At 54.9% G+C, this 70,438-nt stretch overlaps 1 protein-coding gene across 1 annotated transcript; it reads left to right on the top strand.

The window, feature by feature from the left end:
• The first annotated feature begins 24,389 nt into the window (after nucleotides 1–24,389).
• LOC144375204 (putative RNA-binding protein 19) lies at nucleotides 24,390–62,195 on the top strand. Its single transcript, XM_078039084.1, is given in 19 exon segments — nucleotides 24,390–24,539; nucleotides 34,883–35,065; nucleotides 36,501–36,620; nucleotides 36,740–36,775; nucleotides 37,005–37,192; nucleotides 38,292–38,296; nucleotides 39,003–39,244; nucleotides 40,256–40,336; nucleotides 43,298–43,376; nucleotides 45,137–45,208; nucleotides 46,639–46,769; nucleotides 47,361–47,482; nucleotides 47,862–47,938; nucleotides 47,941–47,957; nucleotides 48,901–49,011; nucleotides 49,605–49,805; nucleotides 51,715–51,835; nucleotides 60,230–60,392; nucleotides 60,774–62,195. Coding segments are annotated over 19 exon segments (2,160 nt in total). The 5' UTR covers nucleotides 24,390–24,503; the 3' UTR covers nucleotides 60,949–62,195.
• Nucleotides 62,196–70,438: the final 8,243 nt, after the last annotated feature.

Raw genomic sequence — 70,438 nt, 5'->3', positions numbered from 1 at the left:
CCCTTGACCCTTGGGGTCCAGCTGGGCTGACCTGCTCCACAAGTAGCAGGTGGGTCAGGCAGAACTTGGACCCAAATTGTGACCTTCCCTCACTGCAAGAAGAATCAGAATTTTCCCTTTTTAGAAATGTCATTGTGGGGAAAAGCCAGAGCCTTCAGTGACATTTCCAGAATGAAGCCTGCAGTCAGGACAAAGGCTGTGTTGTGTCCCTACTGCCTGGGGACCCCCACCCCCACCCCATGCCACTCTGGGGGGAACTTGAAATGCACACCCAAGCAGCTGTAGCAACTGTGTGGCACCTGGTGGGCCAATTGCCCAGTGAGTCTAGTCCTGTCACTCCTAGATCACCAAACCCATTAGTCAGTGGATGAGATGGGCTAGGTGGACGTACCCATCTGGTTCTTAGAGGCAATGTTTCCAAGACTTTTGCCCAGTTTCCCTCCACACATTCAGGGTCTGGAACTCAGGAGAGATGGGGGTGGGAGATGGTGTCTGACTTCATGTGGGGTCTTCACTTGGCCATTTGCCAAACTTTTTCAGCAAATTCCTGAAAGTTGCACCAATGACATCTTGGGTTATCTGGGCTCCCCACTGTCTTGCATTAGCCTATCTGGAGAATTTGCTAATCTTTACCAGGCTGACAATTCCCTTGAGAAGCCATTGCTTTTCCTGACTAGGATGCAGTTGGATACTGAACAGAATCCTGTGAGGGGGTGGCTTATGTTCTGTTGGGGCTGTCCCTGCATGCACTCCATGATGGGAGGCTAGGAACTTGCTCCATGCAGAAGGGTCTACTTTCTGTCTAATGTGCTGTTGTCCTTCTCCAGTGTGGCCACCACTTTATTGCTCATAGGGACATCAAGTATCCATCCTGAAAGTGTGGTCACCGAGGGTCTGACTGGCATTTCCTGACATAGTCTGGGGGTGGGTGACTAAGGGTCTGGATCTAAAGGGACCACAGCCTTCCCCCAGCCCTATCTGAACCCGAGTTAACTACTCCTGGCTGGGGGTTTTGCCCTCGTCCATGGGTGTGCATCTCACTGACCTTGACTCTGTTCTCCACAACACCCGTGGAATATCGCCCTACGATGGGTCAAGGCTCTGAGTCTCCACATAGGGGGTGAGCCTGCAAAGTGCCCCTCGCCAGCTCAGGATTACTAGTGTGAACAGGGGATACGTCCTTCTTCCCCACCTCCTGTCCTTAAAGCCTGCACCTGGGTGAACACATGTTCACGTCAGCGCCGTAAAGAACACCATCTCCAGGGAGACAGGCAAGTGCCCGTTAGCCAGAGTGCCATGTACAAGGCTCGAGAAATACTTCTGCCTTTCCTGTCACATCTGAACCTCTGTCAAGGACAACTACCCTGATGGGAGTGAACTTGAGTTCTTGTTATGGTTCAGAAATGTTTGTCATAGAAAACTTTGAACATGTCAAACCTGCCGAGAGTCTCCCACTTGCTCACGGCTGGCCTTGCTCATAGGGCTGATGACGGCCATTCTGAAATGCAAAACCTGGGCCTCAGACTAACCTGTCCCGGGAATGGGATGATCCTAGGATGGGAATGGGTACAAAAGAACTTCGGTGTGGACCCTCCACACACTTTATTTTCCAAATGGGGCCAAGTAGCATCTCTTCAAAGGACAATGTTTCATGACTTGAAAATCCAGGAGCATCAAGTCTATAGTTCTCAAAAGTAAGCCTTAAGGATGAGCTCAGGTTAGGATCATGGTCAACTTCTTATTCAGCATTGATACTGACTGTCTGCTTTCATCCTAGGGCCTTGGGCACTGGACCCCCTTAGAGCATAACTGAGCTTCTTCAAGCAAGTGGGCTGTAGGTTCAGAAACAATATCCTGGTCTGGCTGCATTGACCAGCTTGCCCAATAACTTCTTTCATCCTGAGTCCATATCCTCTGAAATTTCCTAGAACCTAAACTGGTTCAGGTGTAAGAGGACTGCTCTGATCAGTCTATTTTTCAGTATGACTCGGTTTCTCAAAGTCTTTCTGCGGTCACCTTGGGGGGCCTAGTGAACCCAATACCACTAGTTAGTAACTGCCTTGCAAAGCTTGAAGCTGACTTGGCACCCTATTGCCATGACCTTCAGCAAGAATAATGGCACAAAGACGAGCTGGGCTTCTCTGTGGACACATGGTACTAAAAATATGACCACTAATGGTGGCAGGGCTGGAGAGGGCATTGAGACCATGGAAATAGCCTCTTCCAGGAGCTTCCTGTCCTCTTAGCACTTACTGAGGATGGCGGTACAAGCCTCCAAGCCATCAGGATGGTTACAAACTTCTGAATTCTAGCACTCTTCTCAGTGCATACATCACCCACAATAAAATCATGGCAGAAACTGCTGGCACAACATAAAAGTGACCCACGGATCACTTCTAAGGCTCACAGCACTATCAAATACACAACACTAAATATTGAGCCCACCAGCTGATCACATTACGAATGCATCACTTTGACATGTCAATCATGCCATCAGTTTTTCTAAACAAACCCAAAGGAAAAGGAACAACCCACGTGGAAATTGACAACCTGCTCTCGCCCTAAATATACTCGATGAAAAACTGTACACACTTAAAAATCAAAGCATTGTGCCCACTTTCTTGAATTTTTAACTGTCAACGGACCTTTACATGTGGTGCTGGGAATCTATCCCAGTGCCTCACATGTGCTAGGCAAGGGCTCTACCCCCGAGCCATACCTCCAGCCCTGAATTACATACTTGTGACTGGGAAACCCTGGGAATGGCTACCACTGGATTATAATACTGGCAGAGCGCCCTGGGGTTTTAACCCATTGTGAAACCATAAAGGTCTCCTGTTAACACTTTGAAGAATGTTTTATATATTCCAAGTCCTATGTTTGGAGAAGGGCAAGAGAATAGCCCGTCCTGCTTTCAGATACTTAGTCTGAACATAGAAGCTTTTCATCTGATTAACTGGGATGAGTGGCGATACCCAGCACTCTGCCAGCAGGGTGTAGGTAGGACCAGGGATCCATTGCCCGTGGCCTGCTGGAGCTGACTGTACAGGGATGGTCAGGCTCTCCCTCCACTCCCTCTATTCCCCCTTGCCTAGGGCTCCTGGCTGTTAGCAGGTTTGCATTAAGACTTTGCTTCTGGGAACACGTCAGGGGCACATGCTGCTCTCTAGGAACAGGGGTGGAAATCTGCATCTGGAAGTAAGGAAGTGTCCTTGCTCCTGTATCTCTGGGAACCCAGGCCCATGCAGCCCAAGCTGACCCCAGCCTTCCATGTTGGCATAGAGCCTGACCCTCTGGGCCACAGGCCTCCGAGGACAACTGTTCTCCTCTTCCCCAAGCTGAGCTGGGATCCTGGCCCAGGAGGTCAGTGTGGGCTCCATCTTCAGGGCTCCAGCAGCTGCTCTAGGAGAGGGGCAGGTCACCCCTGCCCAGGTGGAGGAGCACAACACAATCCTGTTCTCAGAACTTCCAGGGACGTGGTGTAAGAATGCAATGCCTAACTTCTCGATTTCTTTGACTCGCTCAAACTGTAAGTTGTCAGGTTACGAATTTCTGAACTCTACCACCTCTGAGGGGGAAGGTCTTATTAAATCTTCATTGGTTGGGGAAACCCCTACTTGGGAAATCACAGTAGAAGCTACCAGAATGATATAGAAGCAAAGACCCTTTTCTAGACTCCTGGGAGTGTTAATTCTAATGATGTCCAGATCTGGCCTCCTGGGCCACGACGGGAATGTTCTTTGGACTTTCTTAGGAAGGTGACTTGCTGGCATCTGGTCACCTGGCATTTGGGCATGCAAAGTGCTGCCAATCAAAGCTGACCCTGGCACCTCAGTAAGGCAGGTCAGGGCTGTGGGGAGCTGGGTCGTCTTCCGATGTCTCTCCTTAAACTGGCATGTCTGCCCTCCAGCAGTTATTCTGGAATTGCCCATCACTCGTTCTCGTGAAAGGCAGATGGTCTTGATCGGCTGCCTGGTGTTCTCCAAACTTTCTGGCTTTGCTTTAAAGGTAGGATGGGGGGGTCCATGTGTTCTTCCCTGGGTTCCCCTGTGGAGGCCTGCAGCCTCCATTCTCAAAGTTTGAGGCTGATAGCAAGAAAATTCTTAAGGAGCTGTGACCTTGAAGTTGTCTGCTTTTTTTCCCCCCATAAAAATTCAAGATGTGAACGTGCACTGTTAAGAAGGAGGCATCCGGAAAGAAAGGCTCCATTGGCCTTTCTCAAGACCTGCCTTTTTCTTTTTCCTCTCAAGGTCCAGGTCTAGCTCTGTTGTGCCGAGAAGCTGGAGCCAGGTCGGACTGGGCCTGCTCTTCACCAGCTACAGGAACCGACTAGTTCTACTGCTTCACTAACCAGCTCTGATCCTTGGCTAACCACCTCCTCAATGCTCAGTCCTAGAACAAGGATGGTGTAACAAGATGCAGCACTAGCCAGGAAACTACCTTTTGGGGTTTTTGTTTTGGCTTTGGGGAGCAGAGGTACAGGGGATTGAACCCAGAGGCGCTTTACCCTCGGTGGGCGAGCTTTCCCTGATGCGTGGCTCACTGGAGAGTAGCAGGGGAAACTCTCTCCTTTATTTTTAATTGATCAGCCTCAAAATGCGATGCACTCGGCTGGCTGCACCTTGACCTGGGTGGTGCTAATGGGAGTCACTGGGGGTTGTGCCACTGGGAGCCTTCAGGATCCACAGCCCACGGTGCCACGTCACCCATGCACCAGTCACACCTGAACCTAAGGAGACCTAAAAATGACTTCCTGCAGAGGACTGAGCCTCAGGAACTCGCCGCCTCCCTCCCCAGTGCTCCCTGGGCTCACCTCCCAAGCAAACACTTCCCCTCCTCCATCGTCTCCAGACCTGGTTCTGAGGAGCCCAGTCCAAGGTGCCTGCCACCTCTGCAGAGAGGGCTGGGGCTTTTTCCTGGGTGATGCTTGGCTGGGTTTGTCCTGGTCACACTGCTGATGCCCGGAGAGGGCAGTCCCCGCTGCTTCCTGAGCTATCCTGCACTTTGCAGCCTTCCTGTGAAGCTGAAGAAGCCCCCTGCTCCTGTCCCTTCTCAAATAGGCAAAGAAAGAGCCAGTGGTTCTGGACATCCCAGGGCCTAGGTCAGAGCTGCTTGGGCCCGAGCCCTGTGCCAGCCTGGGCATGAGAGAGTGGATATGGCCAACTCCTCTTCCCCACATCCCACTGGAAAGGGAGTGGCATTTACAGAATCTTATGGGGACAAGAGGAGGGGGCTAAATGGATATTCCCAGGATCCAGAGATCACTAAGCGACACAGTTAAAAAATAATAATAGTCTTCCCTAGAAGTTGGGAACAGAAAATCAAGTTGCCATGAGTCTCTACAAGCATGAGAGAGAGAGAGAGAGAGAGAGGGAGAGAGATCACTCCGTGTCAGCTTGCCCATACCTGGGCAGTCCCCAACCAATATGCATTTCCTCTGGCTCTAAGATTTGTTTTATGGGCTGTTTTGGGGGGAAAGAAGTAGAATAAGGTTTTTGAAATATCATCACTGAATGCTTCTAAGAAGATTCAGAATCCTGAGCAGAAAGGGAGGTGGGGCTGCTTCCCTGGGTAGGAGCCACAGGGAGTCCAGGACAGTCTGGCCAGCTCTGGATGGGGCTGGCCAAGCCCAGGGCAGAGGAGGTCATCTTGCAGAGATGCCAGTGGACCACCCTGAGCAGGGCTGCTCCGCAGGGCTCACAAGTGGCTTGTTCTCTCCCAGACATCTGGGCACCGGGCTCGGAGGAAAGGTTGGAGACAGCGTGTGTCTTGGCTGAGCCGGCGAAGGGTCCAGGAGATAGTCCGTTTATAAGAAGGGTGTTTGCATCTCCTGTGCTTATGCAGAAGAAAGCCACCATGGACTCCGAGAGGGCTGCAGCCTGGGGGGATTGGAAACGTGGAGATAGAGATTATGGGGTAGGGAGATGGGAAAGTGGGAGGGCTGGGGGCCAGGTTTCTGCACCTCTTGAGCCGTCAGACACCAGAGGGAGGAGGGCAGCAGCTTCTGTGCTTGCCCCATGTGACCGAGGCACAGAAAGCCAACCCAGGCCTCCCCTTCTTCCAGGCTGAGCCTTAAGTCAACTGCCACCGACCGACATTTTCCAATACCCTTAGAAGGAACCTAGGCACATGCTCATTCAGCGGGCCCGATCACCACCACGGAAATACCAGGACGTGACCTGGCGAAGCATGCCACCCACCACCTGGGGGTGACACTTGGCATCAGGATGCTTGCATATCAGCTGGTGTGAACCGGATTCCTCTCAGAGGGGACCAACAGCCCCAGCTTGCCTGGAACTCTGCTGGCTTTCAGCCTCTGATGTCCTGCATCCTGGGAAAAAATGTCTGTCCTTGGAAAAACATTTTGGTTGGTAAATCATGCTGACTACACACAGAGCTCACCCTGGGTCTTTTCAAGCACATTGGTGACTCCTTTGCCAAAATAAGTCCCACTCCCACTGTTGCCTGCCTAGCACCATGCTGACCCCATCAACGTGGTCCACGTGTGTCGTCGATGCTGATGTCCTGCCCCGCCTCCCCGGTGCACATACCCCTTAGCTGCTGCCCGTCCCTCATATAGGAAACTGACATGGACCTTCCTGGAGAACTGACCTGGGCTGCATCAAGCTAACCAGCTGGAGACGGGGACCTGCAGGGTCCCAGGCCTTGGTTGAATGCAATGGTTCTCAGCCAGGTGACACGGGGCATGTCTAGAGACAATTTCGGTTGTCGTGACTGGGGACATACTACTGAACTCAGGTGGGCAGAGGTCAGGGATTCTGCTGAGTCTCCTACAGTGCCCAGGTTATCCCCCAAGTGTCACTAGTTCCAAGGTGGAGAAACCCTGGTGCATATGGCATCAGCTTCTCTGTTGCCTGATTGATTGACAGATGCCTTCCCTCTTGCTCCCCTCCCACAAATCTCGGTCCTCCCTCCTCAGACCACGCAAGTGCGGTTTGGACCCGAGAAGACAGCCCAGGATATTTGAGAAGAGACTTGGGCTGCTCCTGAGGGATTAAACCCCCTGCCTCCTGTCAGGTTCGCAGGAGCAGCAGCTGACAGGAGGAGTCGCCCAGAGTGATTGATTAAGGAAATGCACCAGGAGAAACCAATGGAGGATGAGGGAAGAAGACGCCCAGCCAGGGTGAGATCTCAGCAAAACCTCGGCTTAGCCTGATCCTGCGGGGGAGCCTTGCTGTGTAAATTATAGCTCAGAGCGGGGCCCAACATTCCAGGCAAAGTAGCGGGGGCTCGGGCGCTGACCCGCCATGGCTGAGCTTCCTACAAAAGCAGTGCTGGGCTCAGATGATCAATGCTGTGCCCCATCGAGGGCCATCAGCTCCTGGACTTGCAGGCAAAGCAAGTCCTCTGAGAAGACCTCCAAAGACAGTCACAGCTGCAGCCACAGGACCCACGAGGTCATAGAGCTGAGGATGTTATCCCAGGAGGGGTAAGAGACAGGGACTCTGGGTGGAGCTCCAACAGTGCAAATCTGCTGAAAACCCAGGTGACCCGGTTAAAACCAATCACCCACTTCTGATCTGCAAAGTGCCAGATTCTGCACATGTGTCCCTCCTCCCCAGGAGCCAGCAGACAGCCATAGTGAGTGGGTTGAGCACCCACGAGATGAGTGGGAAGCGTGGTGTGACACCCTCGTCACCGGTGTCTGCCATGCCTTCCCCTCGCCTCCTAAGAGGCTGCAGACGTCTCTCCCTGCTCGTGATTTATTTGTCTCTAAGGTTGTTCCTTAAAGGAAGCACATCTGCGCATCAAATCCACCCGGCTTCATCAGCTGAGCGCTCGCCACTCTCTGGCAGACAGCCCTGCCTCCAAAGAACCATCTTTAGAATGTTCTTGAAGCCACGCGTGAGCTGGAGGATGCTAGAGAGCGTCAGAATTTTCTTTCCAAAATTGGCTGCGGACCTTCATTCTGGGCAGGGCGAATTTCCCGTTCCGTGGGATTACCCAGGAGGACCCGGGCCCCAGGGAAGTGCCAAGACTGAGCGCCTCTCCTTGGTGCCATGGAATTGCCGTACCCTTAGGTCTCCTCCTTGGCAAGGGATGCTTCGATAGTGTACCACAGTGGACGGCTCATGCCACTGAAAGTATTGCCTCGCCATTCTGGAAGATGGACGTGTGGGATCACAGCATGGCAAGGCTGGCTCCTCCTGAGAGCCACGAGGCACGTCTGTTCCATGCCTTGCCCCTGCCGTTGGTTGGCAGACTTGGGCTACAGACCATGTGTCCCACCTCTGCCTTCACCTTGATGTGGGGGCCTCCTTGTGTGCACGTGTCTGTGCCCAAATTTCTCCTTTGATGAGACACCCGCCATATTGAATTCGGGACCCCCTCCACTAATGTGGTCCAACACCTTCAAGGACCCTGTTGGGAGGCCCTGGAGTTTAGGGCTTCAACAGGTGAGTATTTGGGAAATGCAACTCCGTCTCCTACAGGCGTCTCACGGCAGGATGGCCTGCCATCCCGTGTTGTTGGGATGATGTTGGAGTGAAGGGTGGAGGGGAGTGTCCACAGGACAGAGGAAGGGAAGATGGCCGGGTGACAGACAGGTCAACTATGGTGAGAATGAGCCAGCCTTGGCCCACAGCCTCTGCCAAGCCTCACGGTGGCACCAGTGTCTCCACACCCTCTGTGCACCTCTTCCTATCTGTCCACACCTGCCTTTCACCCCCACGTGTTCCCTCCCTCCACCTGGGACACACACACACACACACACACACACACACACACACAGATTGGCCCCAGTTCCAGGTCGGCTGCCCCCAGCTTGCTGCAGGTAACACCCTGACCGTGTCGTGGACATTCTCTCTGAAGACTCTGTCCCAAGGTTTGTGGATACCCTGGGCAAGGCGAGGCCCTTGACATCACTCCTCCTAGGCCACAGGCACCTTGACCAACAAAGGTGGGAGCCAACTGATAAGTGCTCCCGTCCTGGGCCCTGGCAGACACTTCTGAGATGCACTTCATAGGACTCCTTGGGTCCAGCAGAAGAGGCACTGGACGCCTATGGTGTGGCCAGGTCCTCCGGCTCCTGCCCTGATCTTTGTCCTTCTCCGTGGGGTCAGGTCCTACGTTGGCTCTCTGTGCATGAAGCTTGCCTCCGGCTCTGCTCTCAGACTCAGGCTAAGACCTTCTGGGCACTTCCACAAAAGGGAGTGGGCTTCTGCCTGGTGCCAACAGCACATCCCACCTCCTCCAACCCCCTCCCATGGGGACAAAGAAAGCTTTCAGGGGACAGCATTGGGCGGGTGGGGAGAGGGGGTGGGCAGGGGCTGGGACACCATCTCCTTCCTGTGAGCTGAGATGGGCTAGGGGCTTGAGGGAATCCCCTGGGCCACTGAGTAGCTCCATTCCCAAGAGCCCTGAGGCTTTCTGCAGCTAGTATTTGGAAGTGGGCTGGTCCTCCAAAAAAATAAATAATGCCACCCTCCTAGGAGCCCCATCCCCCATCCCCATCCCCCTCCCTGGAGCCCCACCCTGTAAGCACAGCCCCCGTGGGGCTGCCTCAGCCCTAAGAGCAGCCCTGAGAGCAGGTCTCGGCAGGGCTCTGGGCTGTGGCCAGGGCTTGAAGCTTTGAAGCCTCACCTTCCTTTGAGGAGCCTTGGTGCAGTGGCTTCTGCTGTCCACACCTTGGTATTCTGCTCTGTGCAATGGGCGTCCTAACAATGTGGAGGGCAGTGACCTCAGGGGAGACCTGGGGAGTGGCAGGGGGCTGGGAGTGTTCTGCTTCTGCATCAAGGGTGCTGCTCTCTGGGTGGGTCTGGTGGGTAACCACTGAGGACGTCTGTGGTTCCTTAATAAGAACTTTTAAACTCAAAATAAAATATTACCTGCTGCTGCTGCTGTTATTAGTGATGTCATTCATTCCAAGCTGTAGGAGAAGCTGGAGGCGCTCTTGGCTGATGCCAGGACCCCAGGAGCCTTGCCTAGGGCCCTGGTCACTCGACACCCCTCACCAAGAGCCCAGGTCACATGCTGGGGACTGCTCCCAGTTATCCCCATTTTACAGAAAGGGACATCAAGGCCCATAGAGTCAAGGTCACCCAAACACAGCCCGTGCTCCTGACGGCTGCCCTTCCCAGCTGGCCCCAGCCCTCCATCTCTTTCCTCCCCGCCCTCACCTCTAGCCTCTGTCCCCTCCCCCGCTAGTGCTTTTAGCCAGGCTGGGTCCTTGCCAAGTCTGGGCTGTCACAGCGTTCCCATCTTTGATCACCAGGCAGCCCAGATGTTGGGCTGATCAAAGGCAGCTGCTGCCTGGACCCTCCCCAGAGCGCACCATTATGGATGCTCTTGGAGAGGGCAGGAGCCTGGTGGGACAGACACAGGATGTGAGAAGGAGCCTTGCTGGGCGGGGCTCCCTGGGTGGTGCCAGGGAGCTAGCTGGGCTCTGGGGCCTTCCCTGAGGCTGCAGGTCTCAGAAGGACCGGGTCATGGCAGAGAAATGGGTGCTCAGCCCAGGACATGCTGCAGCTAGATCCAGGGCCCTGGACTCACGTCAGGTCACACAGCACCATGTCAGAGGTGAACGAGGAGGCGGGTGGCAGCCTGGCTCCTGGGGATGATTCCCACCATTGACGTGACCCCAGCATCTCACAGGTGCTCCAGAGACAAATTTCCTGCTACAAAAAAATTAAATAAAAAAAAAGCAGAGCATGCAACAAATACACAAGATAACTTAGTGAGCTTTTATTTTTAAAATACAGACGAACAGAGGGCAGAGAAAAACAGATACAGTGGGGGTGAATACAGTGGTAGATCTGTCGTATGTTAATTTGACGCAATTTATAAGCAGACTCTCATATCACAACACCTAAGATGTATTCAATGTTTCCTGGTTTCCAGACACAGGTTTACCTCAATTTTGGACAATTAAGGTATGTGATTTTTATTAATATATTTTTTTAATTTGAGAAAAATGTAAAAGCGTGCCTACTTGGATACCCACTTTCCAACAGATGTGATGTAACCAGGTAAACACTCCTGGAGGTGACAGATGGCCAGATACAAAGCTGGCATATGCCAGGAGCCCCACACCTGCAACCTGACTGGAGGGTGGAAACCCCACCTCGTCTCTCCTCCCCATGGGCAAAAGGGGGTTTTATGGTGTGCTGAAGGGCTGGTCTTCCCCACCCCACCAGCCCTGGGATCATGCGGCCGCCTTGCTGGCGTGCGTGCTCTCTGCCCAGCTCTTTGCAGTGTTATTTGCAACAAGAGTTGTGGAAAGTAAAATTGTCCTGGGTTTGCCGGGTACAGAAATGGAGACAAGAAGAACCAGGAACTGTGGGTGATGGAACCCGCACACACCAGCTTCTCCCTGCAGATCATTGCTCAGAAATTTCCAGAGTCAGTGGTTGAATGTGGCCACGATTATAAAAATTATCCATTAAGGCATAAGATTGCAGCTTCCTGGTTGGGCACCTGCCTCGCACATGCAGGAAACTGGCCCTAGCAGGAGCGTTGGTACCCTGGAAACTGGCGACACTATACAGCAGGTGTCGTGGTTCAGACGTGAGGTGTCCCCCCAGAAGCTCGTGTGTTTGACAAGGCAAGAAGGTTCAGAGGTGAAATGATGGGGTTCCGAGAGCCTTAACCTAGTCAGCCTGTGAATCCAGGGGCATGGATTAGCTGGGGTTACCCGAGGCAGGGCAGGTGTGGCTGGAGGAGGCAGATTCCCTGGGTTGTCTGTGGGGTGGATAGTGTCCTTGTTGAGCAGAGCTCTCCCTGCCCCCCGACTGTCATGTCCTGAGCTGTTCTCCTCCGCCAAACTCTTCCCCTGGCATAGAGCAATGGAGTTGGCTGTCTATTGACTGAGACCTCTGAAAACCATGAGCCCCAAATAAACTTTTCCTCCTCTAAGTTGTTCTTGTAGGGTCTTTTGGTCACAGAAGCAAAAAAAAAAAAAAAAAAAAAAAAACCCAAAAACAAAAAAAACACAAACACACACACAAAACTAATACAGCAGGAATTCCCTCTCCCCAGAACATACTCTGTCCCATGGAAAACAATTGTTAAAGTTTTACCAGCTGAGACAGGAGGATTGCAAGTTCAAAGCCATCCTCAGCAAGGGCAAGACCCAAAGCAACTCAGGGAGACCCTGTCTCTAAATAAAATACAAAATAGGGCTGGGGACGTGGCTCAGTGGTTGAGTGCCCCTGAGATCAATCCCTGGTACCAAAAAAAAAAAAATGGGGGATAGAATGGTGAGGACAGAATTCAAAATACATTCACTCCTCCTTCCTGCTTAGCTTCCTTTAAAATTGTCAAATAAAAATTAAATGTCTTGAAGATGTGGGACATGAGTTGACATACTAGACAGCACAGAATGACAAGCACAATCTCATGGACACCTACAAGCTCCCCCTCCCCAGTACTGCTGTGATGAACCCAGGGGTGCCCTACCACGGAGCTGCACCCCCAGCCTTTTTTATATTTTATTTTGAGACAGGGTCTCGCTAAGTTGCCGAGGCTGGCCTCAAACTTGTGATGCTCCTGCCTCAGCCTCCTCGGCCACTGGGATGACAGGAGTGCACCACCACAACCAGAAGTACAGACAAAGGTCCCAACCCTGACTTCAGCCCTGAATGGGGTGTGCACACCGGCTTCCTGGGGCCCACAGCTGAGAGCTACACCTGGTGGCTGAGAATCGTGACAGTCCTTACTGAGCACCTGTGCATACCGGGGTGCATACTTGTGCATACTTGGGCAAGTGCTTCAAGGTGATTATCCCATCTCTTCCCACCATAGATGCTTGGACATTGAAATATGCTGAAGAAAACCCACTTTATGTTTCTATTTCCCCCAGTCAAACATTACACAAACCATTCCAAGCCTTTGGAATAGAAGAGCAAAGAAAAAAGAAAGCCCAATTCATAGATATCCTGGTTTCTCTTCTGTCACTCTGTGTCTTGAAACCATCATGTAAACACCAATCCTGGCAGTCAGCAGTCTGTCGGCCAGCAGGCCAGAGCAATACCCCCCAAACCAATTTTAACACAATCAGAGGGACCCTCCCCATAAAGATCTGGTCTCCGTGCCGCGACAGCTGAGTCTCCCCTCTGCCTGCCCGTGACTTGGTCACACAGTAACTGCCCAACGCCCTGATCTATCCACATTTGCTGAGTGCTGAACAGACCCAGCTCCCCTGGTTGCCATCTCTGTGCCCTCAAACAGATGGCTTGGCTTAAAGGGCAGTGCCCGTGAGCTCCCGTGCGACCATTCCAGACAGCACTTGCTTGTCACTTGTGTGGGTGTTGGGGGTTATGGCTCGTGGTCAGCAGGGCTATTCTCTCAGCACAGACGGATGCAGGAGAGGTGGCGGGGCGTCTGGAGGCGCCCCCTGAGTGGCCCACGGCCCTGCCTCCACGCTCCCGAGCTGCAGCCTCCCCCCTCCCTCCCTCCACCATGGCCCCTGAGAGCAGGAGACCAGGGAGGGTCTGATCAATCACAGGACTTTAAAGGACTGCTGGCGTTTGGACACAGTGTCCTCCAGTGTTTCCCTTAGCTACATGGTAACACCCGTTTGTTTAGAACTCACAGCAAATACATCTTGGAGAGGACTTTGATCCCTGGCAGCTGTGTACATGTGAGTGAGGCCGAGTCCCAGGGCAGAGAGGACCTGGGAAGGAGGCGGGCTGGGCAGGTCTCTCTCATGCCCTCTGGGCTTGCACCTCACCCCAGGCCTCACTCCAGCATGCCATGCTTGGAGACCAAAGTGAAAGCAATAGCCCAAGCTCCAATGTCAGAGGGTCCTGGTTCAAGTCCCGGCTCTGCCACTTTCCAGCTGCATAACCTTGGACAAGTCACTTAACCTCTCTGGGCATCACTTTCTTCATCTGTAAAATAGACATGATCATAGTTCTTGAAGTCAGTAGCTTGCACGGGTGTAAATGGGATCATGCACTTGAAGAGCCTGGGGTAAGGCAGGAACCTAACAAATCTTTGAATGAACAAGACCTTTGGCTGTGCTTACTGTAACTGAAGTGTTACAGATGGCAGCCCTATGAGCTAGCCCCATGACCGCCTGTGAGTTACTCCCCTCTCTGAGTCTCGGTCTCCTCATCCATAAAGGGAAATGATAAATCTCTCCCTAAATGAGCTGAGGCAATACTTTAAAGTGCTTAGAACATACCTCAGCACATGGCGCCCTCTGTAGACATACCACCTCCCTTGCGAGTGTAATGAGCAGCAGCAGCAGCTGCTGTGTGACCACAGGTATTGCCCCTACCTCTCTGAGCAGCTTCTTAGCAGAAAAGGGTAGTCGCAAAAATAACAAAGAAGAAAAAGGGTAAGCTTTCCTGCCAGGTAGAGTTGAGGAGGTCATGAAGTGAGATCACAGGGGGCAGCGGGGGTTGGGGGGGACACACAGCCACACATTAGGGTCATCCAAGGACAGATGGTGCCACCTTTGCCTCAGTTTCCCACCTGGTACCGCAGATGCTTTCTCCCAGCTAGTAATTCTGACACAGCATTGGGTGTGGCCCCAAAGGCTGTGGGAGGACAAAGTCTCCTTTTCCTCCTGGCCTCCTCGACTGTGTCCCTGTTTCATGGAGTAGCCTGCGGCAGCCTCCTCCATAACCACCGCCTCCTCCTTCAGGTCCTGGGGTCAGGGTGGGGGGAACCCTCTCTGTCTGCCTGGGGAACTACATTTCCCAGCATGCCCTGCGGCTAGAGGGTCATGTGGCTGAGTCCTGGCCAATGGTAAGCAGGTATATGTTGCTGGGACCCTAAAGATGCCTCTGTGGGTGTCTGACCAGCAGCAAGGGCGCCTGCTCCTCTTCCTTGCCTCCTCCTTCCGATCTGCAATGCGGAGACATTGGCTGGAGCAGCACAGATGTCCTCCATCCTGAACCATCCTGTGTCTCTCCCCCCTCTTATGAGGACACCAGTCCTACTGGATCAGGACTTATGTCCTCATTTCACCTTAATTTCCTCCATAAAGTCCCTAATACAGCCACACTGGGGGCCCCTAGGAATGCAGTGGGGACACAGTTCAGTCCCTACTGTCCCCTCTCAGGCAGACAGTTGGACATGTACTCCACAGCATGGCTGGCATGTTGGTGGCATGCTCCTGGGGCCAGAGAGAAGCCAGGGAGGCTGTGGACAGAGGCTTGCCTTCCCCCCCCACAAGCAGGGCCTGGCTGGAGGGGGAGGGAGAGGGGTTGTCCGCCTCCCCTCCCCCTCTGAATATGCCTCAATTTCCCAGAAACAAATCCTGCAGCTTAACCAAGAAAAAAAAAATGATGCTTATGAATGCCCCCCCCCCAGAACAGCACAGAGGAACATTGAGCAGGAAGGGAATCTGCTGAACCCCGAGGGGGCAGGACGCTGGCGCTCCTGGGGCCAGGCCACCCATCCCCACCCTCGCTGAGCTCCTGGCACCTGCTCCCCAGAGGCCAGCTCCTCCTGGGAGCCCCAAGAAACCACGTGGAGAAGTCGTCAGGACATCAGGACACCTGACCAAGGGCATCTGCTCTTGAGACCCCGGGACCACCTCTGCCCAAGTGTGTCCCTGAGCATACAAATGGATGCTTGAGCCAGGGTCACCATCGGGTTCCAGAATGTCCCCTGAGGCTCTTGTGGTCACCAATGCAGCAGTGTTCAGAGGTGGGACTGTGGGTTGACTGGATCACCAGGGCTGTCCTCGCCAGTGGACCTAGCTAGGAGTGGGTGGGTCCCTGGGGACATGGCCTTGGGGCTGTATCTTGTCCCTTGCCCCTTTCTTTCACTCTCTGCTCTGGGCTGCCTAGGGGTAAGTAGCCTTCCTCCCCCTCGCCCTTCCTCCATGATGCTCTGCTTCTCTGCAGTTGGGAAGCAATGGAGCCAGGGCCGAATGTGGAACTGAAACCTTTGAACCCAAGAGACAAAATCCACCTTTCCTCCTCTAAGTGGCTTTCCTCAGGTATCTTGTCACAGCATCAGAAAGCTGACTGATGCCATGGCTTTGGGGATAATTCCTCACACACCCTTTGTAACTAGAACCCCGGGTGTTCTCTCTTTAGGGCTGCTATAAAGAAAGTACCACAATCTAGGGGACTTAACAATGGAAATGTATTCTCCCACGGCCTGAAGTCCAAAACCAAGGAGTCAGCAGAGCCGTGCTCCCTCTGAAGGCTCTGGGGAGACTCTGTTCTGTGTCTTTCTCCATTTCCTCGGTTCCTGGTGATCCTTGACCCTCCTCACCAAGGGCATGAATGCATGGCTCCACTCCATGCCTCTGCTGCCACAAGGTGTCCCCCTGAGCGTCTCTTATAAGAACAGCAGCCATATTGGACTAGAACCCCCTTCATCCAATACCAACCTATCTGAATTTGACTACCTCTGCAAAGACCCTATTTCTCAATCAGGACAAATCCACAGATACTGTGAGTCAGGACTGCCAGGTCTCTCTGGGGAGAACCCAGTTCAACCCCCTACACAAATAGTCAAGGTAGGTAGTACATTTTGTGGGTGATCAAACCAAGGCTCAGAGAGGTGGAGTGACACCAGAGAGAGTTGGGGAGGGGGGGAGCAGCACCCCTTCCCTTTCCGTGCCCCTCCCTCCCTCCTGAATCTTCTCCATCCGGCATGGCACCCAGTAGACGCCAGAGTGGCTCCATCCTCTGGCGTCCAGGTGGGCACAACCAAAAGGCAACCCCCACATGGGGTCACAGGAGGGAAGCCCCTTGGGTTGGGTTGTTTGCTGCATGTCTCCCCTGCAGGGCCACCTCAGGCTGGTGGCATCCCTGAGGTTCCCAGCTGCCCCAGATAGTGCCCTGTACACGCCCCCTCTGGGCTCAGGACCCAGACCCTCCCCTCCCCACTTCAGCACTAGAGATGGCCACTGCACTTCCCTGGGACCGTCCCTGGGCCCTGGGCGCTCTCAGTTTTACAGGTCACAGGGCTACACTTCCTCTGAAGGCCTCAGGAGGGACCATCCTTTGCGTCTTCCCATTTCGGGGGGCTCCCGCCATCCCTGGGGCTGTGGACTCACCACCCCATCCCCCACTCCTCTGTGTGGGCCAATCCCAGGGCCCACCTGGGAGATCCAGGACGATCCCAACTCAGGACCCTTGGCTTCTTGACACCACAATTTTTAGGGTGTGGACAGCCTGTGGGGGCCACTTCTCGGGCTCCCCCGTTGCAGAGCCTTGGCTTTCCCTCAGGCTGCTTGCACCTCTGGGGGCCATCTCTCCAGCCAAGTCCCTGAAGAGCCCCAGGGGCTGCTTCCCTGCCCAGGACCCTGCCCAGCACCTCCCCGTCCCCCTCCCCCTCCCAACCGGACCTCCCTCTGGAGCCCCTGCACTCAGCCGCCTTTGGCTCCTCCAACTTACAGGTTCAAATCTATGTGTGGACGCAGAAATGTTGACCAACTCTATAGCCTGGCGCTGCGTTGAGCTGGGTCCTTCTGGCGAGAAAGCAGGGTTCTGTTTCCCTGCAGGAGCAAAATCCGGAATAAACCTCACCACTGTGCACCTGGCCAGGTTGGGAAGGAGGCTCAGCCTCAGGCAGCCTCCCTGTTTTGCACCCCGGCTTATCTGTGGTCCTCTGCCGCCACCTGCTGGCCAAGGTGTAGAACTGCGGGCAATTTTCTAGCACATGCTAAGGTGGTCTGAGCCCAGATGCCTCCTGGTCACTAAGCAACAGGGAACATGAGTTGGGGACAGTGGAAAACAAAACCTAAAGCAAGCAAACAGGCATCCCGCAAACCCTCGCCTGCTACTCCCAGCTCCATGAGCTCAGCGAAGTCATTACATCTCTCTGCTGAATGTCTTCATGTGTAATAATTGTCCCTATATCACGGGGTTGTTTTGAGAGTTTTTTGTGACCCAACAAAATATGATTTTGTGGTTGCTGTTATGGGTATTATACTGTACGGTACAAATATATCATCTCTAATGCTCGCCACCACCCCGAAAGTGGGTGTCAGTGATCCTGCTTTATAAATGAGGCAAGAGGTTCAGAGAAGGTGACTGACTTACCCAAGTTCCCACAGCACAAAATGTCAGCATTGCAATTTGAACCCAGATCTCCCCACTTCCTGTGTCTACCCACATCCTTTCCAGGGCTCTCTATCCTTGAAGATCTCCTAGTTCACATCGTGGTGTTTCAGGGTTCACCTCGGCCAGCACAAGGGGAGAGGACAGGAGGGTAGATGGTGGCACTATTTATTCTTAAAGAAAAGCCAGGGGGCAGTAGGGCACGTCTAGGAACAGACCTTAGATGTGACCTTGACGTCACAGCCGCCTTCTCTTCTAACAAAGCACTTGCCCCACAGGGAATGTGTTCAGTGACAACCTTAAGGGTGTGTCTTAACCTCAGTCTCATCCACTAGATAGGACCCCATGGAGACAGGGACTTGTCTGTCCGATCGCTACCTCGTGCTCAGTGGCTGGCCGTGGCTGCACAGGACAGGTTCTCCACAGTCACCCGAATGAATGAGCAGATTCACTCACGTGTGAAGGTAGTGATGGTCTTAAGGGGACGTGTTCCACCAATGGCTGCTCTGTGGTCTGAGGACCTGGGGCTCAAATAACTTGAGAGGAAGCTGCTGCCCATGGGCAGGATCTGTGGAGTAGGTGGAGGGCAGCGGTCAGTGGCTGCACCTCGAGGCTACAGTCAAGAAATGGACTCACCACAGGCAGCCAGGGTCACAGACGCACGGGGATTTGCAGCCTCCAGAGCCCAGGACAAGACGCCACCAGCTCATCTTCTTCAAATGAGTTTGGCTTAGCCGGACGCAGCAGTGCACACCCGAAATCCCTGCAGCTCAGGAGGCTGAGGCAGGAGGATCGCAGGTTCAAAGCCAGCCTCAGCAAGTTAGCAAGGCTTTAAGCATCCTGATAAGACCCGGTTTCTCAAAATTAAAAAAAAAAAAATGAAAAGGGCCGGGGATGTGGTTCAGTGGTGGAGCACCCCTGGGTTCAGTCCCTGATACCACAAAGAGAGAGAGAGAGAGAGAGAATATGAGTTGGGCCTTTCCCCAGCCCCACCCTGTGTGATGGACGGTCGGTGGTTTCTGCAGTTCCTGGTGGACATTCATGGTTTCCTGCCACCATCAGGAGGGGCCCCCCATCTCCACGGTTCAGCCCTGGCTGCGCCTATGGGGAGGTCAAGGCTCAGCTGCCTCCTGCTCACAGGAATGTGGCCGAGACGGGTCACACCTGGTCTCCTGTGTGAGTTCCCTGGCCACCTGGGAAGTTGTTGACCTAAGAGAGCCCGAGCCGACACCCCTTAAAGTCATGCAGTTTGTCCTTGGGGACAAGATGACATCACAGCCAAAGACTCATCAGCCAACCAGTCAGTAAACAAGCTAAGGCGAGGTGCAGAGCCCGCCCCCAGGGCCACGCAGAGCACTCCTGGGGTCCGTCCACGTCTAGGCCCACAGACTGCCTGCACCCCTCCTTCCCTGCATTTAAAATATCTTCTAAAAACGTCTCCAAACTCTACATTTGAGTAGGTTTTAGATTGACAAGGAAAGTCATGGGAATGGTGCAGACAGTTCCGGCACGCCACCCCCGTGCAGTGTCCTTAGCTCTGCTCTGGTTCTCAGTCACAGTCAACCAGCGTGGACGCATCTTCGTTACTAAGGTCTGGTGTCATTCAGATTTCCTTAGCTTTTACCCCGCGTCCTTTCTCTGTCCCAGGATCCCATGTTACGCTAGTCCCCAGGTCTCCGTGGGCTCCTCCTGGCTGGGATGGGTTCGCAGTTGTCCCTCGTTGTTTGTGACCCTGACAGCTCTGGGGAGTGCTGGTAGGTTTTCTGGAGTGTCCCTCACGGTGCCGTTGGTGTTCTCATGGGTGGACCTGATGATGATCTTGGGCAAGATGTCACAGAGGCTCAGATGCCATTGATGTGATGTCAAACCAGGGTCACGTGCGGTCACTGTGCCTGGTCACGGTTGACATTGACCTTGACCACGTGGTCTGAAAGGTGGGAGCAGACCCGTCCTGGGGTCCCCAGAGGGAGGCAGCCTGCCCACCCCCTGACTCGGACCCCCTTCCCCCGAGAACTGAAGACTGTGATGAGTGCGGTTCTCAGCCACTAAACCTGCAGCACCCCGGGGTCACCCACAGGGTGCCAGGACCAGGTTAGGACAGTGGGGACAGGGGGAGAAAGGATGGGTGACCGAACTGGCCAGCGGAATAGACAGGCTGAGGACGCGGGAGGGGTCTCGGGACAGTCCCAGTTTCTGGGGGATGTTGGTCCCGTTCATTTGGCCTGAGACCCACCAACCTGTGCAGGACGCCAAGAGTCCAGGCCCGGGAGCATCTCTCCCCCATGGGCCTTTCCCTGGGTGGGACGTAGTTCCTTTGGGGACCAGTCCCGACTTCTCATAGCCTGGAGGTCCCCCCGCCATGGCAGGAGCTGGTAGACCTCCCTGGTTGACTCAGTCCCCAGGCACAGTCCCTGGTGGGATCCAGGGACCCCCGGATTGTACTTGCAGGGACGGAACAGGAGTCAGGAGACCAGGAGGGCTAATAATAACGTCCAATAACACATGCACTTATGAAGGGCCAGGAACACGGAGCCTCTGAATGGCCCTCTCCTCCCCACATGTGGTGGCCACATTTCCCGGGCAGGCCTGGGGACCTGGAGATCCGTAAAGAACATTCCATTTTCTTTTAATACCTTTCAAACACCTTCTGATTTGTGAATGTCTTTGGGGAAGGCTATATTTAGTCGTAGGTTTTAATAAAGGCCATTCATGAGGATATAAAAAAACTTATGAAGCCAGCCACGGCCGGTGGGCAGCCCCCATCTGACCTCTCATCCAAGGCTCATGCCTCAGAGCCACCCCCAAAAGGCATCTTGACAGGGCCACGGGCACAGAACCCCCCACCCCCCACCATGGTCATTTAATTAAAGACATCAATAAATAGAAATAGCTGTTGAGTAAATGAACGACAAGTCATTTCCAGGGTGGAGGGTATGTTTTTAAATTAAACAAAATTTTAATTGACTCATGATACTTGTGCTTTTTGAGGGGGTCACCATCAGATAACTGGCTTAGGTACCACCTCAGACATTTACCATTTCTTGGTGTTGGGAACATGTAAAATCCTCTCTCTCTCTGGCTGTTTTGTTTTCTAGCATGGGTTGTAGAGGGTGCATTGCTATGTGTGTGAGTTTTAACTGAACAGACATCCACAGAGGTCAGAGGCAGGGGGAGATCTGGCCTTCCCCAACCTAATCCCCAGACTGATGATGTCACCTTATTTGGAAAAACAGCTTTACAGATGTAATTGAGGGTTTATTTTATTTTATTTTTATTTTTTTGGTACCAGGGATTGAACTCAGGGTCACTTGACCACTGAGCCCCATCCCCAGCCCTATTCTGTATTTTATTTAGAGACAGGGTCTCACTGAGTTGCTCAGGGCCTCGCTTTGGTTGAGGCTGACTTTGAACTCACAATCCTCCTGCCTCAGCCTCCCAAGCCACTGGGATGACAGGCATGAGCCACTGCATCCAGACTAACTGAGAGTCTTGGGATGAGATCGTCCTGGATTTAAAGCATCCTCTGCCCAGTGGCAGGTGTGTTATCAGAGGTGAGGAGGGAAGTAGGGTGGACTCAGACATCAGAGAGGAGGGGCCATAAGAAGACAGACATGGGGCCTGGAGCCATGCAGTCATAAGCCAAGGAGCCCTGGGGTCCCAGAGGCTGGAAGAGGCTAGGGAGGGCCCTCCCGGGCCCTCCCCTAGAGCCTTCCGACAGCATGGCTGTGCCCACAGCTTCATTTTGGGATTCCTGGACTCTAGAACTGCCAGAGAACAATTTCTGTTATTTTAAGCTGCCCAGTTTCAGGTAATTTGTTACAGTAGCTCCAGGGAACCAGTGGGCCCCACAGTCCTTTCACTTAAAGACACAGAGACGGTGTGGCTGCCACATGGCTGTGTGTGCTGTCTTTGGGGGCTTGGAGTGAAAAAAAATTAAAATAACAAAAGGTTTCTTAGTATGAAGGGTGTGTCCCTCCAGCCACACACCTGCTTCCTGGTCCACTCCCAAATTCACAGGGCAGAGTCCCACCTTCTAGCACCCCTTGTGGTGACTCCATTTGGAGACTGGATGGTCAGTTAAAATGTGCTCATTAGGACTGCGGTAGCCACCATGGTGACGTGGCCACCATCCTGATGGGGCTTCTGTGAGCACGAGACGAGGCTGAGATGGGGCGATACCCACCACCCGGGCCACACCAAAGGTCACCCAGAGAGGAGGGGAGGGGAGGGGCAGATGCGCCCTCACCGGATGCAGGAGGATCCGACCTCCCAACCTCGACCCACGGAGGACTGTTCCTAAGTGCACGGGGACCCTAGCTCACAGGAACGGGGGAACAGGGGGGACTGCACCTTGTGCTCCTCTGTCCACCTGAGTGACAGCACTTGTCACACACTAGTTAGCACTTGGCCTCAAGGCCATCACTCTCTAGTGGTCAGTCTCCCGAGAACTGACCTGCTCCTCCACTCTGCTCTGCACCCACGAGCTACCTGTGTGTGCCTGGTGCTCCTACCATGTCTCTGGTCTCTGGCTGGCTCAGCCTATGGGAGGCCGCAACAGGAAACAGGAAGTAGGAGGAAAACAGGTCCGGGCAGGGGACTCCCATACCCTTCTGGAACTCCCATACCTCTGCTTCTGTCTTTGCACGACTGACTTCTTGTGTCTCTCATAGGGACACTTGTCACTAGATCAATGTCCACTCCGATGACACAGGACCCTCTCATTTTGAGATCCTTCATCACATGGGCAGACACTCTTCTTCCAAAAAAGGTGACAGTCACAGGTGCCAGGGGCCAGGATGAGGAAGTATCTTTGGAAGGGACACCTTCTCCTGGTGCCTGCTGCAGCATTTTGCAAAGACAGATCTGCTCGGGCCCCTTGGGCACCTTAAGGTGGGAAGACCACATGGTCCCATCTGTACCCTGGAATCAGCTAAGTATGTTCCTGGTATCGATGTCTGTGTGCTTGTGCTACGGAAGATGCATGAGCTCTGTGCATCTGGGACTCAGGGAGGAAGAGATGGGTTCAAGGACACTACGTCTGAGCTGGTCTTGGAGAATAGGGACAGGGGTTGCTTTAGAAAGATACACAAATGGCCCAAAGTTCACAAATAGATGCTCAAGAATAGGAGCCAACAAGGACCTGCAAACCCAAACCACAGGGAGACATGGCTTTACCCCCACTAAGGTGGCCAGAATGAGTGGAGACCTAGTAAGAAGCCAGAAGAGATGGGGAAACAGGAACCTTCAAATGCCACTGATAGGGAGGCCACAAGGTGCAGCTGCTGTGTGGCTCAGCGATGCCCCTCCCAGGAATACACCCTGAGAAAGGAAGACACACTTGTACACAAACACTTAAAAGCTCATAGCAGTGCTATCCACAATAGCCACAGGTGGAAACAGCCCAGATGTCCATCAGTGGAGGACTGGGTGATGAAATGCTCTTTATCCGCCCATGAGATATTATCCAGCAGTCAATGGAGGGAAGCACCAACTCACCTTGCTCAGGATGAACCTCGAAAGCAGGATGATAAATGAAGGAAGCCTGTCACAAACCTCTGCGGGGGGGGGGGGGGGGTGTTGCACAGGATCTGCTCTACTTGGAGCGCTCAGCAGGGGATGTGGTTTTGTGTCCAGTGTTGCCCGATTCCATTTGCATGGAATGTCCAGAGGGGGCAACTCCAGGGAGACAGAAAGTGGATCCCTGGTTGCCAGGGCCTGGAGGGAGGAGGAATTGGCCCATGACAACTAAAGGTGCAGGTTTCCTCTGCGGGGAGGGGATACAGACATTTTAATATTGACAGTGATGGTGGTGGCTGCAAAACTTGGCAAATATACAAAAGACCATTGAGTTGTACATGTTAAGTGGGTGAATTGCAGGGAGTGTGGATTGTACCTCAATAAAGCTGTCAACGACAATCACAACCAAATCTCCGATTTTCTGTGTAGTAGCTTCACTCCTCAGGTCCCCCCGTGTCCTGCCTGCAAAATGAGACTGTTCCCAAAATGCACATTCTACCATTTTCCCTGCAGTGCTTAGTAAGGCTTTTTCTCCACCTCCAAAAGGGAGGCAGGGATCCCTAGTCTAGCCCTCATTCTCAGGGCTGTCTTAGGAATCCATGGTAAAGTACAATAAGAAAGGGACACAAAACCACATCCCCTGCTTAGCGCTCCAAGTAGAGCAGATTCCTTGCCACCACCTCCCCCCGCCCTTCTCAGAGGTTGGAATCCGGCGCCCCTTGCCGCCTGGGCCACGGCATTGCGCTGTCTCAGAGCCACTTTAGAACCCGCGCCTGCGCAGAATGCAAGCACTCAGGCCCGCCTCTTAGGGGTGTGACCTCCTCGCGCAGGTCCGGCTTTGGCCACACCCACTTCCGGGTGGGCGGGCCGAGAGCAGGACCACGTGACTTTGTTCCGGCTTGCTCAAGATGGCAGCGCCCACAGCAGCAGCGTGAAACTTGTGGGCAGTCACTGTCCAGAGGTGCTGGAATCAGAACAGAGGAACCTGGTGCCATGTCGCGACTGATCTTGAAGAACATCCCAAATGGGGTGAGGAGAGAGCCTGGTGTTGGGAATCTGAAAATGGGACCCTTTAAGCCCTTTATCCCCGCCTAGCACAGAACCCAGCCTGTGGTAGGCTCCTAGCGAAATCGGCCTGATTAGTGAGTGAAGAAACGGGTGGATGGTTGTGGTGATGTTCTGGCTGCGGTGTACCCAAGTGGGTCGTCGTTCCTGTATCGTTGTCGTTTTTCTTGGGTAGAGAGGACCCACACCATTGGTGTGGCCAGAAAAACATGCCCCAAATACCAAGCCAGCCTTTTGGATGGTGTGAGAGTGTCTTCTGAACTCCTGTCTCCATCCTTGGGTGTCTCTTTCCCTAGGCAGAGAATGTTAGGAGCCGTTTCGTTTTTATTGTGTGGTTTTTCTTTTTTTCTTCAGTTTTTTTTTTCTCTTTGTCATGTGGGAGGTGTTTATGCCACACAATTTAAAAAATCAAAACTGGACTGTGGTATGTAAAATGAGAAGCAAAATATTTTTGCTACATCCTATTCTTCTCTCGGAGAGTACCCATCTTCAAGTGGTTTGTTTTTAGAAGGATTCCCCAGAGGCTTCTCTACATACCCAGGTACTTTGCTCTCCCCTATAGTTTATCACAGGGACCATCTGTTGATTCCCTCTACTATGAAAGATGAGGACTTTACATAATCTATTCTTCTAAATACTCTTGTCTTTAACTATCCTGCTCTTTACCTGAAGTGGTGTACTTTTAAGATATGTATTACTGATCATCTATCAGCTTTTTGTTGGTACCAGGGATTGAACTCATGGGCACTCGACCACTGAACCCATCGCCAGCCCTATTTTGTATTTCATTTAGAGACAGGGTCCCACTGATTGCTTAGCTATTACTCACTGAATTGCTGAGGCTAGCTTTGAACTCTGGATCCTCCTGCCTCAGCCTTCCATGGCGCTGGGATTACAAGTGTGTGCTGGCTCCCAGCCATCCATCAGCTCTACACAGTGTCTCCTGATGCTTCACTTAGTTGGATGAGAGTTTCAGCATGGCCACCCTTCTTTTCCCTCCTAGTTTCATTTTGCGTCTCAGTGTAGCTTCCTCTCCCATTGTTCATCTTTTTATTCTAATTTGTTACATGTGAAAGCAGAATGCATTACAATTCATATTACACATATAGAGCCCGATTTTTTACATCTCTGGTTGTATACAAAGTATATTCAAAAGTATATTATACAAAGTATACAAAGTATATTCAAAAGTATATTCACACCATTCCATCACATTCCACCATCATTTCTAAGCCCATTTCCCCTCCCTTCCCCTCCCACCTCTTTGCCCTATCTAGAGTTCATCTAATCCTCCCATGCTCCCCCTCCCTACTCCACTATGAATCAGCCAACTTATATCAGAGAAAACATTCAGCATTTTTTTTTTTGGTATTGGCTAACTTCACTTAGCATGATATTCTCCAACTCCATCCATATTCCTATAAATGCCATGATTTTATTCTCTTTTATTGCTGGGTAATATTCCATTGCGTATATGTAACACATTTTCTTTATCTGTTCATCTGTTGAAGGGAATCTAGGTGGGGTCTATAGTTTAGCTATTGTGAATTGTGCTGCTATAAACATTGATGTGGCTGTGTCCCTATAGTATGATGTTTTTAAGTTCTTTGGGTATAGACCAAGGAGTGGGATAGCTGGGTCAAATAGTGGTTCCATTCCAAGTTTTCCGGAATGTCCACACTGCTTTCCATATTGGCTGCACCAATTTGCAGTTCTACCAGCAATGTATGAGTGTGCCTTTCCCCCCACATCTTCACCAACACTTATTGTTGTTTGTATTCTTAATAGCAGCCATTCTGGCTGGAGCCAAATGAAGTCTTAGAGTAGTTTTGATTTGCATTTCTCTAATTGCTAGAGATGTTTTCATCGTTCATCTTGCCTGATGAATGAAAGAATTAACAACAAGCATTAACAATAGTAGTGAGCCCTTGGAGAGTTTACTGTGTGCTAGGCGATGTTCAGATGTGTTAGGTGAAGTAATTCATTTACTCCTCGCACAACCCTGCAAGTTGGCTTCTATACCCATTTTAGAAGTGAAGAAACCAGGGTACATCAAGGTAAAGTTATCGGCCTGAAGTCACTCACATGTGATAACTTATACAACCGTGACAGAATTGAGGCGTCTGTCTGGAATGAGCAGTTCTGACTGCTGCACCGCCCGTCTCGCTTAGCATGATTGCGTGCCGTTGTCTTAATTATCTTCCAACAGATAAACATTGGTTCCTGAGTACTTCTGGGGTTGCTGACAGTGTAGACCAAAGTGGACAAGATTTGTTCCCTGCTTTCATGGAGTTTGCAGGGGAAACAGATCAAGATGCAGGGATTGAAGTGTGAGTCGGTACTGCGGGAGCACAGGGGGCTTTGATTACTGACGCGCAGGGTCAGTGGGGCTGCCATCCTTGCAGAGGCTGCAGAGTCTCAGAGAGGCTTCCTGTGGGAGACAGCAGAAGAGTGCCCTGAGAGTGAAGGGGCGCTCCGCGGTCGCCGCAGCAACAGAATGATGGGTCAGACTTCAGCGAGGTGTCCCCATGCAGTGGGGGAGTGAGTTCACTTTTGTAATCTGAGCTGACAGAGCCCTCGATTCTGTAGACCTTGAGCAGGTCATTTATCCTCTGAGGATCCCATTTTCTCCTCTCTAAAATGTGCCTAAAAGTCCCTAACTTGGTGATTGTGAGATTTGGATGCACTCGGAGTTATTATCCAGCTCCTCTGGAGATTTCTTCCTGCTGGGCAGCCAACGCCTATGGGCTCCTCTTATTTCAAGATTGTTTGGTTATTTGTGGCTGCCCCGGTGCCCCTTGGTCCCCCTACCAGCCACAGGACTCTCTCCTCTTCTGGGAAAAGTCGCTGAGCTGTGAGGGTGGTCCTGGGACCATGGGGATGGTGGGACCAAGTTCTGTCACATTTCCATGGCTGCCATAACAGGTGGCCACACTTCCTGAGGTGAGACGGTGTGTATTGATTCCCACAGTTTTGGAGGTCAGAGATCTTAAGGTGTCAGCAGGGCTGCCATCCTTCCAGAGGCTGCAGGGGAGAATCTGTTCCTTCACTTTTTCTGCTTCTGGAGGCTGCCTACCCCAAGTGGCTCCAGGCCACACCCTTTAACTTCAGTCTGCAGAGTGCTGCGGAGATCTTCCGGTTTCTCTCCCTCTGTTTTTCATTACATCTCCTTCTCTGACTCTGATCTTCCTGATTACTTAGGACCTGGGTAATGCAGGGTCCTCTCCCCATCTCAGGGTTCCTAATCGAATCACATGGAAAATCCCGTGTGCCATGTCTGGTGTGTAAGCAGCGTCTGGGGGGCTAGGGTGTGGGCATCCTTTGGGTCGCTATAAACAACAGAGCATGCGTACTCCATCTGGTGCTCCTTCTGCCCAGCCTTTTGAAGTGGCTACTGGGCAGCGGCATGACGATGATTCTGTCCTTGGTCCTAACCTTGTAGCAGCCACACAGAGCACCGAGACATCCTGTGGCCCTTGTGAGTCTCATTTCTTCACCAGTGAAGTGAGGAGGGCTAGCTTAAGGGCTGTTGGGAGTCGCTGGGGCTCCAAAGAACTTCCCCATCCCAGCCCCCCCAGTAGAGCCATCCAGTGGTGAGCCCTGCTGGCTCACATGATCCTTACCCACCAATCAGAGTAGCCCTGTGGCTCACATGATCCTTACCCACCAATCAGAGTAGCCCTGTGGCTCACATGATCCTTACCCACCAATCAGACTAGCCCTGCTGGCTCACATGAACCTTACCCACCAATCAGACTAGCCCTGCTGGCTCACATGATCCTTACTCACCAATCAGAAAGCACCCCATGCCAACTGTCAAACCCTTCAACCGTTAAACTGTCATAACTGTCAAACCACCCCCCCACCCCCGCTCTATAAATATGCAGAGCAGTTACTCAGTAAACGGGCATTTTCTCTGACAACAAGCCTTGTTCATTCTTTCATTGGTGTGGAAATCCGGGAGGGGGAATTCCTTGCTGCTCGAGGGCCCCCTCTCTCAAGGCTTGCTGTCCTCGTCCTCTCTTTCGAGTGCTGATGCTACTCACACAACACTGGCTCTTCAGTAGGTGAGATCCCCCATCGGGATCCAACTTCAGACGGGCTACGCAGGGGCTTTGACCGTGATTGTCCAGCAAACCTCTGATGCCCAATCTGGAGGAGAGAACGCACCCCACCACGACCTTCATGGTCACGGTGGACTCTCTGGAACCCGGTTCATGAGCAGGAGGTCCTGAGGAGTGGAAGAACAGGCACTCCCCTCCCTCCCTCTCCCCCACCCCTTCTCTTTCTTCTTCTCTCTCTCTCAGTAGCCACCCTTGTATGAGGGCCTCTTCTCCCCTCCCTGCAGACTCCCCCTTATTAAATTCTGCACACAAGATTGGCCTTACTATCAATTAGACAATCAAAGTCAATGGCCTCCAGGAGGATCCCTAGATCCCGCAATTCTCAGAGATCTGTTTAACTTCTGTGAGCGCTCGAAAAAGTGGAAGGAGTTTCCCTATGTTGAGGCTTTTTCTCTTCTTCGTTCTCACCCTGACCTATCCGGCAGATGAAACCCCTCCCTACCCACCTCCCACATCGGCTCCATCTAGCCCCTCAGGTGCTCCCCCTGACCTGGCCGACACCTTTAGTGCCCCCAAACTAGGTCCCGCTCCCTAGTCCAGAAAACCATGGCCCCCTTAAGAGAGGTTGCTGGACCTGAGGGCATTATCTGGGTACATGTCCCATTCTCTACGAATAACCTCACACAACTCGAGTGAAGGTTGGGCTCATTCACCACAGAAGAGAGTTTCAGTGGGTCCTCCAGGCTCATAGCCTCACTTATATGTTATTGGTTAACACTCTCCTTCTTGAGAAACGTACCAGAGTCTGGGAACTTGCCAGAGCCCATGAGGACGAAACTCACTGAGTTAATCCCAATCACCCTCTGGGGCCACTTGCTGCCCCAGATCAAACTCCCGACAGAGATTATACACAAGATGGCATGCAGAGTAGGGACCAATTCTAAGCTCGAACAAGGTCCTGCCACCCCCCAGACTGAGAAATTTCAGATGCTTGCCCAAGCTCTGCAGGGTGCTTCCTTGGGTCACTGCCCATCACTGGAATGCCCCCGCCCCCCGTGCCTGCTTCATGTGTGGCAAAGAGAGACATTGGGCCAGGGCATGCCCCGCACCACGCACTCCACGTATCCCATGCCCTAAATGTTAACAACAAGGTCATTGGGGCTCTGACTGTCCTAGATTCTGTAGGAGGCCTATGGCCAGGGAACCCTCCGACCTTCTGGCCATGGCAATTGAAGATTGATGGAGCCTTGGGTCCTTGTCTCCAGCCGTAACAATCAATAGACAGGGACCCAGGGTGCGGATTCAGGTGGATAGGTGCAAGGTTGCCTTTCTCCTTGACACCGGGGCTACCTTCTCAGTCCTGATAGAATTCTGGGGGCAAACAGTGCCATCCACCTCTCCTATTGTCGGGGAAGGAGGAAAGACCATCTATGCAAGAAAGACTCCCCTATTACTCTGTTCCATAGACAACTTCCTATTCTTTCAGACGTTTCCAGTTATGCCCCAATGTCCAGTTCCTTTGCTTGGCCGAGATATTCTCTCTAAATGCCCTGGCCCAATGTCTCTCCTTGCCACAGTTGAACAACAACATCAAGAACAATCAACATCCGGGCTCCTGCATTAGTCAGGCCCCAGAATCAGCCTGTTCATCTTTTCTGGCCCTTTTGGCAGAAGACTGGCCATTCTGCTCTACTTGTGAGGCTGACATGAAATGCCATACTAACCTGGTTGACCTGATTGTATGGGATACCCACACCCCCTCCACCATTTCCTGCCCACCAGTTAACATTCATCTTAACATTCATCTCAAAGATCCTAACACCTTCCCCAATCAGGCTCAATACCCCCTGTCCACAAGCAAGGGGTATCTCCGTCCTGCTCATTCCCCTTACAATACTCCCATACTAGCGGTAAAAAAAAGCCCAATGGGTCCTATCACTTAGTTCAGGACCTACAACTCATCAACACCTCTGTTAGGCCCATACGCCCTGCTGTCTCAGGTCCCCGACACTTCCACCCACTTCTCAGTCATAGATTTAAAGGATGCTTTCTTCTCCATTCCCCTTGTCCCCGAATCACAAGATCTTTTTGCCTTTACCTAGACAGATCCCACCACCAGACATTCTCGACAACTAACCTGGACTGTCCTTCCTCAGGGATTTTGAGATAGTCCACACCTCTTTGGACAAACCTTGGCCTCCGACCTCCAATCTTTTCACCCCCAGTGCCCTGAATCCACCTTTTTGCAATATCGTCCAGCAAATCTCTTTGCCCACCTGCAGGGAGGAAAGCACCCCACCACAGCCTTTAAGGCTGGTGGCCCTCAGGGACTCCTTCCTTAGGCAGATTCCTAAAGTCCTAGTCCTCTCACCTTTAAGACTCAGCCGCTAGAGAGACGCTTACCCTCCCCTTCCTCTGTCTTGCCCTGCCTCTCCCCTCTTTCCAGCCCTGGGAGTATTCGGCCTCTCCAGGAAGGGTCCCGAAAAGCCTTGGCCAAGGTCTCCCACGGTTCTGGCTCCATCCAGGATGAGAGCTGTGACTGTCAGCATTCGGTGACGACCAATCTCTGCAGCTTGAACCTGCCATTTAGGCACTCCTGATTTTTTTGGCTCTAGCAGGGACGCCCCTTTTGCCAATAAATCAGTTTCCTCCTTCTCTGCATCCTCTTCCCTTCTCCTTACATGAGTAATGTGTCCTCTCTGCCAGTCGACTCTCCCCTACAGTGTCTCTTGGATCAAATATAGCACCCAGGCCTGGCCCACTCATCCCTTAGACAACCAAAGTAGATGACCCCTTTTTGGGTCCCTGGATCCCTCCATTCTAAGGGATCTCTATAATTACTGTGAGCGTTCAAGATTCTTCTAGCCCTTCCAAAGGGCGCTCAACAGATGACACAGTTCTCCTACTTTCTTGGCCTTAAAGGGATATCGGGCCTCTCCACAAAAGACCCAAATAGCATGTAAAGAGGTCACATATCACTCAAGGGAAAAGGGCCATTAAAGTAGACAGAAAACAGCTTATTGTATCTATACCTACACCAACGACCAAAGATGACAGTCACTTCCTCCTTCCAGGGTTCTATCCCTCCTTGTCTCTCCTTGAAAATCCTTCCATCTCTTTTTAGTCCTGGTCTCCATTAAACCCTGCCTCCCTCCTCCCATCTTCTGCCTCACATGAAGGGGTTAAAGTGGTGGGGTATGCTGTTGTTTCTCTCTCATCCATCACAGAGGCAAAACCTCTTCCACCCAATACCACCAGCCAACAAGCTGAACTCATAGCTGCCTCAAGGGCATGCGAGCTAGCAGAGGGAAAAACCCTCTCCCTATATACAGATCTCCCATGCAGCCATTTGGAAGAAAGAGGGCTATTGACCACCAGAGGGACGGCAGTCATTAATTCCACACTTATTTCTGGCCTCCTACAAGCCTCCAAGCTGTCTTCCCAACTGGGAATAATCCATTGCAAGGCCCACCAAACTGACTCCTCCCTTACTACCATGGGGAATTCCAAGGCAGATCAAGTGGCTCGATCAGCCGCCCTACAGAGCTTTACTTCCTCTCCGCTACTCTTCATTACCACCGGGGATCGGCCCAAAGATCCCCACCAACTCTTCCAATTTCTTCACTCTCTATTCCATTCTAGTCCCCAGAGTCTCACTACTTTCTTTCACTCCTTTTTCACCCTTTCCTCATGTGATAAGACCCTCCTACAACTAATCACTTCCACTTGTCTGATCTGCCAGAAAACCAATACCAATACTCCATTAAAACCCAAACCTTTCCCTTCTCATCAGGCCCACGGTCGTATACTTTTTCGGGATGAGTTGAAGCCTTTCCCACTTCTAACAAGCGGGCCTCTACGGTAGTTGGTCTGTTGCTTACTCACATAATGCCCCGTTTCAGGATGTCCACTTCTATCCAATCAGACAGTGGCCCAGAATTCACCTTGCAGATAACTCAGGGACTGGCTCATGCGCTATCACTCCCTTGGCATTTCCATTGCCCTTAGCGCCCCCAGGCTTCTGGAAAGATTGAAAGGACCAATGAGTCCCTTAAAGAGACCCTCACCAAGCTCACCATGGAATTAAGCCTGGACTGGGTAAAGGTGCTCCCCTTGGCTTTATTGTGCATTAGGGCCTTACCAAAGAAGCCTTCTAATCTCTCACCTTTCAAAGTCATGTATGGCCGTCCCCTCCTTCCTTCCAGATTGCCTACAGAACCCCTGTCCATCTCTGAAACCTATGCCCTGCCCCTCCTCTTCCATCTATGCTCTGAACTCTGGCGCTATCAAGACTGACTCCTTCCCGACCCTAGTATCTCTCAAAACCCTACTTCCTTAACACTTTTTTACTATTGTTTACTATTGCCCACCAGGGGAAAAGCCCTCTTTAAAACCAAAATGGAAGGGCCCTGCTCAGGTGATTATGTGCACTCCGTTGGCGGCCAACTCAAGCTGTCTAATAACCAACTTACCCCGTGGATTCACATTTCCAGGCTTAAGCCCGGCGTTCCTACACCTTCTTAGGAGCCAACGATCGTCACCTGTTACTAAGTACTCTTGTCATCCCTCCTCATAGATTCCCTCAAGCTCCACCTCTCCTGGGTCTCTGTTCTTAGCCCAATACCTAATATTCTCCCTCATTTCTGGCCCCTCTTGGGTCCTCTCTTCTCCCTATGTCTGGAGATTCAAAGCAAGTGACCCTACGGGCCCCCTCCAGCCAGACCCCCTTCTCCTCCTTACTACAGACCCTATCACCACCACCAACTTGCTTGGATCTGGCCGGTAGTGGGACCGTTGTGTGTTGTCCTTCTGACAAACCACTTAGGTGTCCGGAACATGATGACCCCTGAATAAGTGTAAACTACCTTTATCGTAAGAGAGCACTTTACCAGTTGCCTTCTGGGCCTAAGGAGGAACATGTGTGTTTTGTTTACCCTCCCAGTTTTGTAAGAATTTCAAGTATCAGTATTTAAAGTTGAGGTGTTTTGCATACAACCTGGAGAGATCTGACTGCTCTCAAAGGGAAATCAATGGGCCATCGTTCTCCCTTGGTCATCTTCATTCAGAGTTTGGGAGAAGCTGCCTTCTTTATTACAAAGCCCGTGCTTTCTTGGTGTGACTGGGGAAAGCTGGGAACAGTGATAAGTGAGAGAAGCAAGCTGGTTTGGAAAGCTGGGATATTTCGAGAAAGGTAAAGAGAGAAGCAAGCTGGTTTCAGAGACACCCAGGTAGGAGAGAGTTTGAAGAGCAGCCTTAATAGAGAGGGGAGGGAGCTAGATTGAACTAGGAATGAAGAGTGGAATTGAGGGTGTTAGGTGCAGGACAGGCTGGTCTGCAGGGCATGCCAAACAAAGTTACCTGCAGGATGACCTGGCTTCTCAAACTCTGTGACAGGTTCTTTATCACCTGTTTACTTCAAGCCCAAATGCCCATGCCCCCGCTCAAGGCTGAACACTTAACCCCCCTTGTGCCAACAAGGCAGCTTGCAGACCCAGAGAGCCCATTAGATTTGGACTATAAACACTCCCTGTGCCTGTTCCTTCCCTTTATCATAAAGTTCATTCAGACTCAGGTGGGTAAAAAATTTCTAATCCAGCTTTTAACCAGCTTCTCCTCAGGAACTACCAACTCCTGGCTACTGATGATACCTCCAGTCCAGACCTATGCCAAATGGACTGACATCATCATGGATCTGTGGTGGCAAGGAACCTTCCTTGATCTGGTTCCTGAAGTTATACCAGTCCTCTCTGCCCTCCTGGGGGGGCTCCTTACTTCCCTCCTCTCTGATTCTCCCACAGCACCCCATCTCAGCAGGAAACAGCCAGAATGAGTCAACACCCACTCTCATTTAATAACAAAGGGGGGGAATGTTGGGAGTTGCCCTGGCTCCAAAGAACTTCCCCATCCCCTAAGAAGAGTTGTCCAATGGTGAGCCCTGCTGGCTCACATGATCCTTACCCACCAATCAGAAAGCACCCCATGCCAACTGCAAAACCCTTCAACCTTTAAACTGTCATATATGTCAAACCACCCCCAGTTCTATAAATAAGCAGAGCTGTTCCTCAATAAACGGGCATTTTCTCCTACGAGGAGCCTTGTTCGTTCTTTCATGGACCTGGCCTGACTGGCACAGCACACTGCCACCTCCTCATCTCTGGTTGCCCTAGAGTCCTGGAGCCCTGGGTTTTTAGCCCCTTGTCCCTTTGCTGAAGGACTCGCCAACTTCTCCACTTTCTGTTCCAGATGAAGGAGGAGCGGTTCAGGCAGCTCTTCACCGCCTTCGGCACGCTGACGGACTGCAGCCTCAAGTTCACCAAAGACGGCAAGTTCCGCAAGTTTGGCTTCATCGGCTTCAAGTCCGAGGAGGAGGCCCAGGCTGCGCTGAACCACTTCAACAAGAGCTTTATCGACACGTCCCGGATCACAGTGAGTGGGCCCCTGCCTGCCTGTCCAGAGTGTCACCCACAGCTCCACCTGTCAGCGACACTTGGGTCCCAAGGCTGTCCTTTTTAGGCCCTGAGGCCTTTGGCCTTCCTCAGCGGTTCCCGCTCTTCTGTGTGTAAGACTCTCCCGGAGCCAGTCAGACTGCTGCTGGGCCCGCCATGGGCCCTGGCTCAGTGCGGGAGTCACGGGGAAGAACAGGCCTTCTGGAGCCTCGGTGGCACCTGTGCTGCCAGCCAGGAGGGCACTTGAGCCACAGGTGTGCGTCCTTCACTGCCCGACAGCAGGCGCTCAGGAGCACCGGTCCCTGTCCTCAGGAGCGCTGGCAGACGCAGGTGCTGAGTTCAGGGTGGTCACCGGGTCAGGGACCCTGGGACAACTGAGCAGGACCCACCCTGGCCAGGGAGGGGTCAGGAAAGTTTCCTGGAGGAGGAGGTCCCACAAGGGTCACCCACAGGTGTTCATTGACATGATAAAACATCCCCAGCCTTTTGCTGAGAAGGGAAAAGCCAAGATGGAGCAGCATAGAGCCGAGGCGACACACGGCCTCACCTCTCGCTCTGTGTGGTGTGGGCGTGGTGGCCTGTGGGGTCACCAGTCGCTGATGGTTCATCTTTGGTGACAGGAGTTGGAGTCACAGCCTTTTGACCTTCATCATAGACTTAAGGGACTGCTGTGGAAGTCCACGCAGCCAGGATGTGACCAAATGGCAGGCTCTTTCTTTGGGGAAGGTGGTGGGTGACCAGGGTGTCCTTAACTGTCTGAAAGTCGTCACTCCGGGCTCCCAGCAGGACTGGCCCTCACCAGGGTCACCTCTGAGAGTGCGTTGGAGGCTTTGGTCTGGAGAGGTCTGGCTCAGGCTTCATCCTCAGCACACTCCTGGCCCCACAGCCACCCCATCTCCCGTTACCTGGGAGGTTCTCCCAGACCAGCGGAGCTTGCCTCATGATCACTGGTGATCCCAGGAGCACGGGTGTCCCCTGCACCCGCCCTTGCTGATCACTGGCCTACATCATCTCATTCCGTCCTCAGAGCCACCATTTGGCATGGATGGTCCTGAGTCCCCAGTCTCTGTCCCTGAGGGCCTGGGTCACCTGGGGTAAGTTGCTTCACATCTCTGTGCTCCAGTTTTCTGGTCTTGAATTGGGGAGAGCTGTGGCTTCACTGCCCGCTGTTCGGAGGCTCAGCGTGTCCACGGTCCTCACAGGGCACTCGGGTGCTGCGTGGAACTCCCCAGTAGACGGTAGCTAGTGTGGTGCCTTCGCGGAGGACAAAGCCAAGGCGGGGTGGTAGTCCTCTGCTTCCGCTCTGCTAGTGGCAGCTGCCTGTCTGTAAAGCCCAGGTTCCCAGGTGCTGAAGGGTGGGACCCTCAGGACTCTGGCTGTCACAGCAGGTGTGACAATTGCCCTTTCTCATGCAGGTGGAACTCTGCAAGTCCTTTGGGGACCCAACAAAGCCCCCAGCCTGGAGCAAACATGCCCAGAGACCAAGGCAGCCCAAGCAGCCCTCACAAGGCTCCGTCCCCCCGGAAATTAAGAAGGTATGCAGGTGACCGAACCAGCACCGGGCCTGTGTGGGCAGGTGGTGGCTGTGGAGGGGTCTGTAGTTCCATCTGCCCTCCCCATCCCGTGTGCCCTCATCCTCTGTCTCTGTTTTTAGGATGACAATAAGAAGGCCCCACGTGAACTGGAGCAGGTGAGTCTGTCCTGTTGACCGAGAGGGCGGGGGCAGCTGGTCAGAGGGGTGTAGGCTGGTCCAGAAAGCAAAGCCCACACCTCGAGTGTCCTGCCGTGTCCCTGTGGACTCGGGGTCCACCAGAGATGGGGAGGATGCTCGCCCTGCTGGGAGTTCGGAGGGCTAAGCCCCACTGAGTCCCCTCTGCCTCTTCTCCTGTGTCCCTGCTGCCTGCCTCCGGTGCCCCCAGTTGAAGGAAGACACCGAGTTCCAGAAGTTCCTGTCGGTTCACCAGAAGTGGACACAGGTGGCCACTTGGGCAAATGGTGCCCTGGACACTGAGCCCCCAGAAGGGAAGAGCAAGCCGACCCGTGACTACCTGAACTTTGACTCTGATTCTGAGCAGGAGAGTGAGGAGGAGGCCGCGAGGAGGAGCTGGTAGGTGAGGCTTGGGCGCTGTACCTGTGCACCTGTGTCCCTCAGCTGCAGCCCTGTGGCCCACCAATGCCGCAGTCTGGCTAGGCACACAATCACGAGCCACTCAAACAGGAACAAACTTTATTTTTGAAACTCCCGCCAGTGCCCCATATGCTCCCCGGGAAATATGCCGACCCACACACACAGCGTTCTCCTGGACACACACTCCAACAGGAAAGCCCTCCTCCAGAATTCCCTCCTACTGCACTTCCCCAACCAATGGTAACTCTCCAGGAATATCCTAGCAGGCCCAGGTGGACAGCACGGGTCTAATATCCATTTGAATGCAGACCTTAACATAATCATATCATCTCAATGGCTTGCTGGCTTCACCTTTCAACCAAAAATGCCATGCATCATTACTGCTTGGCTATGGCTCTTAGCACACCAACACCTGTTGGCAGGCACTGGCCGCCCCTCCCTCAGACACCAGGCCTGGGGCTGTCCAGACAAGGCTCCGGAGCTTTCTAGTGGGGAGATGAGGTCACCTGCAGGAAGGTCTGCCATGGCTGCTCCTAGTCACTTGCTTGTCAGTCGGCAGTGTTCCCCGAGTGCATGCTGCATGCTGGGCTCTGGGGATGTAGTGCTGAGCCATAGACAGGAATCCTGCCCCATGGCGCTGTCAGCTGTCATTGTGGTAAGAGGAGAGCAGTAAATAGATGATCACCCAGGGACACGTCATGGGGTCACAGCCGCTATGGAGAGGAAGCAGGAGAGCTTGGGAGGGAGCTGCCGGGGAAGGCCTTGCAAGGTGGGTGAGCCTTTGTCCTCTCAGGCTCAGAGTGCTGGGGCAGCTGGTGGCTAGTGACCCGCTGCAGTATGGGGTGGCAGCTCTGATTGGGGGTCGGTCCGGCTGGCTGAGGGCAGAGGATGTGAACGTAGCATCACCTGTGCACCTGGCAGGGTTTCTGTGCTAAGCTTCGACCTGGAGGACTTGTGGGATGTGGTAGGACACATAGCCGGGGGCAGAGGGGGTCGCAGACCAGGGCACAGCATCACAGGGGCTCAGGACAGGGGAGCACATGGCTGCAGGGCAGACTGGCTCTGGGCACTGAGGCAGGGAGGGTGGGGCCTAAGGAGCTCACACAGGCCTGGAGCGGAGGGGCTGGGGCTCCATCCTCAGCGTCCAGAACTCATGGGTGGGGGTGTGAGGCTACAAGGACAGTCCTGACAGCCATGCAGGTACACTCCTCCCTCCCGGCTGTCTCTGTAGCACCCCTCTATAGCTAGCGTATCACCAGGTGTCTCCTGTAAGCCATTCACACCTGTGTGCTTCCCGCAGGGTAGCAGATAGCAGGTGAGTTAGCCAGGGGCCCAGCACTAGATCTGGGCTGGGGTGAGGTCCTAATGTTTGGGGTGTTTGCTGCCTAAGTAGATGATTGAGCGTGGCTCCCACCGGGGTTATGTGGGTGGCCCTGTGAGATGATGGGTGGGTACCGTAAAGGGTTCACTGTAGAAACGGTTCTGCTGTGTAAGTGCTTTCTGTGGCACGTGAAGCCCCTTAGTGTACATGACACACTTGGGAAGGTGACTGATGACTGGGAGGGGCCGTCCAGGGGAGAGCGTGGCAGGCAGCAGGGAGCCATGGAGCTGTGTGTGTGGCACAGGAGCTTCGCCCTCTCGCGGTGCCCATCAGAGGGTTTATTGGGGCAGTGGGCACCAGGGCCCTGGTTGTGGTCAGGCCATCCCCCAGGTTTCCAGCCCTGTGCTGCCCAAGTCTCTCTCTGGCTGCTCAGGAACATGACCTCCTCCCTGCCCCCTGCCCTCTCAGCAGAGCAAGGCCTGGAAGCTAAGGCGGCTGCGCAGCGGGGGCTGTCGGACTTGGAGTACTTGAAGTCCAAGGTGGTGGCAGCCGAGTCCTCTTCCTCAGAGGAGGAGGAAAATGAGGACGAAGCCATAAACTGTGACAGAGGCAGCGAGGAAGAGGAGTCCCCTGCCACCCCTGACCAGCCAGAGCAAGGGAGCCCAGGGGCCCTGCCTGGGAGGGGGAGGCTGCAGGAGCCCGGAGCCCAGGTATGTGCCTGCAGGAGGGACAGCGGGGGTTGTGTTCCTGTCTGGGGTTGTGGCCCCACAGCTAGGGGTGTGACGCGGAGGAGAGCCCAGCAACCCACCATGCACTCCCTGATCCTCTGGGCTCATTGCCTGCTACACGAGAGGGGTGGCCTGCCGGGGATCTGGGCACGAGTGAGGTGTTGACGGCTGGGTTACTTGGTGTTCAGTCACAAGGTGGGCAGGTGTGGGTGGGCTCCTCGTTGATAGACATGCCTGGTGTCACTGGATGCCGTCACAGTCGCTCAGCAGGCGTTCTCCTGCCTCCATTTTATAGGTAAGAAAACTGAGGCCCAGAGAAGGGAAGTGACAGGTCAGGCCCCTGGCCCGGGTCTGTCAGGCTGTGAAGTTGAGATTGTAAAGGTGGACGCGACTTCCACCTGGAGTCCTGTCCTCCGGACACAGGGCATTGGACGTGCGTGCCTTCCAGTTCCTTCGGTGGAAGCTCCAACAAGAGGAAGGGGCTCCGTCTGCTGCCTCCTCTTCCCCTTGCTCTTCTCCACCCTCCTTTCTAATGCCCACCCTGTCCCTGTCCAGGGAGGTCAGAGGGCGAGGGGTTCAGTCTCAGCTCTGACCCTGTGTGACTGCTGGGCCCCGAGGGTGCTGCATCTCCACAGGCCTCTCTGATCCTCATCTGGAAGGGACCTCCTCGCAGCACCTGTGTGTCACTAGGCAAGCAGACTCAGTGGTAGCAAGGTCTCTGCCGGGGCTCCTCCCATCTCCCCTGGCCTTTGATGGCCTGGGGCACTGCTCGCCCAGCCACGGTGCCCTGAGCCCTGGCTACAGCCCTCAGAGGCAAATGGAGACCCCGCAGCCTCCACCTCCACCTGTGCCTGGACCCTGAGCCCGTGGCGGGCACAGATGCGGCACTCTCGTGCTACCCCGTAGCCTCCTCTCCTAGGGCTGACATGTCCCAGTCTGTCCCCTGCCACCACTGCCCCAGGGAATCCACTGTGGCCGTTTCTCTTTGTTCAGACAGAGAAACCAGCAAACCAGAAGGAACCCACCACGGCCCACACCGTGAAGCTACGGGGAGCCCTGTTCAGTGTCACAGAGGTAGGTGCTCGGAGGAAGATCACCTGTGGGAGCAGAGGGGGGGTGGGAGGGGAGCTTCTGTTGCCTGAGGCCATTACTATCTTAGTGTCCAGAGTAAGAAGGAATATGAGGCCCAGAGGCTGACGGATGACTTCAGGGAAGGAAAGGAGATGGCTGCCTACAACTAAAAAAAAACGCTTGGGGCCTGGGGAAGGCCGAGTGGTCAGTGAGGTCTGTGTTGGGAGCCCTCACCCTGCTCCTGTAGGGGCAACCGTCTCGGATACAAGTGAGGGCATAGGTATTGCTGCAGCCCGGCTCAACACTATTTCCAGAAACAGTCCGCAGGCCACTCAGAGCACGGGCTGCCGCTAGCTGGCTCTAGGTTTGCGCCAGCAGAGGACCTTGCTTCATTTCCCTCCTGTGATGATCAGGGAAGCTCACTACAGGAAATTCTAAAGGACACAGCTACGTGACTAGAACCTGAAAGTCACCTACAACTGGGATGACCACGTGGGTTACTGTCCACACTGAGCTGCGAGCTGGGGTGTAGCCAGGTGGGGTGCCAGGGTGCAGGTAAGGTTGCTGCAGGTCTAAGGACTAGAGCTGGAGGTGCCAACTGTCCTTGGCACAGTGGGCAACCCTGCTCAGCATTCCAGTGTCCCACCCAGTGGCAACCACTGGTACTTTGGGGACATGCCTTCTTAGATGCTTTTTCCTGTGCACTGACACTGGTCTGGTTTCTCATTCCCATTTTGGTTAGCAGCGTCCCTGCAGCAGGACCGCGCTTGCTGCCTTGTTGTGTAGTCTTCCTTCCTCAAGAGATGCTTTAGTACACTTTCCTGATCTCCTAAAGTGGACGTGGGAGCTACTTACAATTTATGCTGCTAGAAATACTGAAGCAATTCCTTGTGATTAGGGGTCAGTTTTTTTTTTCGGGGGGGGGTACCAGTATTGAACCCCAAGGCATGTAACTACTGATCCACATCCTCATCCCTTTTTATGTTTTGAGACAGGGTCTCACTAAGTCACTGAGGCTGGCTTTGAACTTGTGATCCTCCTCCCTCAGCCTCCAGAGACACTGGGATTACTGGCCTGCCCACTGTGCCCGGCTAGTTAACTGTTTTCAAAGAAAAGATGAACCTCTGCCCTACTCCTCCTGATAAAATCAGGTTCAGATACATCAAGGATTGGAGCTGAAAACGTTTCTTTCTAAGCAATTTGTAAAGTTTCGTGGGAAAAAAGAAAAAAAAAAAAACATAGATTGATTACCTACCTACCAGCCCAGAGCTCTGGAAGCCAGCAGCTGTCATGAAGTCACAGTGGTTCATGCCTAACAGAGGCAGGAGTCTAGTGTCTCTAGTTTACAGAGATTTTTATGAAGGATTTATGACCCAACAGAAAAATAACACAAAGAACAGAAGGTTTTCAAAGAACAAGAACTCGAGTAGCCAGTGCACATGTTTGGATTCTGTCATGATTATCAAAAAAAAAAAAAAAAATCAAAACTGGAGTTCACATTTTTCACTTGCCAAAATGGTCAGCATCGTTCATGTTTGGCAATAATCATTTTCTTGCCTTTTAGAGGGCCGAGTGGAGCTCCCGGCAACCTTACGGACATCCAGGCCTTTGCAGAGCTGGTGCCTGGCCAGGGCTTTGCCCCAGGTGAATCCCGGCACACCAGAGTCTGAATGCGGGAACGTTCTTGCAGCCTTCCTGTTATTATTTATAACTCAACGTGTTGATTTGCAGTCATTGATAAGAACCAAAACCCACATCAACCCTGAAGCTCCATTTCTGGGGAAGTGGTGTGTCCATGGTTCTCGGAGGGGAGTGGTCTACCCCTGCACAACATCTGGCCGTGGTCAGAGCTGCTCTTGATGGTAACATCTGTGGGGGGCTGCTGGCCTCTAGTGAACAGAGTCCAGGTGTGCTGTGTAAGCCCTGCCACAGGACAGCCCCCACATCAAAGAGTCACTAGCCCAAAATGTCACCAGTGCCAGGTTAAACCTGGGTTAATTCACGGGGACACATGAAAATGGTGTAAGATGACGTATCACAGAAAAGAACATGATGACAGGGAAGACCCCCAAGATGCCATAGCCAGTGGAAAAGGCCAGGTGTGGAGCAGGACATGGCTTCATCCCCAGAGGAACCTAGCTGTGTGTGACCCACCATGCTGGCTTTCCTCTGGGCAGGGGACGGTTTGGAAAGAATCTGGTAATTGCAAACTTGGATGCAGTAATGTGAAAGCTCAGAACTTGGCTGGGCTTCTTCCACTGACCTGGAGCGCCCAGATGTGTCCTTCTGTCCTTCTGTCACCTTGTAGGACAAGCTACATCAGGGTGGGGCCTCAAGGGCTTCCCCCAGTGCCCAGATGGGAAATGGATCTGCGGCTTTTGATTTGCAGAAGAGCCAGGAAGAGTGAGCTGGCCTCGGAATTAGGAACCAGTTTGTTTTCCTGATTTGTACTTTTTAGTATTTGTTATAATTTCACACCCTGAATGTTCACATATTTTTAAAAATGTGTTTAAATGTCACACATGTCCAGAGAAGGGAGTAGTTAAGAAGGTCGGGGACCTCCCTACAATGGAACTTTAGGTTTGTCACTGTGATTAATGTAGACAAATATCCATGCTTTAAAGAGAAGTAAGAAAAGCCAGCTTTAACCCCAAGTACTTAAACAAACAAAAAACAAAACAAAAAAAAAAAACCAACTCCTTAGGAACAAAAGACCAGATGTAATGCCTTAAAACGCTGCTGTTAATGTTATTATTTTATAATTACATTATCCGTTTCTTCTTCAGTTTTTATTTCCCAGTTTTTCTTACTTTATGGTGGAGGAGAGATGAGTGTGATTTAAAGGAAGGAGAAAAACTGTGTTCACTTGGTTATCTTTTCTGATCCAACACTTTGCTCCTTATCTCTTTATCTGGTTGCATGGTTTCTTGGGGAACTGATAAGGGGCAAAACTTGTCCTTGCAGAAAAATGTCCTGGAATTCCTGGCGCCCCTGAAACCAGTGGCCATTCGAATAGTGAGAAATGCGCACGGGAACAAGACAGGTAAGGCCTGGGAGCTGGACGGATGTGTGGGGGGAGGGCTGGCCACATGGTTGGGGAGGTCCCAAGGCAGCCTTGTCCCTTCTCCTCCTTGGGGTCCTCAGTTCTGTGGATGTGGCTAACTGGTCAAGACGCGGATCTCTCTTATACCTGCCTCTGGCAGCCTGGTGTATAGTGTCAGAATTTTCTCCTCCACTGTTCTAGTAGGTTCCCCTGTTCTGTTCATGTAGATGCCCGCAGGTCTGGGTTTGCTGGGCTAAGTCCATGGGCGGCTCTGCCAGCAGGCAGTCCCCTACCTCTCTGCACATGCGTGGTGTTGCCCCAGACCACATCTCCCCAGGTGTCCGCTCCGGGCTGTGAGCCTCCTCCCCTGGCCTTGGAGCCCTGGGTCTGGTGTCTCCAGGCAGTGAGCATGGCTGGAAGGAAGGTGGATGTGGGAGAGGAGGGCACCTGCCCAGCCCAGGGGCCAGCTAGGCCAGAAAGCCATAGGAGACCAGTGGCAGAATAGCCACATCTCAGAGAACCATACTAAGGCTCTGTGACCACTGGGTGTCTGGACCATAGGACCCTAGAGTTGGGAATGCCTTGGTAGGAAGAGGCCACCTGGGCACAGTGGTCAGGTCTGGCCGAGCTGGCACCCAAGGAGAAAGGTGCTCCTGCGTCGGGGTGGTCCAGTGCCCTTGCTCTGTCAGGTCTTGTCCCTCCCCAGCTCTCCCGCCCAGCTCACCAGGCTGATGGTTCAGGCAGCTGTTACTCCTGGAGCTCAGCAGAGGGCAGTGTGAGGGGCGGGGGACAGAGCCCCTGCCCAGGTTCACAGCCCAGCCAGCCACTTAGGAGCCCTATGACCTGGGACAGGAACTCAGCCTCCTTTCCTCCTCTGCATAATGGGTCAGACCTGTCGTGCAGTTGGGAGGGGTCAGGGTCAGCCCCCGACGGTGTGAGCACTGGGCACGCTCGGAGTGCTGCTGTTGGTGTTGGTGCTGGTGGTGGGGCCACCGGTTCATGACGCCTCAGAGACCAGGCAGGGAGCCAGGAGGAAGGTACCTGCCTTGCTGGGGCTCAGGGACAGCATCTTGGAGGCCCTGGCGCTGGAGAGAGCCAACACCTGAGCATGACACTGTTGAGGGCAACAAACGACCCAGGTGGAAGTGTGGGGGCGGAAGCTGGGCTGGGCCCTCGGGCTGTAGTAAGAGGGGGAGCCTGGGCCCAGTGGAGGCTCGGGGCTTAGGACAGCGTCGGGTTTAGAAAGGCCCGCTGGCCAGTGCAGGGAGGACCGCTGGCAGCTGGAGGCAGTGGAGACTTTTGCTTGTGTGGGCTTGTCGGGGAGGCTGGGGGAAACTGTGGTAGTGTAGATGGGGTGCTGCTTGGCGGCTTTACGGGTCAAGGCCCAGTGAGGTTGAGGCTGTGGAGGCCTCTGCACCTGCTTGTTTCTGTGTAGTCATGGCCTCTGGAGCTGCAGGCAAGGTGGTGTGGAGGTGACCCTCCAGTGCTGGGCTGGGTCACAGCGGCCATCGTGAGCATTTCTTCTCTGCAGAACATGGTCAGGGAAGGGGTGAGGCTGGGAGGGAGGCAGAAGGGGCCTGGTTTTTGCACCTTCACCCGCAATGCCAGGTGGGTGCTGAGTGCTCCTCCAAAGGGTGGCCAGGTGGGGGGTCAGCCTGTGCCGTGGCGACTCCCGCTTTCTGCACCTAGCCAGGTGCCCACGTCCTCTGACTCCGAGCGTTGGCAGGGCTGGCAGTTACCTTATCGTGGTCCCCTCTCAGGGTACGTCTTTGTGGATTTCAGCAGCGAAGAGGAGGTGAAGAGAGCCCTGAAGTGCAACCGGGAGTACATGGGTAAGGAGGCGTGGTGCTGCGTCCCGGGCTCCCTGGCTCCCGCGTGGGCCCTGGCTTAGGTGCTTGTGCTGAGCACCAAGGAGGACCTGGAGAAGCTCTTCTCCACCTATGGTAGGACCTGCTCCTGGGCAGCCCCCTCCACTTCCCTCTAGCTCTTGGCCTTGGACAGTGGCCCCAGCTGGGGTTTCCTCATCTTAGAACAGGGCTTGCTGTCCCTCCCTGCTGCAGATGTAGGACATCTTTTACTCTTTGAACTTGAACTTGGATTTTCTCTCCTTTCTTTTCTTTTTAATGGTTCTGGGGATTGGACCAAGGGGCATTGTACCACTGAGCTGCATCCTAGTCCTTTTCATATTTTGAGTTGGGGTCTTGGTAGGTCAACGATGTTGGCCTTGATCCTCCTGCCTCAGCCTCCCAAGCTGCTGGGATTAGAGGCACAGCCACAACGCCCGCAGAGCTGGGATTCTCTCTCTCTCTCCGAGCACCGAGCTGGACAGGTGGAGGCGTTTTCCTGGGCTTCCTTGGCTGCTCGGTGTTGGGATCCTGCGGCTGCACAGCCCCCAGTGCCCGCAGTGCTCCTCTGCCTGGGAAGGCTGTCCTTCCTCTTCTTCCATCCAAACGAGCTTCAGAGAGGAGGCCACAGCCAGGACCCTTTGTTCTTGCCTCAGTCGTTACTTCTTGGACTGGGAACTTGCAGGCCTGTAGTTGCGCTCGGCCATACTGGGCCGAGTCTGTGGGGAGGGGTGGCTCATGGTGCACCGTCTGGAAATGCTGCCCGAGCCCCTGTCTCTTGGGAGGCTGGCCTGGACGTGGAGCATCAGAGACAGCGTGACGTCCACGGAGGTCCCACATGGGACCTGAAGGTCTGGCCATGTTGTCCTGCTCTCCAGGTCCTCCCACACAGGCTGGTGCCCTGGCCACACAATAGTGCTACACAGGACAGGAGGGGGATTGTTCATAGGCTCCAAGTGCCCATTTGGGAAGAGGAAGACCCACAGAGGGGACGTGGTCACACCCTGGTGTTCAGTGTGTCCACTGCAGACAGTGTCCTCTGAGTAGGACAGAGTCACAAACACTTCCACGGCACTAAGTGTAGCCAGTGCTGGGTAGTAACCACACACTGACCTTGGACCTTTGAGGCCACCCTGCGCTTGGGGACTGTTGTGCCATTCACAGGCAGGAGGCCTGAGTGGGTGAGGTGACGGGCCCAGGGCAGGTTGCACGTGAAGCGGGATGGAGCCAGGTGCCCCTCCTCCCCCACTTAGTAGGCAGAGGGACTATGAAATGACGCCCTTGACTTTGGGCCTGGTGGCTGGCACAGCACAGCTGTTCTGTGTTCGTGTGGCCGACCCCTTAGTGCCCGGGCCTTTCTCACCCTGAGCTCAGCCCCAGCTCCAGCTCCAGCAGGCTGACGCCTCCCCTGTCCTCAGGTCCCCTGTCGGAGCTCCACTACCCTATCAACAGCCTGACAAAGAAGTCCAAGGGCTTCGCCTTTGTCACCTTCATGTTCCCTGAGCACGCGGTGAAGGCTTACATAGCCGTGGACGGACAGGTGTTTCAGGTGAGGTGGCTTGTGGGCACCGGGTCACTGAGCCTGGCGACGGAGAAGGCCACACCGGGTGGCTGTATGAGCAGGCGCGCGTCCACGTTCTGGGTCCCAGGACCCACAGTGGCCAGCCATGTGGTCGCCTCCAGTGAGCTACTTGAAGGGAAGATGCTGTGAAAGGGGAGCTGGCTGGGATGTGTGGGTGACCCTGAGGAACCAGGGAGCTGCTGCTCTCCCAGTGTCCCCGTGCCGTGTGCCCAGGCCCGGGCCAAGCCACCTCCAGTGCTCCACCACCCATCTGCTCATGGCTTATTGGTGTCGCGGGCACCGGGCCAGACTGGCCTCTGCCATGTGCAGCTCACAGTGTCACCTGTGCAGGATCCACTAGGGGGAGTCGGGAGCCGTGGGGTGCTCACAGAGGGGTACAGTCCCCTTGGCGTGGCTGTGTAGGGTGCCCCCAGCCTCAGCTGGACGGAGAGTGACCACGTGGCTTTCTGTCTGCCGTCCCCGTCTCCCATCAGGGCTCAGTGGTGAGTCCAGCTGGCTTATGACAAGGGGACAAGCTGGAGGGCGGGGCTCCTCTCACCTCCTGCTCTGTCCCCTCAGGGCAGGATGCTGCACGTGCTGCCGTCCACCATCAGGAAGGAAGCCAGTGAGGACATGGACGTCCCCGGGTCGTCCTACAAGAAGAAGAAGAAGGCGTCTGAGGACAAAGCCCGCAGCCCCAGGTCCTCGTCCGCCCTGTGAGGCCCCTGCGCCCGTCCAAGCTCTGCTGCCCACCCCCCCAGCCTTTCCCCAGCCGCCTGGGCCCTTTCCCTCTGTAGGGTGGGGCCTTCAGGGCCTCAGTGTCCCCACTGCACATCAGGAGAGAAGGACTGTGTCAGCATAGGTTCTGAGGTGTCACCAAGGGCTGGGTCCCTGGCACAGGGCAGATGCCGACACTTGTCAGGGCTTGGGTTTGCGGCCTCACTGCAGGCCAGGTGCTCGCCCAGGACAGGAGAGCTGGCGGGGGGCGGGGAAGGCCGGCGAGGCTCATGGCAGTTTTGGTGTCTGTGAGAGGCCTCTGTTGGTCCCAGCCTGACCCGTTCTGCCTGCCCCTGCCCTCAGCTCCCACAACTGGAACCCACTGCTCATGGGGCCCAATGCCGTGGCCGATGCCATCGCACAGAAGTACAGTGCCACCAAGAGCAAGTGTTCGACCACGTGAGTGAGCCCGAGTGTCTTGCACGCGTTGAGTCCACAGGCTTCCTTCCAAATGCTGTCCATGGTCGCCCTCTGCTGGCGTCCTTTCAAGCAAACCCCGGAGTGTTTTTCAGCCACTTGGCAAAGGACGTCCCTTGGTTCTGCCCATTAGCTGCTTTCTCCATTGTCCTTTACCCTCCCTCATGGCACTCGGGTCAGCGCTGACCGTTGGAGGTAGAAGGCCGGCCCCGAGTGTAATTGTGAGCGCCCCAGTGGCCACAAGTGTACAAAGAAACAGGCAAAACTAGTCTTAACGAGACACCGTCTTCAACTTGATGTCTAGAGCCTCGTCACTTTGACGTGAGCAGTGTAAAAAGCCACACTGTGTTTCCTCCCTTCTTTCCACCAATCCACTGTATTTTGTGGGTAGCACGACCTGGATCTGAACATGCCACACTTCAGGTGCCTGGTCTTGTGGTGCCTTGTGGCTGCTGGGCTGGGGAGGGCAGCCTGGCCTGAGTTGGATGGACAGCCACAGCCGCTCAGGCCCTGCCTATGCCCTCTGAGCACTGGGGCTCAGCAGCACCTGGACGGAGGTCCCGCCTTGTAGTGCCACCTAGAGGAGGCAGGGGAAGAGAGGAGGGCTTGGGGGAGCTGTGGCAGGAAAGTGGGCGGGTGAGGAGGTGACAGAAACAGGACTGGCTGTAATGGGGTCAAGTCAGCACATGCAGAAGCCCCAGGGCTGCAAGAGGAGCCTCACAGAGACCTGCCCACTGTGGAAGGGAAGAGCCCGAGGGTGGGTGGGGATGTGTGGCTGTGGAGGGCAGAGAGCTGGTGTAGCACCAGAGCGTGGTCCCCGCCTCATTGTGGGTGGGCGACAGCACCCTGAATCCCCTCCCCTCTGGGCCTGCCCAACTGGCTAGGCCCTGCCTGATGGGCCGGGCCTCCTCTTCTCTCCCCACAGGAGACCAAGGGCAGGGTGGCCGTGCACGTGGCCCTCGGGGAGACTCAGCTGGTCCAAGAAGTGCAACGCTTCCTCATCGACAACGGCGTCAGCCTGGACTCTTTCAGCCAGGTGGGTGCCCACTGCCCCGCTGTCCCCACCTCTAGGGAGTCGACTGCTGCTGCTCCAGAGCTGAGGCGGCCCAGGGGAGGCTGGGGATTTGGGCGGGTCCTGTGGTTACTGGATCCAAACCAAGGGCTCAACCTCAGAGTCTCCCCTCCCAAGGACAGGGACAGCCAGCTCCTGGGGGCCGTGGCTGCTCCTGGGGGCACTGGCTCCTTGCTGCTTCTGCTTCCCACGCCTGTGGCTGCAGGTGGTCCGCAGTGCCAGGAAGAGCCCTCCATGCTGAGGTGCCGATCTCGATTACTACCCAGCGCAGGGCGCCTGGGAGGTCCAGCGGGGCTGTGGTCAGTCACTGTCAGGATCTGGTGACTCAGCTGGGGCTGGGATTTGATCCTGGGGTTCTCACCCGGTGCCCTGGGCCTTCACCCTCAGTGGAGCTGCCTGTTGGCTGTGGAGCCAGTGGGTGGCGCCTCTTGGGTCCTCCCAGGTGCCTGGCCACTGAGCCCCCAGGGGTGCACCTTGACTAGAGGCCACCAGGTCAGTGCCAGTGTCCAGCTGAAGAGCCCTGCTGCCGTCCCTCACATGGCCTCTCCTCCCTGCAGGCGGCAGCAGAACGAAGCAAGACTGTGATTCTGGCCAAGAACCTCCTGGCAGGCACCCTGGCGGCCGAGCTGCGGGAGACCTTCGGCTATTTCAGAAGCGTGGACTGCGTGCTGCTGCCCGAGGGTGGCGTCACTGCCATCTTGGAGTTCCTGGAGCCCCTGGAGGCCCGCAAGGCCTTCTAACACCTGGCCTATTCCCAGGTAGGCCGCTGGGAGCTGCTGCAGGGAGAGGGCCCAGGAGCTGGTGTGCCCACTGCCCAGCATGGGTTCAGCCTGGCTCCACCTTGCTGGTGGCCCGCCCCCACCCCGCCCTCCCTGAGGGCGCTGCAGGAAGCACCCTCGGCCCCTGCCCAGCTCCAGCGGCCATCCTTTGCCTTCCGTTCCTGCCCCGACTTGGGTCTCCCTGGTTGGCTGTGGCGCCATCCGTGCCTGTGGTGAGCTGCAGCCGGTCTTGTGTGCAGGGCCGTCCCTGTATGTACACATGTGTATCTGCAGCACAGGGGCCCCTGGGGCTCCATGACAGGTGGCTGTGAGCCAGGTGGCCTAAGACCACACAGTCACCTGTCGCAGAGCTGGCAGGCAGGCAGGCATCCAAGAGCAAGGTGTGGCCAGGGCTTCCAAGGGCTCTGGGGAGGACCTGTCCTGTCTTTGCCCACTGCTGGGCTCCCGGCATCCGTCAGCTCCCTGCGCCACTCCCGTCCCTGCCCCGTCTTTACATGGCCTTCTTCTTGGCCCCAGATCCCTCTCCTGGGCTTACAGCCCACCCAGATAACCCTGGACCATCTCGGGGTCTTGATGGTACTTGCAGGGGATGCACTGATAGGTCTTGGGGGTCTAGATGGCCATCTCTTGGGGAGCCACCTTTCACCCACCACAGGTCATTTGTCTGCCAGGCCCCTTGGTGCTTTGCAGGCCGTGGTCCCCAGTCACCCGCAGGCAGGCCTTCCTGGACCCTCCAGCCCTGGGTGTTCCCAGCTGGGGCCCTGCCCACTGCACCATCAGGGCTTGGTGAGAGCCTGCCTGCTAGACCGCGGTGTCTCTGGTGGCCCATCCAGGAGCCTTGTCTGGACTGCAGCCTTCCCTTCCTTCCCCGCTGCTTCAGGAAGGAGTCTCCATCACCAGAGTGGACGATACAAAGGCACATCCGGGCGCAGCCTCCCCTTTGACTCTGACAAGTGTTTTCTTCACTGACTGCTCCCGTCAGCAGCCTCGACTGAGGCCCAGTGACCCAAAGCCACACAGCTCCTAAGTGGCACCGCCAACTGTCAGACCCCCAGGCTGCTCCCTCTCCCTCCCGAGCACATTTTTTTCTTTTTCTTTTTTCTTTTTATACCAGGGATTGAACCAGGGGTGTTTATCCACTGAGCTCTGTCCCTAGCCCTTTTTTATATTTTATTTTGAGACAGGCTCTCACTAAGTTGTTTAAGGCCCCACCAAGTTGCAGAGGCTGGTCTCGAACTTGCTAACCTCAAACTTCTTATCCTCTTGCCTCAGCCTCTCAAGCCACTGGGATTACAGGTGTGCACCACCGTGCCCGGCTGCTTGTTTTTTTTCCCCCTGGGCATAATTAATCTTTGAGGCTTGAATGCAGTATGAAATTTGAAGAGTCCCAAAGGCTGTAAGTTGACAAGTCTCCCTCCCACCCTGCCCTGTAGCTACCCAGGGGCCTTCTACTGAGGTGGCTATTAGCAGTGGCTATATCAACCTTTTTCAAGAAACCCCTGGCACACAGGTCGCCTCTGAACGGCAACAGGAACGCTCTTGGCTTTGCGACCCGCTGACTTCCCCTGGAGCTGCCCTGTGCCAGCAGTTCCTCCCCTTGTCACAGTCCCCATTTCATCCTCTGACTAGAGAAAGCGCACAGGGCACCTGGAACCCACTGCAGGTCAAGGTGACAGAGACGTGGCCTTTGCCTCTCAGCCTGGGCCCCAGTGTTTTCCTCAGGCACCCAGAGCACTTGGGGTTCTGGGCTGCGTGTCTCCTGGCTCCTCTGCCCTGCCGAGCACCCATCTTCTCCACCCTGGGGCGCGTCATCTGCACATGGGACTGAGTCCCTCTCAGCTGTGTCCCGTGACAGAGACCCACAGTGTTGGCACCTTTGCCTCTGCAGTTCCACCACGTCCCCCTGTATCTCGAGTGGGCTCCAGTTGGCGTCTTCTCCAGCACAGCCCCACAGGGGAAAGAGCCCCAAGAAGCATCTGCAGAAAAGAACATGGTGGAGCCAGAAACCGGTAAGAACAGGTTAATATCCTGGACGGGCAGGCGAGGGGTGGGCGGAGAGCCAGGAGCTGTTCAGCAGACCGCTGCTTTAGGGCTTTGTTCATCCACAGACCAGCAGGTCTCCATCTCTGATTATGCAGGTGTTAAAACATCCCTGAAAAACAGCATCAGAGCCGGGTGATGAGGCCCACGCCTGTCACCCCAGCAGCTCAGGAGGCTGAGGCAGGAGGATCCTGAGTTCAAAGGCAGCCTCAGTGAGACCCTGTCTCTAAATAAAATACAAAATAGGGCTGGGCTGGGGCTGAGTGGTGAAGCACCCCTGAATGCAGTTCCAGGTACCAAAAAAAAAAAGAGAGAGAGATCAGAATTACGAGTCCAGGGTCTGGGGATGTGGCTCAAGCGGTAGCCACAACCTGGGCATGCGTGCGGCCCAGGTTCGATTCTCAGCACCACATACAAACAAAGATGTTGTGTCCGCCGAAAACTAAAAAAAAAAATATTAAAACTCTCTCTCTCTCTTAAAAAAAAAGAATTACGAGTGCAACGTAATGTAGCATATTTTTAGTTTGTCAGCTAATGGTTAAGGGAAGAAAACCTAGATCTCTTCATACCCAGAAGAGCCCATGAAAGCCCAGAGCTCCATAGGTGGCTGAGGGGCTGGGGGCCATGTTTTTGGAGTGCCTCAGCGCCCTCTGGTGTCCAGCGACTGCACAGGCAGGAAAGGAAAGACCAATGTGTTCCCAGCCACAGGGGTGCCGGCCCCCTGGGTGCCCCCTCACAGTGGGGCATTGGAGGCAGGATGAGGTTTTCCTTCAGGACTGTGGTGCACACTGCAGGTCATGGCTTGGCCCTGGCCCTCGCCCCGTCACGATGCCAAAACCTGAGACCCTCCCCTTCCCCCAGCTGCCCCTAGGAGACAGGCAGCTTCCCATGGAACCATGTAGTCTGGAGACCACGACCACGTCTTAGAATAGACACCTGGAGGGAGGTTCTGAGGACTGGGTTGTTTGACCCAGATGTTAAGATTTGACCTTCAGCCCCACCCCCCACACAGGGCTTCCAGTTGCTCAGTTTACTAAGATAAGGATTTTCCTCTTAAAGATAGACCTTCTCTTGTTTACCATCCTGGTTGTTCCCGTATATTTACAAAAATTAAAGTGTTTTACGGTTTTTTTAAAAAAAAGTAGAGGAGTCGTCATCTCTGGTCAGCCAGTGTCGGTTGGATTCCGCGGCCTTCTCTGAGCACAGGCCTTCCGCCATGCCCGCGGCTCATGTCCGCTCCCCGTGGGTCTTCAGGACTGGTCGTCTGTGCCGCATGAGGTGACCACCCCTCGCGGCTGGCTGCTGCCTGAGTTCGTTACCACCAGAGGGTTCACTCCACAGCAGCATCTGCCTTGCTGACCACAGCACCCTGCGGAGTGTCAGGCCCTGGGAGTGACAGAAGGCAGAGTGGCACCTGCTCCCTGTCTGCTGGCCTGCCCTCCACGTCCTTCCACTCAGGAGCCGCTTCAGGGGAACTGGCCACCATGCTGGTGACGTGGGCAGTGCCGTCCTTGGCTCCTGCTCTGGGACTGGGCCGGCTGCCTCCTCTGAAGCTGTTTCTGACTCTGACAGAGAGAGTGGTGCCCACGCACCCTCCTGAGGACACGGGAGATGCAGCCTGCTGGCCACCGACACCCCCACGTGGTGGGAACACCTGTCTAACCGGTGTCTGCTGCCCATGGTGACCAAGACAGGCGTGGCATGACTGTCCCCAGCATCTCTCGGCTGGTCACAGGTGGTGTCAAGTGGGCCCTGGGGGCATACGGGCTCTAGAGCATGAACAATGGCTTCTTGGCACCTGTATCTGGACCCTGTCCGAATGCTCCTCTGTCCCCGGTCCCCCGGTTGGTTTTGAGGCCCTGTCCCCTGTCCTCAGGTCGGTGTTGAGTGTCCTGACGGTGTCCAGCCATTGGAGGGGCTGGCTTCTGCTCACTGGCTGACAGAGGAGGCCTCAGCCTGGATCTGCTCCAGGATGTGGTGTGACGTCCACCCTCTGGGCTCATGTCACCTCCTGAGTCAGCGCCCTGAGCCCATCTTTCCCTTCTGACCATGTTGCCTACACACCCCCGCCCCCTGTCCTGGTCCCCTGAGCTGTGCCTTCTCCCCTGCCGCTCCCCACCCCGCTCTCTGCCTGTTGTTCCAGATGTCATCTTCACCAGGGTGACAGGAGGGGGACCTGTCATGCCTTGGGCTGGGCGGGGCAGGAAGGCAGCTCTGGCAGCTCTGCTCTGCTCTCTGTTCTGGTCTCCAGGGGTGTGGCTGTGTTATCTCCCACCACCAAGACCCTCACCTCCAGAGCTGATCGCGACTGATAACAGTCCTGCCAGGAGCCCCGAGGGGGCAGCGCGCATATTCAGCGCCTGATTGTAATGAAGCCTGAGCCCTGGATCTGCCTTTGTGCCACAGTCTGCCTCTCAGCCACTGACATCCACGCCTGGCTTGGCCTCTAGAGGTGCAGCTAGCAGTGTCTCAGGCAGGTGGCCTTGAGTCTCTGGGGCCAGCTGTGGTCCTTGTGGTGTCATGGTCACCCCTGGCGTGGTGTGGGACATCAGGGATCAGCGTTTCTCAGTGATGCGCAAACAGCAGCTCAAGAGCATCCTCAGGAGTAAAGGCCCTGGAGCTGAAGGCCCAGCCAGGACCATCGAGTTCAGATTGGAGACTGAGCTTCAGAGAGGCTGCTTCACTGTTCTGAGGTCACACAGCTCATTAGAAGCACACCCAGCTCACAGGACTCCTGTCCCAGCACCTGAGTATAGAGCCATGATTGGGGTCAGTCCTCTTGGGTCTGGATCCTGGCCTCACTCCTGCCAGTGGGCGACTCCTGCAGTCTGTCTGTGCCTAGGTCATGAGACATGAGTAGAAGCTTCCCATTGGGTGGTTTGAAGGTCTGACTGGGACAGTGAGACCCTGCAGTACAGGGCACCATGCTTGACGCACCTGCCTGCTGCGAGTATGTGCGTTGGGGTCCCCACTCCTCCTGCTCCCCGTCGCTCTCCTGGTGGACAGTACTGAGCGCCTGCCTGTCTTTGGTCCTCAAGATGCAGGCAGAGCCATGTGGAGCTGGCCCCAGCCGGGCCCCAGGGAGACAGAAGGGAAAGGGAAATACAGGGTGGGATGCGACTTAGAGGCTTTTTGTTGTTGTTGTTGTTGTTGTTGTTTTTTAATTATTTTGGCTTTAAGCAATGAGGGCAGTGAGGTCAGGCCTGGGGTCAGTAGGCTCCATGTGTCCAGACTGACACCCGGCTTCTGCAGCGAACCCCTCAACTGCTCCGTGCCCCAGTTCTTCCTTCTGTAAGTGGAGCAAGAACCAGCCTAGCTGCCGCCTCGGGAGGCCTGGGGGACTGGCCATCACTCACCCCCTCAGAGTGACCCAGGTCTCCACAAGGCAAAATTGGGAGGACAGTGGTGGGCAGGGCTGCGGGGTGGCTCAGAGCCTGGCTGGCAGCCGAGGTCCCCAGGGCCTCAGCCACTCATCTGAATGTGCCATCGGGGTCATTGGATAGGTGGATTGTGTGGGGGCCAGGCACAGGCCAGCGCACCCGGAGCAGCACCTGGTGGCAGTCTCCATGCCCCCTGGTCCCTGTTCCCATTAGGAGCTGCACCTGCATGGGTGGCAGGAGGGCCTGGGAGTGCAGGGATTGCGTGTTTCTCTTTCCAGGTGTTCTCCAAAGTGGGGGCCGTGAGGAAGAAGAACAAAGCAGGTACCCTGTTCTCGTGGAAGGACATGGTTCTGGGAGACCACACCTGGGGGCAGGGGGCCAGGCTTGTGCAGAACAGCCCCTCCTCTCCTGGAGATCCCTGCCATGCTGTTGGAGAGGTCCCCATCCTGGGCTCTGAGAGAGCCTTCGCAGGCCCTCAGGTGGTCCTGAGCTGTGTGCATGGTGGGCAGCAGCAGCACCCATCAGCACCCAAGGCCTCCCTTGTTCCCACACCTTGGCACCCAGGAAATCCTCAGGCATAGCAAAAAGGATGGATTGTGGGCTTTCCCCTCAGTTCCAAGGGAAATGACCCCCCCCCCCGATATCCCGATATGGAACTTCTAGAACATTCCACCACGTCGGTAATCCTGCTCTTCCCTGGCCTGTAGGTAGTGGTAAGGCACAGGCCGCCTGGCCCCTTCGTCAGCCCTGGACCTTGTCCTGACGCTGTTGGCCTCTGCCCACATGTTGTCCAGCCCTAAGTCTTCAGAGCATGAGCAGGGAAGGTCCTTTGTCCTTTTCACAGCCATGCAGTCCCGTCCAGCAGCCTTGGCCTTGCAGAATTCGTGGGTGCAGAATTGGTGGAGTGCAGTGTGAGTCAGTCTGATACGGTCCTGGGTGCCTGTGTGTGTGGCCACAGCGTCTGCTGCTCCTTCATTCCCCATACGCCCTGGGCCACCAGGCAGTGGGCACCCAGGACAGTAGACCAGAGGAGATGCTGTCCCTGTCCCCAGGCACCCACAATAGCCAGGGGACATATGAGCTGCTGGCTTCAGCACAGGAGGCTGTACCAGGAGGGCCATGGCAGGACTGCAGTCTCCAAGTCAGACTGGGGCCTGGAGGCAGGGAGGCCAAGCAGCCTTGTGGCAGAGGCTGAGGCTGGAGGTGCCCTGGAAAGGGAGGCAGAGTCCCGTTGAGAAGTGGCTTCTGTGCCCTGCAGAGGTTTGGACTGTGACCTGGTGGGCAGCCACCGAGAGTTTTAGCAGACACTTCTGTGGCATAGAAGTTAGAGTCCCTTGCCTCCATCTGCTCAGGTGCTGGAGCAGAGGCCCACACCTGGGGCCTTCATCGGCAAAGACGGCCTACCTTAGGGTTCTGGAGGCCAGAAGCCCAAGGCCAGGCGTTGGCTGCAGTGGCTCCTTCTGAGGGCTGGGCGGGGAGGGGTGGCCTGTCCAGCCCTCCGTGGCTGTGATGGTGTCCCTGTGCCCACAGGGGGTTTTCTGCATAGGCCTGTCCTGGGTTCGATCCCCACACACCTTTTAAAGGGCACCAGTCGCTCTGGCTTAGGGCCCACCCCAGTGACCTCGATTGACTTGATTATTGATGCAAAGAGCTGGTCTCAAGTGAGATTCTGACACCTGGGGTCAGGCCTCCAGTGCAAGACCCAGGGGCCCATGGCTCCGCCCCTGTCGTCCCTGTTCTTGAGCACTTCAGACCAGTTTGGGACACGAGGAAGGGCAGCTAAGTGCCACATTAGTGGTAGGAGGATCGAGGCCTGGGGATTCCAGGAGGGGAGTCGTCCCTGAAGTGCAGCAGGTAGATCAGGCTGGACGCGCTGTTGGCTCTGTGCAGGCCGCAGGGACACTGCCTGTCCCCATGGTTCTGAGCCACGTTGGGGTAGTTCTTGGTATCTACTGCTTAAAGAGTCCAATTTAAGACCCACCAGATCAGCCCAGGCTGCTAACAGCTTGTGTGGATCAGGAAATAATGTCCCTGGGAAACACAGTTCCTCTTGGCTCCCTGGTGAGTCTAGGTGACACTTATCCAGAGGAACAAAGGCAGGCAGTGAGGGAGGAAGGACTTTCTTTGTCTCAAGCTCCCTGCCTATTTCAGGACTTAGTGTTCCCTGAACTTAATTATAGGAGCATCCCCTCCCTGCATTGTCCTGGTGGAGTTTCCCAGACCTGGGAACCATGCCCTTCCCTCTCCCTGCTCCCTCTCCTGGCCTCCTGGGTGGCACTGGCTGGTGGTTTAAGACAGTTCTGAGTGGCGGACAGCAGGGGTCGCTGTGAGCCTGCTCAAGGACTGAGGCTCCTCCAGGAAAGCCCCAGATCTCAGACAAAGCCACTGGCCAGCAAAGGTCACCTGCCAGGGGAGGACCTCAGGGCTGGGGGACAGTCTGGTGCTCTGCATCAGGCTGGTTCTGCAGGCTGCCCTCCCAGGTGTAGGAAGAACCACCAGCCCCCGTGTGGCACGCTCTTGGTATTGTGTCTGTGTCCAGCGCCATCTGTGCACCTGTCCCCCTGTGCCACAGGCAGCCCTGTGAGGGAGGAGCGGCCACCGTCCCCTACACCCGCAGGGAGACTGGAGACGAGGAGGGCAGTCCTGCCTGGGACCCCACCACCACGACGGCTGAGGGTTTCAGCTGGTCTGACCCAGAGCCGGGCTGGGAAGGCTCCTCTCTGCCACCCTTTGTCTTCCTCCCGGGTCTGGAAGGGCCTGTCGTCCCCTGGTTGGTCTGAGTGGGGACACTGTGCCTCCGCCAGCTTGTCGTTTTTACCAGGTGTCGTGTGGGGCACCATGTGCCACTGTTTCAGGCAGCCCCAGGCCCTCCAGGGCCCAGAGCCTGTGGAGACTTAGGAGGGAGCCCACGCAGCAGGCTCCCCAGCCCCAAAGGCCTCGGCTGGGCCCCCCAGGGCTCTGCCCTCTGCACTTGACCACGCTGTGCTCCCACCCGTGAGTAGTCCAGCCGTGGTGATGCCCAGACGGGTGCCAGAGGCCCTGCAGACCCTCACTTCCTTGGGGCATTGTGGGCGGCTCAGGGACTGCTGTGGGAAGCTCAGAGTCCACACACCATGGAGCAGGCTGGGCAGAGCGGCCCCACCCCCTGCCTGGCCACTGGCTTCCTGGGCCTCGGTTTCTCCTGGCTTCAGAACTTGCAGAGCTCATGACGCAGGCGCCGTGGTTCCCGATGGTGCAGGGGCGACCTGGTGGTCCTGCGTGCTGGGCCAGGCTAGGGGACTGGGCTGTTTCCGTCCTCGGGTCCCGTGGTCATCAGAGCCTGCGGGTTGTCCTCAGCCCCATTTCCCAGTGGGGAAACCAGCTCCTGAGCCCGAGCCCTGCCCCCTCAGTCCTCAGGCACCTCAGACTGTCACCCTGCTCCTCCCTCACTGCGTGGCTGCCCTCCTGGGAGCTGTTCAGAGGCTGAAATGAGATCAGGCACCTGGCAGGAGCAGCAGGCGGGAGGACCTGCCAACAGTGTCACCCAGGGCAGAGCCATCGGTGGCAGGACCAAGTCCTTCCCACTTCTCTTCCTCCCTAGTCACGTCCTGCCCTTGTAGCCTCCCGAGCTGTCTTGGGTCAGGCTCTAGGGAACCTGCCCCCAGTTCTGCTGCCCCTGCCACCCACCCAAAGGCACTGTGGTCACAGCTGGGGGCCCCAGACTCTGCAGGGCCCTAGCGCACAGTGGCTTGAGCAGCTCCACCCCACAGCAGGGGCAGGGCAGAAGGGGCCTCAGTCCCCAGCAGGTGCCCAGAGACCTATGTTGCTTCAGATTCCTAAATAAGAAAGGAGGTTTGTTCCAGATGTCCCTGTCTGGTCCGCCATGTGCCTTTCCCTAGTCTCCACCTGAAAGTCCCCCAGGCAGAGAGGCTGTGGGCTGGGGGCGTGCAGGGCAGGCTCTGGGGCCTCTGCCCTTGGGCACCAGCCCCTGTACGCAGAGCTTAAGGACTCACTGGACAGGTCTCACTTCTGCCCATGTTTCACATGATGGCCTTCCATACCAGGGCACTTGTGGGGACGGTGCTGGGACAGAGGTGGCCAGGACTGAGGGCACTTGGGAGGCCTCGGGGCTGGGTTGGGCATGCCCCACGCTCTTGTTCATTGTCCCTGCAGCCCAGTGTGCTAGGAGTGCTGTTGGATACGGTTCTGGCTGAGGCCCTGGCACCAACCAAGGTCCCTAGAGGCCTCAATCCCATGTCAGTGGCCTTCCTTAGGGTGGCCTTGCTTTCAGTCCTGGTTTCTGAAAGGCAGTGGTCTCCCTCTTCTAGGAAGGGGGTTCTGTGACACAGCTGGCCCCTGGGCAGGTGACCGCATGGCCACATAGGCCGTGGTTAGGGTTCTGCTCCAGCCGTCGTGGAATCCCCCGTTTTTGAAGCAGGGCCTGGCCATGGACCAGGTTCCGTAGGTCCCTTGGTCACCTCTGCCTGTGGCCCTGGAAGGATCGAGGCTCCCAGCCCCGGCCGCTTTCTCTGCCCTGGGCAGTGTTTCCAGCTCTCAGGGCCTTGGTCTCCTGTCTGAAGAGGGAGGGGCAGCGTTCCTAGAGCAGGAGGCAGAGACCCGGCCGTGGCCAGCCCCAGAGCCCAGCACAGGGCTGTCCCCCTGGCCGTGGGCAGCCGCCCCTGAGGAGCAGCTTGCTGTGGGCATCTGCGAGGGGGCAGTGTTCTCAGTGGGGTCGTGGGTTCTAGAGTGTTCCCCACTGGAAGGGCCAGGTGACAGCTGCTGTCCTCCTGTGTTCAGAGGGGCTGCACTGCTGGGCTGAACCTACCCAGGATCCCCGTGTTCCTCCACGTCATTTTATAGACGTGGAGGCTGGGGACTGGGCTCCCCGGTCACCAGCTGGTCACTGTAGGAGCACAGCAGGAGCACAGGTACCTGGGCTTTTCTGGACCCCTGTAGGCCCAGAACAAGTCCCTTAGCCTGGATTTCTCCTGAACTTGCACCCAGGACGGTATCGAGCTGACTCACACTGCACCCATCAATTCTGCAAGGCCAAGGCTGCTGGACGGGACTGCATGGCTGTGAAAAGGACAAAGGACCATCCCTGCTCATGCTCTGAAGACTCAGGGCTGGACAACATGTGGGCAGAGGACAACTGCGTCAGGACACGGTACAGGGCTGACGGAGGGGCCAGGCAGCCTGTGCCTGCCCATTGCCTACTAGCCAGGGATGTGCAGGATTACCGACGAGGTGGAATGTTCTAGAAGTTCCATATGGGGGGGGGGTCATTTCCCTTGGAACTGAGGGGAAAGCCCACAATCCATCCTTTTTGCTATGCCTGAGGATTTCCTGGGTGCCAAGGCGTGGGTACAAGGGAGGCCTTGGGTGCTAATGGGTGCTGCTGCTGCCCACCATGCACACAGCTCAGGACAACCTGAGGCCCTGCAAAGGCTCTGACTCAAGAGCTCAGGATGGGGACCTCTCCAACAGCACAGCAGGGGTCTCCAGGAGAGGAGGGGCTGTTCGGCACAAGACTACTCCCCCCCCCCAGGTGTGGTCTCCCAGAACCGCATCCTTCCACGAGAACAGGGTACCTGCTTTGTTCTTCTTCCTGGAGAAGGAGCAGCTCCTCATGGCCCCCACTTTGGAGAACACCTGGAAAGAGGAACACGCAGCCCCTGCACTCCAGGTCCTCCCGCCACCCGTGCAGGCGCAGCTCCTTATGAGAACGGGGAGCAGGGGGCATGCAGACTGCCACCAGGTGCTGCTCCCGGTGCACTGGCCTGTGCCTGGCCCCCACACCACCCACCCATCCAGTGACCCCAATGGCACATTCAGATGGGTGGCTGAGGGCCTGGGGACCTCGGCTGCCAGCCAGGCTCTGAGCCACCACTCAGCCCTGCCCACCACTGTCCTCCCACTTTGCCTTGTGGAGACCTGGGTCGCTCTGAGGGGGTGAGTGATGGTCAGTCCCCCAGGCCTCCCGAGGTGGCAGCTAGGCTGGTTCTTGCTCCACTTATAGAAGGAAGAACTGGGGCATGGAGCAGTTGAGGGGTTTGCTGCAGAAGCCAGGTGTCAGTCTGGACACATGGAGCCTACTGACCCCAGGCCTGACCTCACTGCCCTCAGTGCTTAAAGCCAAAATAATTAAAAAACAACAACAACAAACAACAAAAAGCCTCTAAGTCGCATCCCACCCTGTAGTTCCCTTTCTCTTCTGTCTCCCTAGGGCCCGGCTGGGGCCAGCTCCACAACACCCCTGCCTGACCCTGGGAAGAGCAGCTGGTGGGAGATGAAGGCCAGCCTCCACATGCCCGGCCTTTCCCAACACACAGGTCCAGCCATTTCCAGGGACATTCACTCCCTCCCTGAACCTTCACACCCACACCCATGGCATCCCTCCCCCTGGAACTGCCCCAGAGCCTGGAAGAGCTACAAGAGCACCTCACAGTCACACCCTGTTGATTCAAGCGAGGCCCAGGATCAGTCCGGACTCCAGAGGGGAGCATATCTCCTCCCCTTGCTCTGAGAGAGAGCAGGTGCATACAGGAGGCTATTGTGGACAGCAATATGCTCAGCAGTGGACACTAGACTGGGTAGACAGAAGATCGTTCAGAAGGTGAGCAATGCAGTTTTGCAGTTGTGACACGGGTGGGTTTCCCCGTTTGGATAGGAGTTGGTATATTGAAATGACATTTATAGAATTATTTCATCCTCATGGATTGAGGACTGTCTGCAAACTTGTTGTACAAAAAGATTTTTTTTTTTCAAACCAAGAAAACATAAGACTTGCGAAACCCGTGTCTGGTCTAGGAAATGGAACAGAGAAACTTGTTATGTGAATGTCCCTCCTCCCTGCCTCCAAGGGATAAAGGTCCGAGAATTTCCAGAATCTCTGTCCAGAGAATGTTTCAGGCATGAGCCACACTCTGGACGGGTGGGCTGCAGCCAATAAACCTGCTTCCAGAAAGTTCCTCAGGTGTTCAGCCTCTTCTGTCCTTCAGCAGGGCCGAGTTCTAGAACCAGGTTGTGACTTCACACAGCTGTTTTTCCCATGGTGCCTCAGATATAAACCTGGGATTTGATCAAGGCCTCCTCCGTTTCTCCATGAATCAACCCTGGAGCTAAAAGGGACAGGCTTACCACCCCCTTCCTATGACCCCTAAGCCTCTAATCTGCAGGTAAAGGTTTGAATGTCAGATCCCAAAGGATTGACAGCTTTAAAAGCATCCTCTGGGTACTAAAGATCTACAAGACACGTGAAGCTCCACGCACCAATTTCCAGGGGTGGAGTCATCCTACCTTGGCTTGATCTGCAATAGTCATCCTCACTTTCCAATAACCACTGCATTCTGACCCCCCAGATCTCACAAGCTTATGTCAATTCTTGACAAGTGTTCAGAGTCAAAGGACAGTTTTCACTTATGGCACAGTGAAAAATGTAAGCAGCATAGTGTGAAAGTTCCTCTTGCATCCCAAGCCCCCCCAAGAGTGACCTTGAGCAACCCAGGGAAACTCTGCCCACATGGCAGGTTTGCATCCCAGCTGAGAAACCCGGAACTTGGCAGCCTGACAAAGCCCACGAGGCACCAATCACACTGGAAACCTCCAAAGCCAAGTCAAAATACATGAGCCTCCTAGTTGATTATCACAGGTGGACATTACAGAATGACTAACAGGTTGACCTGCTGGATCTGCTTTCTCCATACCTCACAGCTACCCAGTGAGGTGGCTGTTACGCCCAGGCCCCTTTACATGGGAGTTTAGGGAAATGAAGCAACTTGTCTGAGGTGACAGTGGCCGAGCAGGGATTCCCACCCAGGCCGACTCGGGCCCCTGAGTCCTCCGTATAGAATCAGTGGGTGTCAGTGCTGCTGGTTGCCCCCCTTTCTATCAAGCCCAAAGACCAAAGTTAGATGATGCCAGGAGGGGCCGACTCACTGGTGACATCACCTCCCGGCTGGACTGCACTTTTTCAGATGCCAAGTCCACATCTCACGTCTCAGCCACATGAGAAGCCTTTATGCCGACAAGAAAAACCAGGAGGTACAGAACTTGGTGGCACCCTGCCCGATCGGACAACCCACCCCTTCTGTACACCCGGGGAAGGGAGGGGCTTGACTCCACGGCCATTTCCAGAGGCCCTTCATGGGGACGTAAGGGTGAGACAGGGAGCAGCAACGGGTAGCCATCGGGAGCAGAGGCTCGGGGCAAGGTTGAGTCGAAGCTCCCCAGCTGTGGGTGGCATAGCCAGGATCCAACACCTCCGACTATAGACATGTGACATCTGACCAGAGTGTCCATTACTAACTCAGCTGCTTTAAGGATTGAGACGCGGCCCACACGTGGCTTAGTGGTCCAGGTCACGTTTCCTGGGCACGTTTTCAAAGCTTGGCATCCTTCTCAGACTCCTTCTCTTACCTCCCGGGCTCACTGGGTCCCCAGTGGCCCAGATGGCCTGCCACACACACAGGGGCAAAGCCGTTGGCAAACGTCCCGTGGCCCTACTGCTGTGTGCATTCTGGGGCGCGTATACATCTAGACGTGACTGGTTGCTGGTGTCCCTCAGCTCCTGAGGGAAGGAGCAGGCCCAAGCAGGGTCAGCAGAGCGCTGGACGGACTCTATGTCCCCAGACACACATTCCCATCTGCTGTCAGCAGGGAGCAGAGCACTGGCTTTGCCCCGGAAGGTGGGTTCTTCCAGGGAGGGACACTGTCCCCAGACTCTGGCACTTTGTGGGTTCTGCAAAGGAGCCTGGGGACGGCCAGCTTCAGGAGAGGACCTTTCCTCAGCTCACAGGCCTCTCACCTGTGGGAGTCACATCTGGGCCTCCTCTCGGGCCTCCTCTGCTTTTGTCTCATCTGTTCCTGACACTCCCTCCTTTTGGCTGGCTGCCCTGCAGTCTGTCTGGGGTGGGACGGCCAACCTCAGAGCAGAGTGACCTTTCAAAGACACCAGGATTTGTTTAATTTTCAGAATTCACCCCGTCCTCCTTATCAGAGGCAGCGAGGCCCCAGCTGGGGAGGCCTTTGGCATCTTTCCCTGAATTTTAAACAGATGGGCTGGGCCTCCTCCAGTGGGGTCCTTTCCTTACCAGGGGATGGAAAGGAAGGAAAAACAGGGTGGGATCTGAAGGGGGTGGAGAAGTCACCTGGAGGGAGAGGGAGAGGCGCCAATATGCCTGTCACTAACTCAGCTGCTTTAGGAATTGGCCCAGAATCATGGATTAGCCCAAGCCCTTTGCCATCTGAAGTTGCTAAATCCCAACGGCTTGTGAGAGGGGACTCCCATCACCGTCTCATGGGAGAGTAAGAATGAGGCTCAGGGAGAGATGTTCAGGAGGAGTTCTGCAGGAGACAGTTGTAGGCCAGAGTTCACATCCTCCACTGTGCAGACCAGTCAGCTGGACCCCGACAGAGGTCGCTCTGGCCGTCCCCTGCAGGATTCCGGATGCTCCATGGGGACAGACCCCAGGGATCACACGTCCCATAACTGCTTCCTTTTCAAAAGTCTAGGCACCCTCCAAGTTCCCCTAGAAACCTCAGGGGCACTTCGAGGCTGGTGCAAACTGGCCCGAGAGGAAACCACACTTGGAGTAACTACAGGACAGTGGCGGCCTCCACTACCCAAGCCAGGGAGGGAGAGGGGCTTCTCCAACAGGAAGCCACACCAGGGAGTACCAGGAGCTGACCTGTCTGTGCTCTGGACAGAGCATGCTGAGGGGAGTGGGAGCTTGGCCCTTGGGCTCAGTCTGAAGCCCCAAGGGCAGAGTGGCACGGTGTCCCTGCTGGGGTATAAGCTAGAATGGTGACTGGGGGCCTCTTGCCGAGATCCATCTTGGCCTCTGGCTCCCTTAGTACCAAGACACCCAGCCCATTGCACCTAGGGGGTCAGCTAGGAGCAAAGAGGAAGAGACCACGATCAATATCCTTCATCTTAGCCAGGTTTAGGTTTGGCCTTCCAACTTTTGTGGTGAGCTGCTTCACCCTCTTTCTCGACCTCACGTTCCCGTTTACATCTCTGCATGGCCTTCCATAGGCTCGCATCCTGCAGCGGGTCCATTTGGGGTTCAGTGTCTGGTGGAATCACTGCAGGAAAAGGATGTGGGCTTCGAGGGTGCACCCTGCGTGTGAGCTGTGCTGGGAGTGAGGGTACAGCCTGGAGAAGTCCATCTGTCCTTCCTTCTGCCCCCGGAGGGTTCCCAAGCCTATGTCAACTGCTAAGGTGCAGAGCACCAGCTAAGGAACCCAGGGCTCCCGAGAACACGTAGCCAGCGTCTTGGGTCAGCTATGGAGTGGCTTCACACTGAGGATCTTTCTTGTCCTTGGATTGGATTATCATCCATTTGGGATTTTATTGTTGCCTGATGCACTGGCAGGCAGGAAGTGTGGATCCCAGAGCCACGGAGACAGGGACAGGCCACGCTCTAAGTGGTCCCTTAGCCACCTCCCCACGCAGAGTCTTCAACCTTCGGGCTGTGCATTTCTGAGTTACACAGAACAACAATTTGTGAGTCTCTGCATCTTTCTGCTCCATCTAGATTTCCTAGATGTGTTCCGTTTCTTGGGGTGGGGGCAGATGGCGCTATTCTGCATGTTCTAGAAGTCCTAATAGAGGGGTCAGATGCCATGTGTCATGAGCTCATCCCATCTTCCCCAGAGCTCCAGTCAAGTGCTCTCTGTTCCCATCTTCAGAGGGACCAAAACAGGCTCAGCAAGGTCGAGAGATGTTCCTGGGTGACAGCATTGGACCACTCGGTCCCATTCTAAGCCCTAAGCAGCCTGTACCCTTAATTTGGAGGCTGACCTTGGCATGGTCTGGAATTACAGAAACCACATGGCCACGAGCTTTTAGGATGGAGTCCAACTGCTACAGGGACGTAATGTGCTACCAAGTTCTGAGCAGACAAGGTCTGGAACGGCCCCATCCCACGAGTGTGACTTCTGTGAGCCTAAATTTGCTTATCCACGAAGCACGGGTGTCCCACCACCCTCTCCCCTCAAGGGATAAGTTTGAGGATCAAATGAACATGAAAGAACTTAAGGAACTTTAGAACATTCTGGAATGTGGAAACAAGCCATTCCTAGGTAGGCAGATCTTGTCAGAGGTGTGGCCCTGCAGGGGTCCTCAGGCACTCTTGTTGGGAACATCTACACCACTCAGACCAGGTTGATGACAGTCCCCAAGATCAACGTGAAGGTCTCTACACCTTGGGCTACAATTCCACCCCCTGCACCACAGACATGGCCCCGGATGAGCTCGGCAGCTTTGCTCATTGTAATCACAAGCTGGAAACCACCAAGTCCAAGGTCAAAGGACGCGTCCTGGCCCATTCTTAGGATAGGGTAAGAATCCAGTTAGATGAATCAAACTACATGGCCTGCTCGACTCTGGATCAGGGAAGGGCCACAGTGGAGGAGGATTGAAGGGCTAGCAAGCCCAGCAGAGTGACCGAGACCAAGACGGACAAGGGGGGTCCATGGTTGCTGCATCCTAGACAATCACCGACACCTCCATCCTGTGGTTAACGAGTCACTCAGGTAAAGTCCCCACCTGAGGCAAGAGTCTTCAGCAGCGTTCCCAGGAAGCCATGCCTGATGCCAGCCCCTGTCCTCGGATCCCATCCAGTGTGTCTCGCCACCAACCCATGTGAGTCCAATAGTGAGAAGCTTAAAATCTGTACCCGTGCGGTTAGCAATGACCCTTTTTGGGGACCTCTGCCCAGGGCCACTCTAGTTCTGCTTCTCTGGAGCCACATGGGAAGCTTTGAAGGGTTTTTAAGATGGCAGTCCTGGGTCAGATGGCCAGGTACAGACGTGACCACCTGTCCTTGGACAGATGAGAACCACCTTCAAAGGGTGGTGTTGGGGATTAAAATTGGGTCGTCATCTCTTTGGCCCACCATCTGACCCTTGATACTTTTAAATACTGGTGCCTGAGTTTTACAGTAGAGTCACTTGGGGGATTTTGAGGTGTCCTGGTGCCCACATTCCACCTCACACAATGCATTGAGATGGAGGTCGAGCATTAACGCTTTAAGAATCACGACGAGCAGGACAGATCAGGAGCCACTAATGACATCGATCTCCCCCCATCAGGGAGCCTGGTCATCGCTCTGTCTGGCCGTCCATCTTCGGTCTGCTTAGGCCTGCAAGACGAGCTCGGCCCCTCCAGGATTGCCTGCGCTTCCTGGCAAAACCAAGAACACTGCCACCCTCCTTGCAGCCAGGGGCACCGAGCACCAGATGCTCAGACTTGGGAGGCTGCCTGGACTTTTCCTCCACGAGGCTCCTGAACTCTGGTAGAGTTCCTCCCACAGCCCCCCATTGCTGTCTGTGAAGCAGAGAGGGGAGTAGCCATGCTCCCCCAAGCCCCTGTCCTCTCCCATCTAGACAGCTCCAACCATCTCCTGCCTTCCCAGCCTCTTCTCCAGTCCCCATTCCCAGGACTAGCCACTCAGGTCTTCTAAATGTCCTCACCCCACTTCTCCACATTAAGCCCTATGGGGCTCCCCATTGCCACATGGGCAAAGACCAAACTCCCATTAGCATCCAAGACTCTGCTACCACCAGCTCTAGTCTCATTGTGCTTCCTGCATTTTGAGTTTCCACGCACCAATGGTAGATTTTAATTCCTTGAATAATTCAGCCCCAGGACCTTTGCACCTACAAATTGATTTTACTCTCAGGCTCTTGAGGCTTCTGACTAGCTTATGTACTTCTGTTAGCCATTCCTTGGGCTTTTTCTGGCTGTCTTGCCTGCTAACAGCTGAGAAAAGTGCTTGGCACTCCCTGGAGGCTAGTATGTGCTTTCAGTGTTAGCTCATTTAATCCCATGACCCTGGCCTTCTTACCCTACTTTACATATGGGAAACTGGGGGCAGAGGTTAAGCCTTTCTCTTAAGCTAAGGTCACATAGCTAGTGAATGGCCGAGCTACAACTTGAGCCTGGGCACTCTGGCCCAGAGCCTTTGACCTTGGCATGATCTTGCTCTAGACAGTAGCTATTGTGCTGTGGCTGAGTCACAATGGCCATCTAGGGTTCCCAGAGCTCTGGACATGGTCAGCATGTGATTTTGTTTTTAATGGATCACCCTCCAGTGAGGAGGGGCAGGCAGAGAGGATCTTTCTCCTCATCCCTATGTGGGTTCTGAACACACAGACTCAGGGGAGCAGGAGGCAGCCCAAGCTTTGGGAACATGGTTGTGCCCACAGCAACATGCCTCTACACGCATGTTCACACGTGTCTATACGGCATGTCCCTTGGCAGGGCCACGTCCTTGCCTCTTTAGAGGATGCCATCCCACCTCCGCCCTGCCCCTTCCCAGCCAGCCCAGGATCTCGGAACAGAACAGCCCCAACAATTCATCAGGGGACGTCAGGCTTCCAGAGCTGTTTGGGACATAAATCAAACGGAGGAGGAGGAAAGGTTTTTAAGAGAAGGTTTAAGGGAAGGTATCCAGGTAAGAAAAATTGGGGAAGGGGTGAGGGAAGAGCGACTGGGGGGGTGAGATCAAAGGAGAAACTTGGTCAGAGATAAGCGAATTATTTATTTTTCCTGCTCTCGTTCTCTGGGGTTTGAGGGCTCCATGCTGATGTATTTGGATGGCTTGCGGCCACCTGCTTCAAAGGCCACCCCAGCCTCTGCCCTGGTCAGCCCCCAGCACACTGGTTCCATCACCAGCAGCTGCCCCTCCTTGAGGCCCGGGAGCCTTTTGAAGTGGGTCCTGCTGGTGTTGGTCCCCCTCCTGGAGGGGCATGCACGTGGGGCTGGCAGGACAGCTGCCTGGGTGGGGGTGGGAGCAGAGGGTCCCCTCATCACTCATGAGCCTGTTTATTTGGGAACCAGAGTCCCCCCTTCCCTGGTTATTACTCAAGTTCCCTACCCATGACACCACCCCATTCCAGGGGGTGGGGCAGGAATAAACACTGCCACTTCTGCAGGAGGCGCCCATCTTGCCTGGCCTCATGGTGCACTTGGCTTTCAGAGGACAGATGGAGGTGGAGGGCCCGAGGATGCGTGTCCCCAGAGGGCTTAGGTCAAGGTGGCAGGAGGCATTGCCTACGTCCAGACACCAGAGCTCAGACTCTAGGTCTGCCTCCGCCACTGTGTGGTCCTCATAGGCAGGAGGACTCCAGATCCTCAAGTCCATTCTGTGCCCACTTTACAGACAGAGAACCTGAGGCTCAGAGATGCTAATGTCCGCCAACAGGCCGAGGCACCTGCCACACAGTAAATCCAACACCTGTTCCTGTGATGGTTGGTGACTGGCTAAGGGCTCCTGGGATCAACTCTCCCCTGATATTCTACTTATCAGAAGAGCTTAGGGCACTGGCCCACCCATCTTCATAGACTAGCTAGTTGTGTGCTACTAAGTGAGTTGTCATCCAAATGGGTTCCTTAAAATCATGGATAGCATTGCTGTTGACCAAGAAGAGTCACCTTCAAAGATGACGGCCATTGTGTCCCCAGTGACTATCAGATCAGCTACCACCACATTCAACTCGGTACCAATGCCAAGACTGGAGTCCAGACGCCTAGGCTGACAATCCAGGCTGCACTTGCTGTGACCCTGAAGCACGGGGAATAGCGGCCCTGCTTCCTTTTCAGCCAGAAGCTGGCACCAAATAGATCCTCCCTCCAGGAGACCTTTGACGACTCACGGGACCTTGAGGAAAGATTCTGTGACGTGACGTGCCAGGTGCTGTTCTCAGAGCCCGACACATCCTGGCTCATTTGACCCTTAGAACAGCCCATGAGATACATACCAGTGCCCCCATTTTACAGGGGGGAAACTGAGGCTCAGAGGCGAACAAAGATATGTAAGCCTGTTTCTAGGGGCTATAATAGGTCTTCAGAAATAGGTCGCTATTAAGTCTCTGCATTTATAGGACTTTAAACCTGGTTCCCAATTACAAAGCTGCCTTGTGTCTACCCTCTGGGGAAGGGCACTTTGGGATGCCAATGAGCAGGATTGAGGCATCTCCCCTGGAGACACCCAACTAGAATAGGAAGTGTCCAGGCAGTAGGACCTCCATGAACAGTTACCCAGTCCCTTTTACGGAGACCCCAGGCCCTGCAGGGCTGGGGCGAGGGCTGGCCCAGAGTTAGAGGTGCTGATGCCATTCAGGTTTGGTGAATGGCACTGTGGTCCATGGCCCACCATTCTGGGTGCCCCCTCCCTCCCCTGCCACCAGATACTAGGAACACCAGGC

The sequence above is a fragment of the Ictidomys tridecemlineatus genome, chromosome 2, assembly GCF_052094955.1.
Source record: "Ictidomys tridecemlineatus isolate mIctTri1 chromosome 2, mIctTri1.hap1, whole genome shotgun sequence".
Lineage (NCBI taxonomy): Eukaryota > Metazoa > Chordata > Mammalia > Rodentia > Sciuridae > Ictidomys > Ictidomys tridecemlineatus.
This window is presented reverse-complemented; position numbering and strand designations above follow the sequence as displayed.